The following is a 72,089-nucleotide window of genomic DNA, read 5'->3' on the forward strand; positions in this document are numbered from 1 at the left end:
GATAGGATAGGATAGAGGATAGGACAAGATTGAGGATTGGATAGAGGATTGGATATGATAGAAGATCGAATACGATAGAGGATAGGATATGATAGAGGATAGGATAGGATGGAGGACAGGATAGGATAGAGGATAAGATAGGATAGAGGATAGGATAGGATAGAGGATAGGATAGGATAGAGGATAGGATACGATAGAAGATACGATATTATAGAGGAAAGGATAGGATGGAGGATAGGATACGATAGAGGATACGATAGGATAGAATATAGGATTGGATTGAGGAAAGGATAGGATATAGGATAGGATAGGATTGAGGATAGGATAGCATAGAGGATAGGATAGGATTGAGGATAGGATAGAATAGAGGACAGGATAGGATAGAGGATAGGATACGATAGAAGATACGATATTATAGAGGAAAGGATAGGATGGAGGATAGGATAGGATAGAGGATAGGATAGAGGATTGGATAGGATAGAGGATAGGATACGATAGAGGATAGGATAGGATAGAATATAGGATTGGATTGAGGAAAGGATAGGATATAGGATAGGATAGGATTGAGGATAGGATAGCATAGAGGATAGGATAAGTAAGAGGATAGGATAGGGTAGAGGATAGGATAGAATAGAGGACAGGATAGGATAGAGGATAGGATACGATAGTAGATACGATATTATAGAGGAAAGGATACGATGGAGGATAGGATAGGATAGAGGATAGGATAGGATAGAGGATAGGATAGAGGATTGGATAGGATAGAGGATAGGATATAATAGAGGATAGGATAGGATAGGATATAGGATAGGATAGGATTGAGGATAGGATAGCATAGAGGATAGGATAAGTAAGAGGATAGGATAGGATAGAGGATAGGATAGAGGAATGGATAGGATTGAGGATGGGATATAATAGAGGATAGGATAGGATAGAGGATAGGATAGGATTGAGGATAGGATAGAATAGAGGACAGGATAGGATAGAGGATAGGATACGATAGAAGATACGATATTATAGAGGAAAGGATAGGACGGAGGATAGGATAGGATAGAGGATAGGGTTGGATAGAGGATAGGATAGAGGATTGGATAGGATAGAGGATAGGATATAATAGAGGATAGGATAGGATAGAATATAGGATAGGATTGAGGATAGGATAGAATAGAGGACAGGATAGGATAGAGGATAGGATAGGATAGAGGATAGTATAGGATAAAGGATAATATAGGATAGAGGATAGGATAGGATTGAGGATAGGATTGGATAGAGGATAGGATAGGATAGAGGATAGGATAGGATAGAGGATAGGATAGGATTGAGGATAAGATAGGATTGAGGATAGGATAGGATAGAGGATACTATAGGATAGAGGATAGGATAGGTGTGAGGATAGGATAGGAATGAGGATAGGATAGGATTGAGGGTAGGATAGGGGATTGGATAGGATGGACGATAGGATAGGATGGAGGATAGGATAGGATAGGATTGAGGATAGGATAGGAGAGAGGAAAAGATAGGATAGAGAATAGAATAGGATAGAGGATAGGTTACGATAAGAGGATAGGATAGGATAGAGGATAGTATAGAATAGAGGACAGGATAGGATAGAGGATACTATAGGATAGAGGATAGGATAGGACAGAGGATAGGATAGGAATGAGGATAGGATAGGATTGAGGGTATGATAGGGAATTGGATAGGATGGACTATAGGATAGGATGGAGGATAGGATAGGATAGGATTGAGGATAGGATAGGATAGAATATAGGATAGGATAGAGGATAGGATAGGATAGAGGAGAGGATAGGAAATAGGATAGGATAGGATTGAGGATATGATAGGATAGAGGAGAGGATAGGATAGAGGATGGGATAGGATTGAGGATAGGATAGGATTGCGGATAGGATAGGATAGAGGAAAGGATAGGTTAGAGGATACTATAGGATAGATTATAGGATAGGAATGAGTATAGGATAGGATTGAGGATAGGATTGGATAGAGGATAGGATAGGATAGAGGATAGGATAGGATTGAGGATACTATAGGATAGATTATAGGATAGGATTGAGGATAGGAAAGGAATGAGGATAGGATATGATAGAGGATAGGATAGGATGGAGGATAGGATTGGATTGAGGATAGGATAGAGGATTGGATAGGATAGAAGATAGGATACGATAGAGGATAGGATATGATAGAGGGTAGGAAAGGATAGAGGATAAGTTAGGATAGTGGATAGGATAAGATAGAGGATAGGATAGAATAGAGGACAGGATAGGATAGAGGATAAGATAGGATAGAGGATAGGATAGGATAGAGGACAGGATAGGATAGAGGATAGGATACGATAGAAGATACGATATTATAGAGGAAAGGATAGGATGGAGGATAGGATACGATAGAGGATACGATAGGATAGAATATAGGATTGGATTGAGGAAAGGATAGGATATAGGATAGGATAGGATTGAGGATAGGATAGCATAGAGGATAGGATAGGATTGAGGATAGGATAGAATAGAGGACAGGATAGGATAGAGGATAGGATACGATAGAAGATACGATATTATAGAGGAAAGGATAGGATGGAGGATAGGATAGGATAGAGGATAGGATAGAGGATTGGATAGGATAGAGGATAGGATACGATAGAGGATAGGATAGGATAGAATATAGGATTGGATTGAGGAAAGGATAGGATATAGGATAGGATAGGATTGAGGATAGGATAGCATAGAGGATAGGATAAGTAAGAGGATAGGATAGGGTAGAGGATAGGATAGAATAGAGGACAGGATAGGATAGAGGATAGGATACGATAGTAGATACGATATTATAGAGGAAAGGATACGATGGAGGATAGGATAGGATAGAGGATAGGATAGGATAGAGGATAGGATAGAGGATTGGATAGGATAGAGGATAGGATATAATAGACGATAGGATAGGATAGAATATAGGATAGGATATAGGATAGGATAGGATTGAGGATAGGATAGCATAGAGGATAGGATAAGTAAGAGGATAGGATAGGATAGAGGATAGGATAGAGGAATGGATAGGATTGAGGATGGGATATAATAGAGGATAGGATAGGATAGAGGATAGGATAGGATTGAGGATAGGATAGAATAGAGGACAGGATAGGATAGAGGATAGGATACGATAGAAGATACGATATTATAGAGGAAAGGATAGGATGGAGGATAGGATAGGATAGAGGATAGGGTTGGATAGAGGATAGCATAGAGGATTGGATAGGATAGAGGATAGGATATAATAGAGGATAGGATAGGATAGAATATAGGATAGGATTGAGGATAGGATAGAATAGAGGACAGGATAGGATAGAGGATAGGATAGGATAGAGGATAGTATAGGATAAAGGATAATATAGGATAGAGGATAGGATAGGATTGAGGATACTATAGGATAGAGGATAGGATAGGAGTGAGGATAGGATAGGAATGAGGATAGGATAGGATTGAGGGTAGGATAGGGGATTGGATAGGATGGACGATAGGATAGGATGGAGGATAGGATAGGATAGGATTGAGGATAGGATAGGATAGAGGAAAAGATAGGATAGAGAATAGAATAGGATAGAGGATAGGATAGAGGATAGGTTACGATAAGAGGTTAGGATAGGATAGAGGATAGTATAGGATAGAGGACAGGATAGGATAGAGGATACTATAGGATAGAGGATAGGATAGGACAGAGGATAGGATAGGAATGAGGATAGGATAGGATTGAGGGTATGATAGGGAATTGGATAGGATTGGCGATAGGATAGGATGGAGGATAGGATAGGATAGGATTGAGGATAGGATAGGATAGAATATAGGATAGGATAGAGGATAGGATAGGATAGAGGAGAGGATAGGATAGAGGATAGGATAGTATTGAGGATAAGATAGGATAGAGGATAGGATAGGATAGAGGATAGGATAGGATAGATTATAGGATATGATAGAGGATAGGATAGTATTGAGGATATGATAGGATAAAGGAGAGGATAGGATAGAGGATGGGATAGGAATGAGGATAGGATAGGATTGCGGATAGGATAGGATAGAGGAAAGGATAGGATAGAGGATACTATAGGATATATTATAGAATAGGAATGAGTATAGGATAGGATTGAGGATAGGATTGGATAGAGGATAGGATAGGATAGAGGATAGGATAGGATTGAGGATACTATAGGATAGATTATAGGATAGGATTGAGGATAGGATAGGAATGAGGATAGGATAGGATAGACGATAGGACAAGATTGAGGATAGGATAGAGGATTGGATATGATAGAAGATCGAATACGATAGAGGATAGGATATGATAGAGGATAGGATAGGATGGAGGATAGGATTGGATTGAGGATAGGATAGAGGATTGGATAGGATAGAAGATAGGATACGATAGAGGATAGGATATGATAGAGGATAGGAAAGGATAGAGGATAAGTGAGGATAGTGGATAGGATAAGATAGAGGATAGGATAGAATAGAGGACAGGATAGGATAGTGGATAAGATAGGATAGAGGATAGGATAGGGTAGAGGACAGGATAGGGAAGAGGATAGGATACGATAGAAGATACGATATTATAGAGGAAAGGATAGGATGGAGGATAGGATACGATAGAGGATACGATAGGATAGAATATAGGATTGGATTGAGGAAAGGATAGGATATAGGATATGATAGGTTTGAGGATAGGATAGCATAGAGGATAGGATAAGTAAGAGGATAGGATAGGATAGAGGATAGAATAGAGGAAAGGATAGGATTGAGGATGGGATATAATAGAGGATAGGATAGGATAGAGGATAGGATAGAATAGAGGACAGGATAGGATAGAGGATAGGATACGATAGAAGATACGATATTATAGAGGAAAGGATAGGATAGAATAGAGGATAGGATAGGATAGAGGATAGGATAGAGGATTGGATAGGATAGACGATAGGATACGATAGAGGATAGGATAGGATAGAATATAGGATTGGATTGAGGAAAGGATAGGATATAGGATAGGATAGGATTGAGGATAGGATAGCATAGAGGATAGGATAAGTAAGAGGATAGGATAGGGTAGAGGATAGGATAGAGGAAAGGATAGGATTGAGGATGGGATATAATAGAGGATAGGATAGGATAGAGGATAGGATAGGATTGAGGATAGGATAGAATAGAGGACAGGATAGGATAGAGGATAGGATAGAGGATTGGATAGGATAGAGGATAGGATATAATAGAGGATAGGATAGGATAGAATATAGGATAGGATTGAGGATAGGATAGAATAGAGGACAGGATAGGATAGAGGATAGGATACGATAGAAGATACGATATTATAGAGGAAAGGATAGGATGGAGGATAGGATACGATCGAGGATACGATAGGATAGAATATAGGATTGGATTGACGAAAGGATAGGATATAGGATAGGATAGGATTGAGGATAGGATAGCATAGAGGATAGGATAAGTAAGAGGATCGGATACGATAGAAGATACGATATTATAGAGGAAAGGATAGGATGGAGGATAGGATACGATCGAGGATACGATAGGATAGAATATAGGATTGGATTGACGAAAGGATAGGATATAGGATAGGATAGGATTGAGGATAGGATAGCATAGAGGATAGGATAAGTAAGAGGATAGGATAGGATAGAGGATAGGATAGAGGAAAGAATAGGATTGAGGATGGGATATAATAGAGGATAGGATAGGATAGAGGATAGGATAGGATTGAGGATAGGATAGAATAGAGGACAGGATAGGATAGAGGATAGGATACGATAGAAGATACGATATTATAGAGGAAAGGATAGGATGGAGGATAGGATAGGATAGAGGATAGGATTGGATAGAGGATAGGATAGAGGATAGGATAGGATAGAGGATAGGATAGAGGATTGGATAGGATAGAGGATAGGATACGATAGAGGATAGGATAGGATAGAATATAGGATAGGATTGAGGATAGGATAGAATAGAGGACAGGATAGGATAGAGGATAGGATACGATAGAAGATACGATATTATAGAGGAAAGGATAGGATGGAGGATAGGATACGATCGAGGATACGATAGGATAGAATATAGGATTGGATTGACGAAAGGATAGGATATAGGATAGGATAGGATTGAGGATAGGATAGCATAGAGGATAGGATAAGTAAGAGGATCGGATACGATAGAAGATACGATATTATAGAGGAAAGGATAGGATGGAGGATAGGATACGATCGAGGATACGATAGGATAGAATATAGGATTGGATTGACGAAAGGATAGGATATAGGATAGGATAGGATTGAGGATAGGATAGCATACAGGATAGGATAAGTAAGAGGATAGGATAGGATAGAGGATAGGATAGAGGAAAGAATAGGATTGAGGATGGGATATAATAGAGGATAGGATAGGATAGAGGATAGGATAGGATTGAGGATAGGATAGAATAGAGGACAGGATAGGATAGAGGATAGGATACGATAGAAGATACGATATTATAGAGGAAAGGATAGGATGGAGGATAGGATAGGATAGAGGATAGGATTGGATAGAGGATAGGATAGAGGATAGGATAGGATAGAGGATAGGATAGAGGATTGGATAGGATAGAGGATAGGATACGATAGAGGATAGGATAGGATAGCATATAGGATTGGATTGAGGAAAGGACAGGATATAGGATAGGATAGGATTGAGGATAGGATAGCATAGAGGATAGGATAAGTAAGAGGATAGGATAGGATAGATAATAGGATAGAGGAAAGGATAGGATTGAGGATGGGATATAATAGAGGATAGGATAGGATACAGGATAGGATAGGATACAGGATAGGATAGGATTGAGGATAGGATAGAATAGAGGACAGGATAGGATAGAGGATAGGATACGATAGAAGATACGATATTATAGAGGAAAGGATAGGATGGAGGATAGGATAGGATAGAGGATAGGGTTGGATAGAGGATAGGATAGAGGATTGGATAGGATAGAGGATAGGATATAATAGAGGATAGGATAGGATAGAATATAGGATAGGATTGAGGATAGGATAGAATAGAGGACAGTGAAGGAACAGGATTATGTAAGGCGGGTGCCTTACAATAAACGCTCAAAATCAGGCGTACGTGACTGAGTCGTTTATTTACCAATTGAATGATGTCGCGAGAGCGTCCGAGGTGGTTCAATTAAACTCACGATTCACTTGACTCGCGATTGAACTTGGGCTGCGGTTTTTACAGCGACCGGACTGCGACACGACTCTAAGTAACTCGGCGGAGAATCGGCTGTGACTCTTTCGTGGCGGTAGTCTCTGCCTTATATTCTCGAAAATGCTTGTCGGCTGATTGGTGGAAGTCCTTGCGAGGAACTTCCACCAATCCGTGCATTTTGCATAACACGCCCACGTTCCACGCCTCTCGTGCGTGAGAAGGGTGAGCGTGTCGTGCTGTTAAAAATCTAATTTTGGTGATGCAGCGGGGTGTCTTCCGGGCCCCGTGCTAAGTGCGGTACGTGACTGCTGGCTTACGTCAACGGACCCAGCTTTCCTGGGTGATAGAAACCAGGCACGCGTCGCTGGGACACTCTAGGCTGGAGACCCTTAGACTACCCAAAATTTATGGCGTCCACTTGCGCTATTGAGTTCGTCGCTAGGAACTACAAGGACACATCTGTCCGCTAAGTGGCCAAAAACGTTAAAGACGTTTTCTCACAAATAGCGTCTTATGCTGTGCAAACCATAAATCTTTCTTGGTGCTGGTGCGCTGAAGATTTCTCTTCCGGCGCCCCGCTAGCCGCTACATCACCCCCTTACCAGTGCTAACGCTATCCTAACTTAATCCTAATTACCGGGTAATCTATACCTATTCTTATTGTAGCTGGCTATTTACAAAATGTACAATATATATACAACGTGGCAAGGTTGTCTCACGTTCCGACCTGCAGGTAGTCAGGAAATCTAACGCGTCTACCTGAGCGCGTGTGGACAGGTACCTGCGCGGGGGTCGGCTCGGTCGTCGGTTGCGAGTCTTTGTATCGTACGGTCTCGTCACCGTTTACCGTGTACGCGGGTTTAAGGCGGTCAATGGTTACCGTTGTGTCTTTTCCGCGCACTCGAATCTTGAAATTCTTCCCGTTACGCGAAATAACTGGGAAAGGTCCTTCGTACGCGTTTTGCAATGGGGTCCGCGTTGCGTCGGTACGAAGGTACACGTGGGTGGCGGTCGCTAGGTCTTTGTAGACAAACACTTTGTTGCCACCATGACGCGATCCCGGCACCGGGCGAACGTCGCGGAAGTGTTCGCGTAACTGCCTCACCATGCTCGCGGGGTCTTCGTTGCTCGCCGTGTTGGTAAAAAATTCGGCAGGTAGCCGAACGCTCTCGCCATAGACGAGCTCTGCCGTTGATGCCAGCAGGTCGTCCCGATACGCTGCCCTAATACCTAAAAGTACTACGGGCAACGCATCGGTCCAACGTTGCGTGCCGTGGCACTTTATGGCAGCTTTGAGCTGTCTATGGAAGCGCTCGACCATGCCGTTTGCCGCCGGATGATAGGCTGCAGTTCGAATATGCTTCGCGCCTAACAAATTGCTCAGGTGTTGGAACAACTGCGATTCGAACTGCCTACCCTGGTCCGTTGTGATCCGGATGGGGGTACCGAATCTAGCCACCCATCCGGCGACAAACTCTTTCGCTACCGTTTCTGCCTCGATATTGGCGATCGGAAAGGCTTCGGGCCAACGCGTGAAGCGATCGACGCATGTGAGGCAGTATCTTTTGCCGTCTGATATCGGTAGCGGGCCCACCAAATCGAGATGGATGTGCTCGAATCTGGCGGACGGCGCTTTGAATTCCGATATCGGGCTGAAGACATGTCTACTCGTTTTAGCGCGCTGACATTCGGTACAACTGCGAGCCCAAGCGCGACAGTCGCGTTCTATCGACGGCCAAACAAATATCTGTTTGCAGAGTTTCGCGGTGGCCTTGATACCTGGATGGGCGCACTTATGGACAGCTGAGAACGCGTGTCGGCGAAACGGTGCTGTTACGAATGGGCGCGCGACATTCGTTGACACGTCGCAATAGACTTCGACGTCGCTGTCGATTAATTTGACGCGCTTGAGCGTTAATGAGGTGTCGGACGCGGTTAAGAACTTGTCGACTTCTTCGTCGTTTTCTTGCGAACGAGCTAATTCCGCGTAGTCTATAGTCGACGCGATGGATTCGATTCGCGATAGTGCGTCCGCCACCTCATTATCTTTGCCGCTGATGTGCCGAATGTCAGTGGTGAACTGGCCTACGTAATCCAGATACCGAAACTGTCGAGGGGAACATTTGTCGGATCTCTGGTTGAACGCGAAAGTCAGAGGTTTATGATCGGTGTATATCGTGAACGAACGACCTTCGACCATATGTCGGAATTTCTTAACCGCTGTATATATCGCTAGAAGTTCGCGATCGTATGCGCTGTAGTTACGCTGTGCGGGCGACATGGATTTCGTATGGAAGGCTAGTGGCCTCCACGAATTTCCTTGTCGCTGTTGCAGCGTTGCTCCGATCGCGAAATCCGACGCATCCACAATAATCGCGAGTTGCGAACGACTCGATGGATGCGTTAGTAGCGTAGCGTTGGCAAGTGCATCTTTGGATGCTTGAAACGCTGTTTCCGCTTCACCTGACCATTGGATCGGGGCGTTGCCTTTCGCCGTCCGACCGCTGAGCAGGTGGTGAAGCGGTGTTTGTACCGCCGCGGCGTTAGGTATGAACCGTCTATAAAAGTTTAACATACCGAGGAACCTACGGAGCTGTTTCGCGGTCTCTGGTTTCGGAAATTCGTTTATGGCCTTTACTTTTTCAGGTAGAGGCCTCGTGCCGTTGCCGTTCACAATATACCCGAGAAACTTGACTTCGGTAGCGGCGAATACGCATTTGCTCGGGTTGACGATGACACCGTACTCGTTAAGCCGCTCGAGGAGTTGACGCAGATGTTCCATATGCTCGTCTTCATCGACTGACGCTACTAGAATATCGTCTAGATACGCATAGCAAAAATCGAAACCGCGTAAGACGGTGTCGATGAAGCGTTGAAACGTCTGCGCCGCGTTGCGCAAACCGAACGGCATGACGGTGTACTCGTACAACCCGAACGGCGTCGTTACCGCGGTCTTCGGAATATCGCGAGGGTTTACCGGTATCTGGTGGTACGCGCGGACCAGGTCTAACGTAGTAAACACTGTCTTCCCTGCTAATGTTCGCGCGAAGTCCTCGATATGTGGTATGGGATACCGGTCGGGGATCGTGCGAGCGTTTAAGGTCCTGTAATCGCCGCAGGGCCGCCATCCGTTGTCCTTCTTCTGCACCATGTGTAGGGCAGAAGCCCACTGGCTTTTAGAAGGACGGATGTGACCCCGAGATAACAGTTCCTCGAACTCTGCGCGAGCGACCTTGTACATATCGGTGGACAATCGGCGGGTCTTACAATACGCGGGAGTGCCGGGAGTCGTTACAATATGATGTACAACATCGTGTTTGACTTGCCTAGGAGTCGCTGTGGGTCGGGTCACGTCGGGAAACTGGGCTAGCAGCTGGTGGTAGCGTGAGTTCCCCGCGATGGTCCGGATGGAGTCCGTGAAACCCACGACGGTGCGTCCCGTTGTCGTCCGTGATGTCGTCTGGTCGATCAGGCGTCGTCGCCTGAGGTCCACCAGTAGGCCGTAGCGCGTGAGGAAGTCGGCGCCAATGATGGGTTTTCCCACGTCGGCGATGATGAACCTCCACTGGAAGGCCCTCCGTAGTCCCAGGTTGAGGTCCATCACGCGGATGCCGTAGGTGCCGATCGTCGATCCGTTTGCCGCAACCATCTCGTATGACGTCTTGCTGACTCGGCCTTTGACGAGTGTGCGTGGATACACACAAAGGTCCGAGCCAGTGTCGACGAGGTATTCGGTCTTCGTCACTTTGTCCGTGACGAAGAGGCGGCAGGTGGATGTTCCGTCACTGGCTGCCGCGGTCAGTGTCGGAGGGATTCGTTTCCCGCATACGAACACGGCTGGCGGCATTTGGTGGACTCCTTCCCAAACCTCTGGTGGTACCAGCAGACGTTCTCCGTCTTACGCGATGACCTGGACGAAGACCGACTCCGTCTGGGCGTCCTGCTTCCCTTGTGACTGCAAGGTCGGGATGTTTCGGCGATTCGAAGCTCCAGTTTCTCCAATCGGTCGATCAGGAGCTCTGCCAGGCGGTCGGACTGCGTTGGGGCCGACGTGCTGGCTACCTGGGCTGGCTGCACCTCCGCGTGGATCTGGTCGGCTATCTCGGCTAGCTTGCTTAATGGCAGGTCTGACTGAGCCGAGACGATGGCTCTGGTCACGCTGGGTAGTCTACCTGACCACAGGGTCCGCAGGAACTCGTCGCTGACTGTGGTACCTGCGAGGTTCCGCATATGGCGTAAGAATTGCGACGGGGTTCGGTCGCCTATTTCCTCCTGCTCCAGCAGCTGCCGGATCCTTTTTCCTTGGGTCGCCGACAGCCTCTTCAGAAGTTCGGACCTTAGTGTCCCATACTTGTTGGCCTCCGGTGGGTTTATAAAAATGTCCTGCACTTCCACCGCGTATTTGTCCTCGAGCTGAGACAGTATGTAATCAAATTTTGTCGTGTCAGCTGTAATCCCGTCTAGGGCGAACTGTGCCTCGATTTGGCGGAACCACAGTTCGGGTTGCTCAGGCCAGAAAGGTGGGATCCTGATGGCGACCTTGCTGACTTCTGGCGTCGTTGTCTCCATTTCAATATCACTGCACTACACGCACTTCGAGAGAAAAAAAAAATGCGCGTGATGCGACTCAGTCACCCTGATCACGTCGGGGTCACCAATTAAGGAACAGGATTATGTAAGGCGGGTGCCTTACAATAAATGCTCAAAATCAGGCGTACGTGACTGAGTCGTTTATTTACCAATTGAATGATGTCGCGAGAGCGTCCGAGGTGGTTCAATTAAACTCACGATTCACTTGACTCGCGATTGAACTTGGGCTGCGGTTTTTACAGCGACCGGACTGCGACACGACTCTAAGTAACTCGGCGGAGAATCGGCTGTGACTCTTTCGTGACGGTAGTCTCTGCCTTATATTCTCGAAAATGCTTGTCGGCTGATTGGTGGAAGTCCTTGCGAGGAACTTCCACCAATCCGTGCATTTTGCATAACACGCCCACGTTCCACGCCTCTCGTGCGTGAGAAGGGTGAGCGTGTCGTGCTGTTAAAAATCTAATTTTGGTGATGCAGCGGGGTGTCTTCCGGGCCCCGTGCTAAGTGCGGTACGTGACTGCTGGCTTACGTCAACGGGCCCAGCTTTCCCGGGTGATAGAAACCAGGCACGCGTCGCTGGGACACTCTAGGCTGGAGACCCTTAGACTACCCAAAATTTATGGCGTCCACTTGCGCTATTGAGTTCGTCGCTAGGAACTACAAGGACACATCTGTCCGCTAAGTGGCCAAAAACGTTAAAGACGTTTTCTCACAAATAGCGTCTTATGCTGTGCAAACCATAAATCTTTCTTGGTGCTGGTGCGCTGACGATTTCTCTTCCGGCGCCCCGCTAGCCGCTACAACAGGATAGGATAGAGGATAGGATAGGATAGAGGATAGTATAGGATAAAGGATAATATAGGATAGAGGATAGGATAGGATTGAGGATAGGATTGGATAGAGGATAGGATAGGATAGAGGATAGGATAGGATAGAGGATAGGATAGGATTGAGGATAGGATACGATAGAAGATACGATATTATAGAGGAAAGGATAGGATGGAGGATAGGATAGGATAGAGGATAGGATTGGATAGAGGATAGGATAGAGGATAGGATAGGATAGAGGATAGGATAGAGGATTGGATAGGATAGAGGATAGGATACGATAGAGGATAGGATAGGATAGAATATAGAATTGGATTGAGGAAAGGATAGGATATAGGATAGGATAGGATTGAGGATAGGATAGCATAGAGGATAGGATAAGTAAGAGGATAGGATAGGATAGAGGATAGGATAGAGGAAAGGATAGGATTGAGGATGGGATATAATAGAGGATAGGATAGGATAGAGGATAGGATAGGATTGAGGATAGGATAGAATAGAGGACAGGATAGGATAGAGGATAGGATACGATAGAAGATACGATATTATAGAGGAAAGGATAGGATGGAGGATAGGATACGATAGAGGATACGATAGGATAGAATATAGGATTGGATTGACGAAAGGATAGGATATAGGATAGGATAGGATTGAGGATAGGATAGCATAGAGGATAGGATAAGTAAGAGGATAGGATAGGATAGAGGATAGAATAGAGGAAAGGATAGGATTGAGGATGGGATATAATAGAGGATAGGATAGGATAGAGGATAGGATAGGATTGAGGATAGGATAGAATAGAGGACAGGATAGGATAGAGGATAGGATACGATAGAAGATACGATATTATAGAGGAAAGGATAGGATGGAGGATAGGATAGGATAGAGGATAGGGTTGGATAGAGGATAGGATAGAGGATTGGATAGGATAGAGGATAGGATATAATAGAGGATAGGATAGGATAGAATATAGGATAGGATTGAGGATACGATAGAATAGGGGACAGGATAGGATAGAGGATAGGATAGGATAGAGGATACTATAGGATAAAGGATAATATAGGATAGAGGATAGGATAGGATAGAGGATAGGATAGGATTGAGGATAGGATAGCATAGAGGACAGGATAGGATAGTGGATAGGATACGATAGAAGATACGATATTATAGAGGAAAGGATAGGATGGAGGATAGGATAGGATAGAGGATAGGGTTGGATAGAGGATAGGATAGAGGATTGGATAGGATAAAGGATAGGATACGATAGAGGATAGGATAGGATAGAATATAGGATTGGATTGAGGAAAGGATAGGATATAGGATAGGATAGGATTGAGGATAGGATAGCATAGAGGAAAGGATAGGATTGAGGATGGGATATTATAGAGGAAAGGATAGGATGGAGGTTAGGATAGGGTAGAGGATAGGATTGGATAGAGGATAGGATAGGATAGAGGATAGGATTGCATAGAGAGCGAATCGAAATCTCACCGAGCTAACATCGTAAGAGAGCATAGAAACGCGAAAATTTCAACCGCACTCGCGAGTTTTACTTTAATTTATTCTTACTCGAAATAATAAGTATGAGTATATATAAAAGTAAAAAGTGAGTGGAAAATTCAAAACCAAAAGGACTATAAAGCCAAAACGCGAATAAAGACGCGATTCACGCGGAGTTCGGGTTAAAAACCCCTCAGGGGCGGATAAACTCCTAAGAGGAAAATAACTTGAAAGAAAATAGCGGATCATCAACTATAGAATCTCGAAAAACCAAACGCGAACATCTGAAAAAGAAAAAGAAAAGATTAAACTCTTAAAATTAAATCGGGTACACTTACGTGAAAATAAGATACTTCCAGCAAAATCCGGGAAACGGGAGTGCCGAAAAACTGCATATACCTGAAAAGAAAGAAATAGAAAAAGACTAGAAGTTTTTAAAAATAGTAGAGATGTCAATTAAATTTTAAAAATAAATAAATAATTAAAACCGGTGAAATAACAGTGTTAGAAAACGAACAATTACACTCGATAGATTAATACCAAGTGGACTATAAAGCAGTTTAGAATTTCCAAGTGTCAAGTGACGAGAGAGATAGAGAGAAAATACATAGAACAAGAGAGGATAGAGAACACCCGAAAGGCCAAGCCAAGAAGTTCACACAACGTGAGGGGTCGGTCGGACGGTGTTATCTAAAGTAAGGTAGGAACTAGAAGAGTTAAAACCGCAGAGGGATAACCAGTAGTAATTATACACCGGATATAAAGTCTTAGGAGAAAGAGATAGAACTCGGGTAAAATACAAAAATAGACCGATCTCAATAAAATTTTAGGGCCGCCCATTTCGAAGGGTGGCGAGTCGAAGGGGGTCGGAAAGGAGAAAACTTTTTTGCTCTGCACCCACCCATTTCGGAGATATAGCGATTAGCAGGCTTATTTTACGGAAATTAGGGAAACGGACCAGACGAAAGTAAAGTGCTCGCCCGTACCGTTACAACGAGCCGCTGAACGCCGGAATCGGTGAAAGTTGAAAATTAGCGTGCATACCGGGTGACCAAATAATTTCGGATCCTAAAAAATCTGAGTACGTGGGTCGACTCGGTAGGGGAATCTAAGGGGTGTCTGTGATCTGGGGAACGAAGTTCCCCAAGGCAAAAAATTTGTCGAAACCCCCACCCCCCCTTTTCGAGATAACAACACGGACAAGGGGAAGGAGCTGATTCTCGAAAAAACTTTCAACGAGGCAAGTTACGCATTCAACGAGGGCTTTACAAACATATAAGAATAAGTGGGGGTCAACTATCCAAAAACCCCCACTTCCCTCTTGCGAAATCCAGAAATTAGCAGAATTTTAGCATTTCTTAGCGTTGTTTCGTCACTTTCAGACGATTTTAGATAATTCGAAGCGATTTTAGAATTTTTCCCGTCGATCGCACGAGATTTTTTCAAAAATTCTTACAATTTTGCGAATTTCGTCAAATTTTCGTAGCTAGTAGGTAGAGAGAATATCGTAGCCGCTAAGTAGATTTCTGCGGACCTCGGCGATTCTGTGCGAATTTTAGATAAGATAGGTTAGGTTAATAGAAAAAATTAGAATTACAACTGTTTGTGTTGGTTTTTTGGTTTTTGGTTAATAATACGATACGATAGGATAGAGGGTAGGATAGGATAGAGGGTAGGATAGGATAGAGGATACGATAGAGGATAGGATAGAGGATAGGATAGGATAGGATAGAGAATAGGATAGGATACATGGTATTACAGGGTAGAGGATAGGATAGGGTAGAGGATAGAATACAGGATTGGATAGGATAGAGGATAGGAAACGATAGAGGATAGGATAGGATAGAGTATAGGATTGGATTGAGGATAGGATAGGATAGAGGATAGAATAGGATAGAGGATAGGATAGGATAGAGGATAGGATAGGATAGAGTATAGGATAGGATAGAGGATAGGATAGGATAGAGGATAGGATAGAGGATAGGATAGAGGATAGGATAGGATAGGATAGGATAGAGAATAGGATAGGATACATGGTATTATAGGGTAGAGGATAGGATAGGGTAGAGGATAGGATAGGGGATTGGATAGGATAGAGGATAGGATAGGATAGAGCATACGATAGTGGATAGGATAGGATAGAGGATAGGATAGGATAGAGTATATTATTGGATTGAGTATATTATTGGATTGAGGATAGGATAGGATAGTGGATAGGATAAGATAGAGGATAGGAGAGGATAGAGGATAGGATATGGGATTGGTTAGGATAGAGGATATAATAGGATAGAGGATAGGATACGATAGAGGATAGGATTGGATTGAGGATGGGATAGGATAGAGGATAGGATACGATAGAGGATAGGGTAGAGGATAGGAAAGAGGAAAGGATAGGATTGAGGATGGGATAGGATAGCGGATAGGATAGGATAGAGGATAGGATAGGATTGAAGATAGGATAGCATAGAGGATAGAATAGGATTGAGGATAGGATAGGATAGAGGATAGGATAGGATAGAGGATAGGATAAGTAAGAGGATAGGATAGGATAGAGGATAGAATAGGATAGAGGATAGGATAGCATACAGGATAGGATAGGATAGACGATAGGATAGGATAGATGATAGAATAGGATAGAGGATAGGATAGCATACAGGATAGGATAGGATAGAGGATAGGATACGATCGAGCATACGATACTACAGAGGAAAGGATACGATAGAGGATAGGATAGGATAGAGGATAGGATAGAGGAAAGGATAGGATTGAGGATGGGATATAATAGAGGATAGGATAGGATAGAGGATGGGATAGGATTGAGGATAGGATAGAATAGAGGACAGGATAGGATAGAGGATAGGATACGATAGAAGATACGATATTATAGAGGAAAGGATAGGATGGAGGTTAGGATAGGGTAGAGGATAGGATTGGATAGAGGATAGGATAGGATAGAGGATAGGATTGCATAGAGGATAGGATAAGTAAGAGGATAGGATAGGATAGAGGATAGGATAGGATAGAGGATAGGATAGGATAGAGTATAGGATTGGATTGAGGATAGGATAGGATAGAGGATAGAATAGGATAGAGGATAGGATAGGATAGAGGATAGGATAGGATAGAGTATAGGATAGGATAGAGGATAGGATAGGATAGAGGATAGGATAGAGGATAGGATAGGGTAGAGGATAGGATAGGGGATTGGATAGGATAGAGGATATTACAGGATAGAGGATAGGATTGAATTGAGGATAGGATTGAATAGAGGATAGGATAGGATAGAGAATTTGATAGGATAGAGGATTGGATAGGATAGAGGATAGGATAGGGGATTGATAGGATAGAGATTAGGATGGGATAGAGGATATTATAGGATAGAGGATAGGATAGGATAGAGGATAGGATAGGATAGAGGATAGGAAACGATAGAGGATAGGATAGGATAGAGGATAGGATAGGATAGAGGATAGGATAGGATAGAGGATATGATAGGATAGAGGATAGGATAGGATAAGGATAGGATAGGATAGAGGATAGGATAGGATAGAGGATCGGATAGGATAGAGGATAGGATAGGATAGGATAGAGGATAGGATAGGATAGGATAGAGGATAGAATAGGATAGGATAGAGGATATTACAGGATAGAGGGTAGGATTGAATTGAGGATAGGATTGGATAGAGGATAGGAGAGTATAGAGGATAGGATAGGATAGAGGGTAGGATAGGATAGAGGATAGGATAGGATAGAGGATAGGATAGGATAGAGGATAGGATAGGATAGAGGATCGGATAGGATAGAGGATAGGATAGGATAGAGGATAGGATAGGATAGAGGATAGGATAGGATAGAGGATAGGATAGGATAGAGGATAGGATAGGATAGAGGATAGGATAGGATAGAGGATAGGATAGGATAGAGGATAGGATAGGATAGAGGATAGGATAGGATAGAGAATAGGATAGGATAGAGGATAGGATAGGATAGAGGATAGGATAGGATAGAGGATATTACAGGATAGAGGATAGGATTGAATTGAGGATAGGATTGGATAGAGGATAGGATAGGATAGAGAATTTGATAGGATAGAGGATTGGATAGGATAGAGGATAGGATAGGGGATTGATAGGATAGAGATTAGGATGGGATAGAGCATATTATAGGATAGAGGATAGGATAGGATAGAGGATATGATAAGATAGAGGATAGGATAGAATAGAGGACAGGATAGGATAGAGGATAAATTAGGATAGAGGATAGGATAGGATAGAGAATAGGATAGGATAGAGGATAGGTTAGGATTGAGGATAGGATAGGATTAAGGATAGGATATGGGATAGGATAGGATAGAGTATAGGATTGGATAGTGGATCGGATAGGATAGAGCATACGATAGAGGATAGGATAGGATAGGATAGAGAATAGGATAGGATACATGGTATTACAGGGTAGAGGATAGGATAGGGGATTGGATAGGATAGAGTATAGGATAGGATAGAGCATACGATAGGATAGAGGATAGGATAGGAGAGAGGATAGGATGGTATAGAGTATAGGATAGGATTTCATAAATGATAGGATAGGATAGAGGATAGGATAGAATTGAGGATATGATAGAATTGGGGATAGGATAGCATAGAGGATAGGATAGAATACGGGATACGATAGGATTGAGGCTAGGATAGGATAGAGGATACGATAGGATAGAGGGTAGGATAGGATAGAGGGTAGGATAGGATAGAGGATACGATAGAGGATAGGATAGAGGATAGGATAGGATAGGATAGAGTATAGGATAGGATACATGGTATTACAGGGTAGAGGATAGGATAGGGTAGAGGATAGAATACAGGATTGGATAGGATAGAGGATAGGAAACGATAGAGGATAGGATAGGATAGAGTATAGGATTGGATTGAGGATAGGATAGGATAGAGGATAGAATAGGATAGAGGATAGGATAGGATAGAGGATAGGATAGGATAGAGTATAGGATAGGATAGAGGATAGGATAGGATAGAGGATAGGATAGAGGATAGGATAGAGGATAGGATAGAGGATAGGATAGGATAGGATAGAGAATAGGATAGGATACATGGTATTATAGGGTAGAGGATAGGATAGGGTAGAGGATAGGATAGGGGATTGGATAGGATAGAGGATAGGATAGGATAGAGCATACGATAGTGGATAGGATAGGATAGAGGATAGGATAGGATAGAGTATATTATTGGATTGAGTATATTATTGGATTGAGGATAGGATAGGATAGTGGATAGGATAAGATAGAGGATAGGAGAGGATAGAGGATAGGATATGGGATTGGTTAGGATAGAGGATATAATAGGATAGAGGATAGGATACGATAGAGGATAGGATTGGATTGAGGATGGGATAGGATAGAGGATAGGATACGATAGAGGATAGGGTAGAGGATAGGAAAGAGGAAAGGATAGGATTGAGGATGGGATAGGATAGCGGATAGGATAGGATAGAGGATAGGATAGGATTGAAGATAGGATAGCATAGAGGATAGAATAGGATTGAGGATAGGATAGGATAGAGGATAGGATAGGATAGAGGATAGGATAAGTAAGAGGATAGGATAGGATAGAGGATAGAATAGGATAGAGGATAGGATAGCATACAGGATAGGATAGGATAGACGATAGGATAGGATAGATGATAGAATAGGATAGAGGATAGGATAGCATACAGGATAGGATAGGATAGAGGATAGGATACGATCGAGCATACGATACTACAGAGGAAAGGATACGATAGAGGATAGGATAGGATAGAGGATAGGATAGAGGAAAGGATAGGATTGAGGATGGGATATAATAGAGGATAGGATAGGATAGAGGATGGGATAGGATTGAGGATAGGATAGAATAGAGGACAGGATAGGATAGAGGATAGGATACGATAGAAGATACGATATTATAGAGGAAAGGATAGGATGGAGGTTAGGATAGGGTAGAGGATAGGATTGGATAGAGGATAGGATAGGATAGAGGATAGGATTGCATAGAGGATAGGATAAGTAAGAGGATAGGATAGGTTAGAGGATAGGATAGAGGAAAGGATAGGATTGAGGATGGGATAGGAAAGAGGATAGGATAGAATAGAGGATAGGATAGGATAGGATAGAGGATAGGATACGATAGAGGATAGGATAGGATGGAGGATAGGATAGGATTGAGGCTAGGATAGGATAGAGGATAGGATACGATAGAGGATAGGATAGGATAGAGGATAGGATAGGATAGAGGATAGGATAGGATAGTGGATAGGATAGAGGATTGGATAGGATAGAGGATAGGAAACGATAGAGGATAGGATAGGATAGAGTATAGGATTGGATTGAGGATAGGATAGGATAGAGGATAGAATAGGATAGAGGATAGGATAGGATAGAGGATAGGATAGGATAGAGTATAGGATAGGATAGAGGATAGGATAGGATAGAGGATAGGATAGAGGATAGGATAGGGTAGAGGATAGGATAGGGGATTGGATAGGATAGAGGATATTACAGGATAGAGGATAGGATTGAATTGAGGATAGGATTGAATAGAGGATAGGATAGGATAGAGAATTTGATAGGATAGAGGATTGGATAGGATAGAGGATAGGATAGGGGATTGATAGGATAGAGATTAGGATGGGATAGAGGATATTATAGGATAGAGGATAGGATAGGATAGAGGATAGGATAGGATAGAGGATAGGAAACGATAGAGGATAGGATAGGATAGAGGATAGGATAGGATAGAGGATAGGATAGGATAGAGGATATGATAGGATAGAGGATAGGATAGGATAGAGGATAGGATAGGATAGAGGATAGGATAGGATAGAGGATCGGATAGGATAGAGGATAGGATAGGATAGGATAGAGGATAGGATAGGATAGGATAGAGGATAGAATAGGATAGGATAGAGGATATTACAGGATAGAGGGTAGGATTGAATTGAGGATAGGATTGGATAGAGGATAGGAGAGTATAGAGGATAGGATAGGATAGAGGGTAGGATAGGATAGAGGATAGGATAGGATAGAGGATAGGATAGGATAGAGAATTTGATAGGATAGAGGATTGGATAGGATAGAGGATAGGATAGGGGATTGATAGGATAGAGATTAGGATGGGATAGAGCATATTATAGGATAGAGGATAGGATAGGATAGAGGATATGATAAGATAGAGGATAGGATAGAATAGAGGACAGGATAGGATAGAGGATAAATTAGGATAGAGGATAGGATAGGATAGAGAATAGGATAGGATAGAGGATAGGTTAGGATTGAGGATAGGATAGGATTAAGGATAGGATATGGGATAGGATAGGATAGAGTATAGGATTGGATAGTGGATCGGATAGGATAGAGCATACGATAGAGGATAGGATAGGATAGGATAGAGAATAGGATAGGATACATGGTATTACAGGGTAGAGGATAGGATAGGGGATTGGATAGGATAGAGTATAGGATAGGATAGAGCATACGATAGGATAGAGGATAGGATAGGAGAGAGGATAGGATGGTATAGAGTATAGGATAGGATTTCATAAATGATAGGATAGGATAGAGGATAGGATAGAATTGAGGATATGATAGAATTGGGGATAGGATAGCATAGAGGATAGGATAGAATACGGGATACGATAGGATTGAGGCTAGGATAGGATAGAGGATACGATAGGATAGAGGGTAGGATAGGATAGAGGGTAGGATAGGATAGAGGATACGATAGAGGATAGGATAGAGGATAGGATAGGATAGGATAGAGTATAGGATAGGATACATGGTATTACAGGGTAGAGGATAGGATAGGGTAGAGGATAGAATACAGGATTGGATAGGATAGAGGATAGGAAACGATAGAGGATAGGATAGGATAGAGTATAGGATTGGATTGAGGATAGGATAGGATAGAGGATAGAATAGGATAGAGGATAGGATAGGATAGAGGATAGGATAGGATAGAGGATCGGATAGGATAGAGGATAGGATAGGATAGGATAGAGGATAGGATAGGATAGGATAGAGGATAGAATAGGATAGGATAGAGGATATTACAGGATAGAGGGTAGGATTGAATTGAGGATAGGATTGGATAGAGGATAGGAGAGTATAGAGGATAGGATAGGATAGAGGGTAGGATAGGATAGAGGATAGGATAGGATAGAGGATAGGATAGGATAGAGGATAGGATAGGATAGAGGATAGGATAGGATAGAGGATAGGATAGGATAGAGGATAGGATAGGATAGAGGATAGGATAGGATAGAGGATAGGATAGGATAGAGGATAGGATAGGATAGAGAATAGGATAGGATAGAGGATAGGATAGGATAGAGGATAGGATAGGATAGAGGATATTACAGGATAGAGGATAGGATTGAATTGAGGATAGGATTGGATAGAGGATAGGATAGGATAGAGAATTTGATAGGATAGAGGATTGGATAGGATAGAGGATAGGATAGGGGATTGATAGGATAGAGATTAGGATGGGATAGAGCATATTATAGGATAGAGGATAGGATAGGATAGAGGATATGATAAGATAGAGGATAGGATAGAATAGAGGACAGGATAGGATAGAGGATAAATTAGGATAGAGGATAGGATAGGATAGAGAATAGGATAGGATAGAGGATAGGTTAGGATTGAGGATAGGATAGGATTAAGGATAGGATATGGGATAGGATAGGATAGAGTATAGGATTGGATAGTGGATCGGATAGGATAGAGCATACGATAGAGGATAGGATAGGATAGGATAGAGAATAGGATAGGATACATGGTATTACAGGGTAGAGGATAGGATAGGGGATTGGATAGGATAGAGTATAGGATAGGATAGAGCATACGATAGGATAGAGGATAGGATAGGAGAGAGGATAGGATGGTATAGAGTATAGGATAGGATTTCATAAATGATAGGATAGGATAGAGGATAGGATAGAATTGAGGATATGATAGAATTGGGGATAGGATAGCATAGAGGATAGGATAGAATACGGGATACGATAGGATTGAGGCTAGGATAGGATAGAGGATACGATAGGATAGAGGGTAGGATAGGATAGAGGGTAGGATAGGATAGAGGATACGATAGAGGATAGGATAGAGGATAGGATAGGATAGGATAGAGTATAGGATAGGATACATGGTATTACAGGGTAGAGGATAGGATAGGGTAGAGGATAGAATACAGGATTGGATAGGATAGAGGATAGGAAACGATAGAGGATAGGATAGGATAGAGTATAGGATTGGATTGAGGATAGGATAGGATAGAGGATAGAATAGGATAGAGGATAGGATAGGATAGAGGATAGGATAGGATAGAGTATAGGATAGGATAGAGGATAGGATAGGATAGAGGATAGGATAGAGGATAGGATAGAGGATAGGATAGAGGATAGGATAGGATAGGATAGAGAATAGGATAGGATACATGGTATTATAGGGTAGAGGATAGGATAGGGTAGAGGATAGGATAGGGGATTGGATAGGATAGAGGATAGGATAGGATAGAGCATACGATAGTGGATAGGATAGGATAGAGGATAGGATAGGATAGAGTATATTATTGGATTGAGTATATTATTGGATTGAGGATAGGATAGGATAGTGGATAGGATAAGATAGAGGATAGGAGAGGATAGAGGATAGGATATGGGATTGGTTAGGATAGAGGATATAATAGGATAGAGGATAGGATACGATAGAGGATAGGATTGGATTGAGGATGGGATAGGATAGAGGATAGGATACGATAGAGGATAGGGTAGAGGATAGGAAAGAGGAAAGGATAGGATTGAGGATGGGATAGGATAGCGGATAGGATAGGATAGAGGATAGGATAGGATTGAAGATAGGATAGCATAGAGGATAGAATAGGATTGAGGATAGGATAGGATAGAGGATAGGATAGGATAGAGGATAGGATAAGTAAGAGGATAGGATAGGATAGAGGATAGAATAGGATAGAGGATAGGATAGCATACAGGATAGGATAGGATAGACGATAGGATAGGATAGATGATAGAATAGGATAGAGGATAGGATAGCATACAGGATAGGATAGGATAGAGGATAGGATACGATCGAGCATACGATACTACAGAGGAAAGGATACGATAGAGGATAGGATAGGATAGAGGATAGGATAGAGGAAAGGATAGGATTGAGGATGGGATATAATAGAGGATAGGATAGGATAGAGGATGGGATAGGATTGAGGATAGGATAGAATAGAGGACAGGATAGGATAGAGGATAGGATACGATAGAAGATACGATATTATAGAGGAAAGGATAGGATGGAGGTTAGGATAGGGTAGAGGATAGGATTGGATAGAGGATAGGATAGGATAGAGGATAGGATTGCATAGAGGATAGGATAAGTAAGAGGATAGGATAGGTTAGAGGATAGGATAGAGGAAAGGATAGGATTGAGGATGGGATAGGAAAGAGGATAGGATAGAATAGAGGATAGGATAGGATAGGATAGAGGATAGGATACGATAGAGGATAGGATAGGATGGAGGATAGGATAGGATTGAGGCTAGGATAGGATAGAGGATAGGATACGATAGAGGATAGGATAGGATAGAGGATAGGATAGGATAGAGGATAGGATAGGATAGTGGATAGGATAGAGGATTGGATAGGATAGAGGATAGGAAACGATAGAGGATAGGATAGGATAGAGTATAGGATTGGATTGAGGATAGGATAGGATAGAGGATAGAATAGGATAGAGGATAGGATAGGATAGAGGATAGGATAGGATAGAGTATAGGATAGGATAGAGGATAGGATAGGATAGAGGATAGGATAGAGGATAGGATAGGGTAGAGGATAGGATAGGGGATTGGATAGGATAGAGGATATTACAGGATAGAGGATAGGATTGAATTGAGGATAGGATTGAATAGAGGATAGGATAGGATAGAGAATTTGATAGGATAGAGGATTGGATAGGATAGAGGATAGGATAGGGGATTGATAGGATAGAGATTAGGATGGGATAGAGGATATTATAGGATAGAGGATAGGATAGGATAGAGGATAGGATAGGATAGAGGATAGGAAACGATAGAGGATAGGATAGGATAGAGGATAGGATAGGATAGAGGATAGGATAGGATAGAGGATATGATAGGATAGAGGATAGGATAGGATAGAGGATAGGATAGGATAGAGGATAGGATAGGATAGAGGATCGGATAGGATAGAGGATAGGATAGGATAGGATAGAGGATAGGATAGGATAGGATAGAGGATAGAATAGGATAGGATAGAGGATATTACAGGATAGAGGGTAGGATTGAATTGAGGATAGGATTGGATAGAGGATAGGAGAGTATAGAGGATAGGATAGGATAGAGGGTAGGATAGGATAGAGGATAGGATAGGATAGAGGATAGGATAGGATAGAGGATAGGATAGGATAGAGGATCGGATAGGATAGAGGATAGGATAGGATAGAGGATAGGATAGGATAGAGGATAGGATAGGATAGGATAGAGGATAGGATAGGATAGAGGATAGGATAGGATAGAGGATAGGATAGGATAGAGGATAGGATAGGATAGAGGATAGGATAGGATAGAGGATAGGATAGGATAGAGGATAGGATAGGATAGAGGATAGGATAGGATAGAGGATAGGATAGGATAGAGGATAGGATAGGATAGAGGATAGGATAGGATAGAGGATAGGATAGGATAGAGAATAGGATAGGATAGAGGATAGGATAGGATAGAGGATAGGATAGGATAGAGGATAGGATAGGATAGAGGATCGGATAGGATAGAGGATAGGATAGGATAGAGGATAGGATAGGATAGAGGATAGGATAGGATAGAGGATAGGATAGGATAGAGGATAGGATAGTATAGAGGATAGGATAGGATAGAGGATATTACAGGATAGAGGATAGGATTGAATTGAGGATAGGATTGGATAGAGGATAGGATAGGATAGAGAATTTGATAGGATAGAGGATTGGATAGGATAGAGGATAGGATAGGGGATTGATAGGATAGAGATTAGGATGGGATAGAGGATATTATAGGATAGAGGATAGGATAGGATAGAGGATATGATAAGATAGAGGATAGGATAGAATAGAGGACAGGATAGGATAGAGGATAAATTAGGATAGAGGATAGGATAGGATAGAGAATAGGATAGGATAGAGGATAGGTTAGGATTGAGGATAGGATAGGATTAAGGATAGGATATGGGATAGGATAGGATAGAGTATAGGATTGGATAGTGGATAGGATAGGATAGAGCATACGATAGAGGATAGGATAGGATAGGATAGAGAATAGGATAGGATACATGGTATTACAGGGTAGAGGATAGGATAGGGGATTGGATAGGATAGAGTATAGGATAGGATAGAGCATACGATAGGATAGAGGATAGGATAGGAGAGAGGATAGGATGGTATAGAGTATAGGATAGGATTTCATAAATGATAGGATAGGATAGAGGATAGGATAGAATTGAGGATATGATAGAATTGGGGATAGGATAGCATAGAGGATAGGATAGAATACGGGATACGATAGGATTGAGGCTAGGATAGGATAGAGGATACGATAGGATAGAGGGTAGGATAGGATAGAGGGTAGGATAGGATAGAGGATACGATAGAGGATAGGATAGAGGATAGGATAGGATAGGATAGAGTATAGGATAGGATACATGGTATTACAGGGTAGAGGATAGGATAGGGTAGAGGATAGAATACAGGAGTGGATAGGATAGAGGATAGGAAACGATAGAGGATAGGATAGGATAGAGTATAGGATTGGATTGAGGATAGGATAGGATAGAGGATAGAATAGGATAGAGGATAGGATAGGATAGAGGATAGGATAGGATAGAGTATAGGATAGGATAGAGGATAGGATAGGATAGAGGATAGGATAGAGGATAGGATAGAGGATAGGATAGAGGATAGGATAGGATAGGATAGAGAATAGGATAGGATACATGGTATTATAGGGTAGAGGATAGGATAGGGTAGAGGATAGGATAGGGGATTGGATAGGATAGAGGATAGGATAGGATAGAGCATACGATAGTGGATAGGATAGGATAGAGGATAGGATAGGATAGAGTATATTATTGGATTGAGTATATTATTGGATTGAGGATAGGATAGGATAGTGGATAGGATAAGATAGAGGATAGGAGAGGATAGAGGATAGGATATGGGATTGGTTAGGATAGAGGATATAATAGGATAGAGGATAGGATACGATAGAGGATAGGATTGGATTGAGGATGGGATAGGATAGAGGATAGGATACGATAGAGGATAGGGTAGAGGATAGGAAAGAGGAAAGGATAGGATTGAGGATGGGATAGGATAGCGGATAGGATAGGATAGAGGATAGGATAGGATTGAAGATAGGATAGCATAGAGGATAGAATAGGATTGAGGATAGGATAGGATAGAGGATAGGATAGGATAGAGGATAGGATAAGTAAGAGGATAGGATAGGATAGAGGATAGAATAGGATAGAGGATAGGATAGCATACAGGATAGGATAGGATAGACGATAGGATAGGATAGATGATAGAATAGGATAGAGGATAGGATAGCATACAGGATAGGATAGGATAGAGGATAGGATACGATCGAGCATACGATACTACAGAGGAAAGGATACGATAGAGGATAGGATAGGATAGAGGATAGGATAGAGGAAAGGATAGGATTGAGGATGGGATATAATAGAGGATAGGATAGGATAGAGGATGGGATAGGATTGAGGATAGGATAGAATAGAGGACAGGATAGGATAGAGGATAGGATACGATAGAAGATACGATATTATAGAGGAAAGGATAGGATGGAGGTTAGGATAGGGTAGAGGATAGGATTGGATAGAGGATAGGATAGGATAGAGGATAGGATTGCATAGAGGATAGGATAAGTAAGAGGATAGGATAGGTTAGAGGATAGGATAGAGGAAAGGATAGGATTGAGGATGGGATAGGAAAGAGGATAGGATAGAATAGAGGATAGGATAGGATAGGATAGAGGATAGGATACGATAGAGGATAGGATAGGATGGAGGATAGGATAGGATTGAGGCTAGGATAGGATAGAGGATAGGATACGATAGAGGATAGGATAGGATAGAGGATAGGATAGGATAGAGGATAGGATAGGATAGTGGATAGGATAGAGGATTGGATAGGATAGAGGATAGGAAACGATAGAGGATAGGATAGGATAGAGTATAGGATTGGATTGAGGATAGGATAGGATAGAGGATAGAATAGGATAGAGGATAGGATAGGATAGAGGATAGGATAGGATAGAGTATAGGATAGGATAGAGGATAGGATAGGATAGAGGATAGGATAGAGGATAGGATAGGGTAGAGGATAGGATAGGGGATTGGATAGGATAGAGGATATTACAGGATAGAGGATAGGATTGAATTGAGGATAGGATTGAATAGAGGATAGGATAGGATAGAGAATTTGATAGGATAGAGGATTGGATAGGATAGAGGATAGGATAGGGGATTGATAGGATAGAGATTAGGATGGGATAGAGGATATTATAGGATAGAGGATAGGATAGGATAGAGGATAGGATAGGATAGAGGATAGGAAACGATAGAGGATAGGATAGGATAGAGGATAGGATAGGATAGAGGATAGGATAGGATAGAGGATATGATAGGATAGAGGATAGGATAGGATAGAGGATAGGATAGGATAGAGGATAGGATAGGATAGAGGATCGGATAGGATAGAGGATAGGATAGGATAGGATAGAGGATAGGATAGGATAGGATAGAGGATAGAATAGGATAGGATAGAGAATAGGATAGGATACATGGTATTATGGGGTAGAGGATAGGATAGGGTAGAGGATAGAATACAGGATTGGATAGGATAGAGGATAGGATAGGATAGAGAATTTGATAGGATAGAGGATTGGATAGGATAGAGGATAGGATAGGGGATTGATAGGATAGAGATTAGGATGGGATAGAGGATATTATAGGATAGAGGATAGGATAGGATAGAGGATATGATAAGATAGAGGATAGGATAGAATAGAGGACAGGATAGGATAGAGGATAAATTAGGATAGAGGATAGGATAGGATAGAGGATAGGATAGGATAGGATAGAGAATAGGATAGGATAGAGGATAGGATAGGATAGAGGATAGGACAGGATAGAGGTTAGGATAGGATAGAGGATAGGATAGGATAGAGGATAGGATAGGATAGGATAGAGGATAGGATAGGATAGAGGATAGGATAGGATAGAGGATAGGATAGTATAGAGGATAGGATAGGATAGAGGGTAGGATAGGATAGAGGATAGGATAGGATAGAGGATAGGATAGGATAGAGGATAGGATAGGATAGAGGATCGGATAGGATAGAGGATAGGATAGGATAGAGGATAGGATAGGATAGAGGATAGAATAGGATAGGATAGAGGATACGATAGAGGATAGGATAGAGGATAGGATAGGATAGGATAGAGAATAGGATAGGATACATGGTATTATGGGGTAGAGGATAGGATAGGGTAGAGGATAGAATACAGGATTGGATAGGATAGAGGATAGGAAACGATAGAGGATAGGATAGGATAGAGTATAGGATTGGATTGAGGATAGGATAGGATAGAGGATAGAATAGGATAGAGTATAGGATAGGATAGAGGATAGGATAGGATAGAGTATAGGATAGGATAGAGGATAGGATAGGATAGAGGATAGGATAGAGGATAGGATAGGATAGGATAGAGAATAGGATAGGATACATGGTATTATAGGGTAGAGGATAGGATAGGGTAGAGGATAGGATAGGGGATTGGATAGGATAGAGGATAGGATAGGATAGAGCATACGATAGTGGATAGGATAAGATAGAGGATAGGATAGGATAGAGTATATTATTGGATTGAGTATATTATTGGATTGAGGATAGGATAGGATAGTGGATAGGATAAGATAGAGGATAGGATAGAATAGAGTACAGGATAGGATAGAGGATAGGATACAGGATTGAATAGGACAGAGGATAGGATAGGATAGAGCATACGATAGTGGATAGGATAGGATAGAGGATAGGATAGGATAGAGGATAGGATAGGATAGAGGATAGGACAGGATAGAGGATAGGATAGGATAGAGGATAGGATAGGATAGAGGATAGGATAGGATAGGATAGAGGATAGGATAGGATAGAGGATAGGATAGGATAGAGGATAGGATAGGATAGAGGATAGGATAGGATAGAGGATAGGATAGGATAGAGGATAGGATAGGATAGAGGATAGGATAGGATAGAGGATAGGATAGGATAGAGGATCGGATAGGATAGAGGATAGGATAGGATAGAGGATAGGATAGGATAGGATAGAGGATAGAATAGGATAGGATAGAGGATATTACAGGATAGAGGATAGGATTGAATTGAGGATAGGATTGGATAGAGGATAGGATAGGATAGAGAATTTGATAGGATAGAGGATTGGATAGGATAGAGGATAGGATAGGGGATTGATAGGATAGAGATTAGGATGGGATAGAGGATATTATAGGATAGAGGATAGGATAGGATAGAGGATATGATAAGATAGAGGATAGGATAGAATAGAGGACAGGATAGGATAGAGGATAAATTAGGATAGAGGATAGGATAGGATAGAGAATAGGATAGGATAGAGGATAGGTTAGGATTGAGGATAGGATAGGATAGAGCATACGATAGGATAGAGGATTGGATAGGAGAGAGGATAGGATGGTATAGAGTATAGGATAGGATTTCATAAATGATAGGATAGGATAGAGGATAGGATAGAATTGAGGATATGATAGAATTGGGGATAGGATAGCATAGAGGATAGGATAGAATACGGGATACGATAGGATTGAGGCTAGGATAGTGTTTTTCAATCATTTAAAAGACAGGATTCATAGAAGTTCAGATTAAACAATGTTCGAACTTATACTAGAATGAAATACACAATTTCCCGGTTGAACAAATTCTTGCTTCGGCATAAAAACCTCGACGGATTACGAGGAAAAGCCAAAGCAAGATGCAATAAATTTATTCTATTAAGCAACTACAAGAATTTCGCCGTACGAAAGCCCAGTATCAAATAGTGTTTAAATATAGATAACGAGGTTAGAAAATCGGCGTTTCAAGCAATTTACATGCTAAAGGACATTTTAGTCTAAAACTAAGAGAGCTCTCTTACCGTTAATACTCAAGTCTCTGCGCGTAGTGATCCACAGCAGAGTTCCACTGGAACTCTGCACAATTGCCGGCTGGCCCATAGGGCACTCCTCTGCCGGCAGCACTACGGCTAGCCTTGCAATCCGTCCCAGCTTCGGGATTCACTGGAAAGGAGCTTCAAAGCTGCCAATGCCCTTGGATCTGTGAGCCGGCCTGGGAGGATTCAAGTATTGCCGAACCGAGTGCGAAACCAAATCTCCTATTACCCGGAATCACTCGCGTGAGCATTCAAACCAAAAAAGCAACTCAATTTTCAATTACGAACTATCGCATGAAGGACCCGAGTCGACTCTCTCCTTCTGACAAGTAAATTCAACCTTTTTTCTCAACACACTCTTTCTTTGTTTTCGACCGTTTCCACAACAACGCCTGCTTGTCAATCGCGACCACCGTGAATCGCTCGCTAGACTCGCATATATATCTACATGACGCGATTATCGTCTTCCTTCGCGATGATACGATCGACATTACAAAATCGCCGCGAACACTCCGCCCGCCTTCGTCATCAGACGAACTACACACCATAATTTGAGAACATCGATCAACTCGGTTTGTTTCTACATGGTATATAATTTTAATACAATAATCAAATTAAAATGACGTACGCAATACAAATTATAACTAGCTCAACTGTCTTTGTCCCCACAAGTCGATTCGTTCGACTTTTCGGAACTGTGTTGAATAAAAAGAGGACACAGGCGTGCGATATGTCGTCGCAAATTTGACGTAGCCGTTTTAACGGTGACGACTCTAACTAACCCGTCTGAACCGGGATGAACCTCTATCACACGTCCCAAAGGCCATTTCGAAGGCGGATAACGATCATCGCGTAATAAAACTAATTGTCCAATTGCAAAATTCTTAGTTTGACCTCGCCATTTTGAACGCTCTTGCAAATGTTGTATATATTCTGATGACCACCGCTTCCAAAAATCATTTCGAATGGCTTGAAGCAGATGAAAACGTTCTAAACAGTTTTCCGGTACATTGGAATAATCTTTATCAGGAATTAAACCAGGAATTTCGCCGATCAAAAAATGTGCAGGTGTCAAAACCCGTAAATCGTCAATATCAGAATTTAAAGGACATATTGGACGTGAGTTTAGACACAATTCTATTTCGGCGAGCACTGTAGAAAACTCTTCGAAAGTTAATATTCTATCACCGAGGACACGCTTGAGATGATACTTCACAGATCTTACTCCAGCCTCCCACAAACCTCCGTAATGAGGAGAATTCGCTGGAATAAATGTCCAAGATGTTCCATCATTCGCAAGAGACGCAGCAACGCTTTTATAAAATTCAGAACCTGATTTAAACATACTTCGCAACTCTTTATCAGCAGCTTGAAAAGTAGTTGCATTGTCAGAAAAAAGATTCGTACAAATTCCGCGTCTACTCGCAAAACGTTTATAAGCGGCGAGAAAAATCTTAGTTGTAAGATCGCTAACCGCTTCAAGATGTATCGCTCGCGACGCAAAACAGATAACGAGCACTATATATCCCTTATAAGATTTGTGCCCTCGACCCTTAGAGCTTTTAATTTGAAAGGGACCGGCATAATCTAGACCTGACGTCGAAAATGGTCGAGCCGGAGTCACTCGTGAGACAGGCAAATTACCCATCATCTGATGAGCTAGACGTGGTTTGTTGCGTTGACAAACTATACAGTTCCTGATCGCAGTCTTAACTAAACGATTTCGACCCAAAATCCACGCATATTGCATCACAATATTAGAAGTAAGTGTTGGTCCCCCGTGAAAACATTTCCGATGCGCGTACCGTACTAATAAGCGACTAAGTGTCGAATCTCGCGGCAAAATCAGCGGATGTTTCTTTTCGTGAGGTAAACTTGAATTTCCAAGACGACCTCCTACCCGTAATAAACGATCCGTCTCATCATACATCGGATTTAAACTACATAAACCGTTGCGTTTAGGTAACGGCTTCCCATGTGATAAGAGTTCAATTTCTGATGCAAATGCGTGATTTTGAGCTAATCTAAACACAACATTTCGGGCCTCGTTCAATTCTATGGCTGTGAGATAAACAGGCAATGGAGTTAAACTACTTTTGCGTCTCTTAAGAACATTGAATGGACGTAAACAATATGCTACAACACGAATTAACAGAGAAAAGGAGGAAAATCTACAGAAAAGTTCTGGTTCGCTCACAATTTGATCAACATGTAATACTTGAGGAGACGATGCCATCTTGGGCCAATGCTCGTCAGTCTTCACTAACCAATCAGGCCCGTTCCACCATAAATTACAATTGATCAAATTAGAGGGTTTACAACCTCGTGTCGCCAAATCTGCCGGATTCTCACGAGTCGGTACATGTGCCCAAATAACATTAGGTAATTCAGTCTGGATATAGGATACCCGATTCGCAACAAAGGTCTTCCAGCTACACGGATGTTTTCGAAGCCAAGTCAAAACAATTTGACTATCGGTCCACGCAAACATTGGGAAACCTTGCAAAAATTCCAAACCTTTTACATAACGCAAAAGTTTTACGAGCAACACTGCCCCGCACAACTCAAGATTCGGTATGCTCACAGTTTTGACAGGTGATACCTTGCATTTTGCAGTTAACAAAGAAACATGTACGCGATTGTTATCGTCAATCATTCGAATATAGACAACTGCAGCGAAAGCCCGCGATGAAGCGTCAGAAAATCCGTGAATCTGTGCATGTGAATTTAAAGATGCACCTAACCATCGGTTAATGGTTAACTTCGATAGCTCAGAAAGCGAACTGCAATACTGGAGCCATCGTTCTCGAAGGTCTATAGGTAACGTCTCGTCCCAATCGCATTTTACAATCCAAAGATCTTGCATTAAAATTTTAGCTGTAACCGTTATCGGCGCGAGCCACCCCAAAGGATCAAATAAACGCGCGATGTTTGATAAAACAGTTCGTTTCGTCATTGCTTTAACCAGCTCTTCGAAATTTACAGCGACAAAACTGAATTCATCAGACGTTGGATTCCAACGAATACCTAGAGCTTTCACTAATTCGTCATCTGCGATGCTTTTTTGGTCAATGTTCTCATATTGCGAAGATTTCGTAGGCAACAAATCATTATGATTCGCGGCCCACTTGTCGAGTTCAATTCCTGCTGTACGTAACATATCGACTAGTTCTTGACGCGTTTTCAAGGCATCAGAGAGATCATCTGCTCCGGCAAATATATCGTCTACATACGTATTAGAATTTAGGCAAGCAGCACCGAGTGGAAATCGAGCACCCTCATCGATTGCTACTTGCTGAAGTGTGCGAATCGCATGGTAAGGAGCACATGCTGTGCCATAAGTCACTGTTGTGAGACGATAATCAACAGGGGGATCCGAATGACTAGGAGACCATACGATTCGTTGAAAATCTCTCTGTTCCGACGCAACATAAATCTGACGAAACATCTTAACAACATCGGTCGTGAATACGAAGTGGTATCGACGCCAATTCAATAAAATTAGACATAAATCGCGTTGAAGAGCAGGGCCTTTCATAAGGAAATCGTTTGGACAACGTCCTCCTTTATTCTTCCGAGATGCGTCAAAAACAACCCGGATCTTTGATCGCACCACCGCATGATGCGGAAAATACCACGCCTTCGAGTTGTTAATTTCATTAAACGAGACGCGTTCCATGTGACCAAGATCCTCATAAACGCTCATAAACTTCCGATAAGCGATTGCTAAGTCAGGATCACGATCAAAACGTCGATGAATTGAAGCTAAACATTTCAAAGCCATAAATCGAGTCTCGACTCCGACTTCTGGAGGATCTGAATTGAAAGGCAGACGTACAACATAACGTCCATTGGTATCTCGAAAGTGTGTATCCCTAAACAATCTTTCGCAAGCATCATCTTTAGAATCAAGAGTCGCAATTATTGGTGGTAACTCTTCGAGGATCCAAAAACGTTGTAACGATATATCTAAGTCGTCTTCCCAAACACTGTGATACGCCTGAAGATGCTCAGAAGTTTCCGCCCGCCGTGAAATATCCGCGGACACTGTACCGGAAATTATCCAGCCTAACGCTGTATCTTGGGCAACTAAAGATGAATCAGAAAATCTTTTCAACCCTGACTTCAATAGCTGTCCGTAAACATCTGCGCCTAAAATAATATCTACAGAATCAGGAACATAGAACAATGGATCTGCCAAAGATAAATCAGCAAACATTCCAATATCGATCTCCATTAACCTACGTGTTGGAAGCTGCGACGTTAATTTTGACAAAACAAAGGCATTGACTTCAAACTTAGTTGACGGATCGACAACAGACTGAAATATTAGCTGCGTTGCAGCCTTAGCTGTTCCTGCTGAACTGGCTCCGAGCCCGGCCAACGACATATTGACGCGACGTTTCTCTAATCCTAAAAGATTCGTGATAAAACTGGAAACAAACGAAGCCTCCGAACCTTGATCAAGCAAAGCTCGAACACGTGTCCGTGAACCTTGTGGCCCTATCAGCATTATCTGAGCAGTCGCTAATAAAACTGAACGCTTACGAGATATCACATTCGCAGTATGCACATGTACACTCGAGACCTTTGCTGAAACTCCAGTCTTAGACTCGTCCGAATTGCTTGATTTCGATTCCGGAATTGAATTCTTAGTAAAGCTGGTGAAAACTTTGTCAGAATGGAGCAAAGAATGATGCCTTCCCTTACAGCTCGAACATCTAGTAGAAAAAGAGCAATTAGCAACTCTATGAGCACCGAGACAATTAAAACAAAGCCGCAAGCGAAGTACTTCAGCGCGACGTTCAGAAACATTCTTTGCTTTGAATTTATTGCACTTAAAAATGCGATGGGGACCAGAACATATCACACATTTAAATTTACCGTCTGTTGAAAACGACGTAGACGCATGAAATACCTTTCGAGATCCTGATATTGGTTTAGATAAAATTGCTTTCTTGACATTATCACCCTGTTCAGAAGTGAGCATACAGAGTGTCTGTGCACGATTCTCTAAAAACTCAGTTAAATCGGAAAACCTTGGAAATCTACCGAGAGCATCCTCCTCGGTCGAGTTCCCATCATAATTTAAAATTACCTGACGATCCTTCTTACTTAACTCTGTTTCCCAAGCCTTTCGCGAATCGGGATCCAGACGTGAAGCTACTATATACACTAACCAAACATCCCAATGATCAACTGGCATTTTCAAATTCGATAACGCACGCACAATACGCTGAGATTCGTCCGCAAGCAAACGCATTTCACCCGCAGACTCCCTTTTCATATGAGAAAGATTCATTAACGCTCGCAAATGACTGTAAACTATTAATCTAGGATTATGAAAACGCGCCTTCAAAGCCCGCCAAGTCGTCGCATAATTCGCGTTGGTAGTGGTAACATCCTTCACAAGATCCGCGGCAGAATCTTTCAAACAACTTTTAAGATATTGCAATTTCGTGGCGTCAGATAAACGCGGCGCATTATGAACTAGGGTAGTAAACAGATCGCAAAAATTCTCCCAATCCTCGTAACGACCCGCAAATGTCGGTAAATCTAATTTTGGTAACTTCGCGGGGCGTGTATCATCATTGATTACAGAAGCGGTATTTGAAGTTCCGGTATTACTTGAACTGCTGTCTAATTCTGACCTTGTGGTGAGAAGAAAATCAAGCGCGTCCTCGTATGTTGCTTGTAGACGAGCAAACACATTTTCCGTGATGTAGACATCGTTCAGGGCATCCTCTCGGACGACAATTTCTTCATGTGTGGCACGCGCCTTGCTCCAAATCTCAGTCAGTGAATTGACTCGTGATGAAATAATGTTTGAATTCAAACTATCGCGAGATCTCTCTCGCAATCGACTACTGGTCAATTCAATTTCCGCTGAGCGAGAATTCTGTAGCGCAATGAGCTTTCGTAACGACGTAGGAGCCATTGCAAAAGAAAACTTTGTTGTCAAATGCAACCAAAACTCTTATCTTCTCTTAACACGACTAAGCAAAAAATAAACTCGACCAAAGAAATTCGTATCGTCAATGATATTTGAACAAAACACGAAAACTGAAAACAAATCGCCGATCGAAAAAAAAAAGAAATGTCACTTGAATATGCATCGCAACGTGAACATTGAATCATCGAAATGAAGACAGCCAACTAATATCGTATATAATTAACGACTCTTGCAATGACTCCTCAAACACACTCGACTTCACAATCGATTGAAAGTATCCAGTGAATATAACCATACAATCCCGATAAACTCGAACATTGTTCCTCACCCGGAGCACCAAAATGTTTTTCAATCATTTAAAAGACAGGATTCATAGAAGTTCAGATTAAACAATGTTCGAACTTATACTAGAATGAAATACACAATTTCCCGGTTGAACAAATTCTTGCTTCGGCATAAAAACCTCGACGGATTACGAGGAAAAGCCAAAGCAAGATGCAATAAATTTATTCTATTAAGCAACTACAAGAATTTCGCCGTACGAAAGCCCAGTATCAAATAGTGTTTAAATATAGATAACGAGGTTAGAAAATCGGCGTTTCAAGCAATTTACATGCTAAAGGACATTTTAGTCTAAAACTAAGAGAGCTCTCTTACCGTTAATACTCAAGTCTCTGCGCGTAGTGATCCACAGCAGAGTTCCACTGGAACTCTGCACAATTGCCGGCTGGCCCATAGGGCACTCCTCTGCCGGCAGCACTACGGCTAGCCTTGCAATCCGTCCCAGCTTCGGGATTCACTGGAAAGGAGCTTCAAAGCTGCCAATGCCCTTGGATCTGTGAGCCGGCCTGGGAGGATTCAAGTATTGCCGAACCGAGTGCGAAACCAAATCTCCTATTACCCGGAATCACTCGCGTGAGCATTCAAACCAAAAAAGCAACTCAATTTTCAATTACGAACTATCGCATGAAGGACCCGAGTCGACTCTCTCCTCCTGACAAGTAAATTCAACCTTTTTTCTCAACACACTCTTTCTTTGTTTTCGACCGTTTCCACAACAACGCCTGCTTGTCAATCGCGACCACCGTGAATCGCTCGCTAGACTCGCATATATATCTACATGACGCGATTATCGTCTTCCTTCGCGATGATACGATCGACATTACAAAATCGCCGCGAACAGATAGGATAGAGGATACGATAGGATAGAGGGTAGGATAGGATAGAGGGTAGGATAGGATAGAGGATACGATAGAGGATAGGATAGAGGATAGGATAGGATAGGATAGAGAATAGGATAGGATACATGGTATTATAGGGTAGAGGATAGGATAGGGTAGAGGATAGAATACAGGATTGGATAGGATGGAGGATAGGAAACGATAGAGGATAGGATAGGATAGAGTATAGGATTGGATTGAGGATAGGATAGGATAGAGGATAGAATAGGATAGAGGATAGGATAGGATAGAGGATAGGATAGGATAGAGTATAGGATAGGATAGAGGATAGGATAGGATAGAGGATAGGGTAGAGGATAGGATAGAGGATAGGATAGGATAGAGGATAGGATAGGATAGAGGATAGGATAGGATAGAGGATAGGATAGGATAGGATAGAGGATAGGATAGGATAGAGGATAGGATAGGATAGAGGATAGGATAGGATAGAGGATCGGATAGGATAGAGGATAGGATAGGATAGAGGATAGGATAGGATAGGATAGAGGATAGAATAGGATAGGATAGAGGATATTACAGGATAGAGGATAGGATTGAATTGAGGATAGGATTGGATAGAGGATAGGATAGGATAGAGAATTTGATAGGATAGAGGATTGGATAGGATAGAGGATAGGATAGGGGATTGATAGGATAGAGATTAGGATGGGATAGAGGATATTATAGGATAGAGGATAGGATAGGATAGAGGATATGATAAGATAGAGGATAGGATAGAATAGAGGACAGGATAGGATAGAGGATAAATTAGGATAGAGGATAGGATAGGATAGAGGATAGGATAGGATAGGATAGAGAATAGGATAGGATAGAGGATAGGATAGGATAGAGGATAGGACAGGATAGAGGATAGGATAGGATAGAGGATAGGATAGGATAGAGGATAGAATAGGATAGGATAGGATAGAGGATAGGATAGGATAGGATAGAGGATAGAATAGGATAGGATAGAGGATATTACAGGATAGAGGATAGGATTGAATTGAGGATAGGATTGGATAGAGGATAGGATAGGATAGAGAATTTGATAGGATAGAGGATTGGATAGGATAGAGGATAGGATAGGGGATTGATAGGATAGAGATTAGGATGGGATAGAGGATATTATAGGATAGAGGATAGGATAGGATAGAGGATATGATAAGATAGAGGATAGGATAGAATAGAGGACAGGATAGGATAGAGGATAAATTAGGATAGAGGATAGGATAGGATAGAGGATAGGATAGGATAGGATAGAGAATAGGATAGGATAGAGGATAGGATAGGATAGAGGATAGGACAGGATAGAGGATAGGATAGGATAGAGGATAGGATAGGATAGAGGATAGGATAGGATAGGATAGGATAGAGGATAGGATAGGATAGAGGATAGGATAGGATAGAGGATAGGATAGGATAGAGGATAGGATAGGATAGAGGATAGGATAGGATAGAGGATAGGATAGGATAGAGGATAGGATAGGATAGAGGATAGGATAGGATAGAGGATAGGATAGGATAGAGGATAGGATAGGATAGAGGATAGGATAGGATAGAGGATAGGATAGGATAGAGGATAGGATAGGATAGAGGATAGGATAGGATAGAGGATAGGATAGGATAGAGGATAGGATAGGATAGGATAGAGGATAGGATAGGATAGAGGATCGGATAGGATAGAGGATAGGATAGGATAGAGGATAGGATAGGATAGGATAGAGGATAGAATAGGATAGGATAGAGGATATTACAGGATAGAGGATAGGATTGAATTGAGGATAGGATTGGATAGAGGATAGGATAGGATAGAGAATTTGATAGGATAGAGGATTGGATAGGATAGAGGATAGGATAGGGGATTGATAGGATAGAGATTAGGATGGGATAGAGGATATTATAGGATATAGGATAGGATAGGATAGAGGATATGATAAGATAGAGGATAGGATAGAATAGAGGACAGGATAGGATAGAGGATAAATTAGGATAGAGGATAGGATAGGATAGAGAATAGGATAGGATAGAGGATAGGTTAGGATTGAGGATAGGATAGGATTAAGGATAGGATATGGGATAGGATAGGATAGAGTATAGGATTGGATAGTGGATAGGATAGGATAGAGCATACGATAGAGGATAGGATAGGATAGGATAGAGAATAGGATAGGATACATGGTATTACAGGGTAGAGGATAGGATAGGGGATTGGATAGGATAGAGTATAGGATAGGATAGAGCATACGATAGGATAGAGGATAGGATAGGAGAGAGGATAGGATGGTATAGAGTATAGGATAGGATTTCATAAATGATAGGATAGGATAGAGGATAGGATAGAATTGAGGATATGATAGAATTGGGGATAGGATAGCATAGAGGATAGGATAGAATACGGGATACGATAGGATTGAGGCTAGGATAGGATAGAGGATACGATAGGATAGAGGGTAGGATAGGATATAGGATACGATAGAGGATAGGATAGAGGATAGGATAGGATAGGATAGAGAATAGGATAGGATACATGGTATTATAGGGTAGAGGATAGGATAGGGTAGAGGATAGAATACAGGATTGGATAGGATAGAGGATAGGAAACGATAGAGGATAGGATAGGATAGAGTATAGGATAGGATTGAGGATAGGATAGGATAGAGGATAGAATAGGATAGAGGATAGGATAGGATAGAGGATAGGATAGGATAGAGTATAGGATAGGATAGAGGATAGGATAGGATAGAGGATAGGATAGAGGATAGGATAGGATAGGATAGAGAATAGGATAGGATACATGGTATTATAGGGTAGAGGATAGGATAGGGTAGATTATAGGATAGGGGATTGGATAGGATAGAGTATAGGATAGGATAGAGTATATTATTGGATTGAGTATATTATTGGATTGAGGATAGGATAGGATAGTGGATAGGATAAGATAGAGGATAGGATAGAATAGAGTACAGGATAGGATAGAGGATAGGATACAGGATTGGATAGGACAGAGGATAGGATAGGATAGAGCATACGATAGTGGATAGGATAGGATAGAGGATAGGATAGGATAGAGGATAGGATAGGATAGAGGATAGGACAGGATAGAGGATAGGATAGGATAGAGGATAGGATAGGATAGGATAGAGGATAGGATAGGATAGGGTAGAGGATAGGATAGGATAGAGGATAGGATAGGATAGAGGATAGGATAGGATAGAGGATAGGATAGGATAGATTATAGGATAGGATAGAGGATAGGATAAGATAGAGGATAGGATAGGATAGAGGATAGGATAGGATAGAGGATCGGATAGGATAGAGGATAGGATAGGATAGAGGATAGGATAGGATAGAGGATAGGATAGGGGATTGATAGGATAGAGATTAGGATGGGATAGAGGATATTATAGGATACAGGATAGGATTGAATTGAGGATAGGATTGGATAGAGGATAGGATAGGATAGAGAATTTGATAGGATAGAGGATTGGATAGGATAGAGGATAGGATAGGGGATTGATAGGATAGAGATTAGGATGGGATAGAGGATATTATAGGATATAGGATAGGATAGGATAGAGGATATGATAAGATAGAGGATAGGATAGAATAGAGGACAGGATAGGATAGAGGATAAATTAGGATAGAGGATAGGATAGGATAGAGAATAGGATAGGATAGAGGATAGGTTAGGATTGAGGATAGGATAGGATTAAGGATAGGATATGGGATAGGATAGGATAGAGTATAGGATTGGATAGTGGATAGGATAGGATAGAGCATACGATAGAGGATAGGATAGGATAGGATAGAGAATAGGATAGGATACATGGTATTACAGGGTAGAGGATAGGATAGGGGATTGGATAGGATAGAGTATAGGATAGGATAGAGCATACGATAGGATAGAGGATAGGATAGGAGAGAGGATAGGATGGTATAGAGTATAGGATAGGATTTCATAAATGATAGGATAGGATAGAGGATAGGATAGAATTGAGGATATGATAGAATTGGGGATAGGATAGCATAGAGGATAGGATAGAATACGGGATACGATAGGATTCAGGCTAGGATAGGATAGAGGATACGATAGGATAGAGGGTAGGATAGGATAGAGGATACGATAGAGGATAGGATAGAGGATAGGATAGGATAGGATAGAGAATAGGATAGGATACATGGTATTATAGGGTAGAGGATAGGATAGGGTAGAGGATAGAATACAGGATTGGATAGGATAGAGGATAGGAAACGATAGAGGATAGGATAGGATAGAGGATAGGATAGGATAGAGGATAGGATAGGATAGAGGATAGGATAGGATAGGATAGAGGATAGAATAGGATAGGATAGAGGATATTACAGGATAGAGGATAGGATTGGATAGAGGATAGGATAGGATAGAGAATTTGATAGGATAGAGGATTGGATAGGATAGAGGATAGGATAGGGGATTGATAGGATAGAGATTAGGATGGGATAGACGATATTATAGGATAGAGGATAGGATAGGATAGAGGATATGATAAGATAGAGGATAGGATAGAATAGAGGACAGGATAGGATAGAGGATAAATTAGGATAGAGGATAGGATAGGATAGAGAATAGGATAGGATAGAGGATAGGTTAGGATTGAGGATAGGATAGGATAGAGCATACGATAGGATAGAGGATAGGATAGGAGAGAGGATAGGATGGTATAGAGTATAGGATAGGATTTCATAAATGATAGGATAGGATAGAGGATAGGATAGAATTGAGGATATGATAGAATTGGGGATAGGATAGCATAGAGGATAGGATAGAATACGGGATACGATAGGATTGAGGCTAGGATAGGATAGAGGATACGATAGGATAGAGGGTAGGATAGGATAGAGGGTAGGATAGGATAGAGGATACGATAGAGGATAGGATAGAGGATAGGATAGGATAGGATAGAGAATAGGATAGGATACATGGTATTATAGGGTAGAGGATAGGATAGGGTAGAGGATAGAATACAGGATTGGATAGGATAGAGGATAGGAAACGATAGAGGATAGGATAGGATAGAGTATAGGATTGGATTGAGGATAGGATAGGATAGAGGATAGAATAGGATAGAGGATAGGATAGGATAGAGGATAGGATAGGATAGAGTATAGGATAGGATAGAGGATAGGATAGGATAGAGGATAGGATAGAGGATTGGATAGAGGATAGGATAGGATAGGATAGAGAATAGGATAGGATACATGGTATTATAGGGTAGAGGATAGGATAGGGTAGAGGATAGGATAGGGGATTGGATAGGATAGAGGATAGGATAGGATAGAGCATACGATAGTGGATAGGATAGGATAGAGGATAGGATAGGATAGAGTATATTATTGGATTGAGTATATTATTGGATTGAGGATAGGATAGGATAGTGGATAGGATAAGATAGAGGATAGGATAGAATAGAGGACAGGATAGGATAGAGGATAGGATACAGGATTGGATAGGACAGAGGATAGGATAGGATAGAGCATACGATAGTGGATAGGATAGGATAGAGGATAGGATAGAGCATTGGATAGGATAGAGGATAGGATACGATAGAGGATAGGATAGGATAGAGTATAGGATTGGATTGAGGATAGGATAGGATAGTGGATAGGATAAGATAGAGGGTAGGATAGAATAGAGGACAGGATAGGATAGTGGATAGGACACGATAGAAGATACGATATTATAGAGGAAAGGATAGGATAGAGGATAGGATAGAATAGACAATTAGATAGTATAGAGGATAGGATAGGATAGAGGATAGGATAGGGGATTGATAGGATAGAGATTAGGATGGGATAGAGGATATTATAGGATACAGGATAGGATAGGATAGAGGATAGGATAGGATGGAGGATAGGATAGGATAGGATAGAGAATAGGATAGGATACATGATATTCTAGGGTAGAGGATAGGATAGGGGATTGGATAGGATAGAGGATAGGATAGGATAGAGCATACGATAGTGGATAGGATAGGATAGGATAGAGAATAGGATAGGATACATGGTATTATAGGGTAGAGGATAGGATAGGGTAGAGGATAGGATAGGGGATTGGATAGGATAGAGGATAGGATAGGATAGGATAGAGAATAGGATAGGATACATGGTATTATAGGGTAGAGGATAGGATAGGGTAGAGGATAGGATAGGGGATTGGATAGGATAGAGGATAGGATAGGATAGAGCATACGATAGTGGATAGGATAGGATAGAGCATACGATAGTGGATAGGATAGGATAGAGGATAGGATAGGATAGAGTATATTATTGGATTGAGGATAGGATAGGATAGTGGATAGGATAAGATAGAGGATAGGATAGAATAGAGTACAGGATAGGATAGAGGATAGGATACAGGATTGGATAGGACAGAGGATAGGATAGGATAGAGCATACGATAGTGGATAGGATAGGATAGAGGATAGGATAGGATAGAGGATAGGATAGGATAGAGGATAGGACAGGATAGAGGATAGGATAGGATAGAGGATAGGATAGGATAGGATAGAGGATAGGATAGGATAGGATAGAGGATAGGATAGGATAGAGGATAGGATAGGATAGAGGATAGGATAGGATAGAGGATAGGATAGGATAGATTATAGGATAGGATAGAGGATAGGATAGGATAGAGGATAGGATAGGATAGAGGATAGGATAGGATAGAGGATCGGATAGGATAGAGGATAGGATAGGATAGAGGATAGGATAGGATAGAGGATAGGATAGGATAGGATAGAGGATAGAATAGGATAGGATAGAGGATATTACAGGATAGAGGATAGGATTGGATAGAGGATAGGATAGGATAGAGAATTTGATAGGATAGAGGATTGGATAGGATAGAGGATAGGATAGGGGATTGATAGGATAGAGATTAGGATGGGATAGACGATATTATAGGATAGAGGATAGGATAGGATAGAGGATATGATAAGATAGAGGATAGGATAGAATAGAGGACAGGATAGGATAGAGGATAAATTAGGATAGAGGATAGGATAGGATAGAGAATAGGATAGGATAGAGGATAGGTTAGGATTGAGGATAGGATAGGATAGAGCATACGATAGGATAGAGGATAGGATAGGAGAGAGGATAGGATGGTATAGAGTATAGGATAGGATTTCATAAATGATAGGATAGGATAGAGGATAGGATAGAATTGAGGATATGATAGAATTGGGGATAGGATAGCATAGAGGATAGGATAGAATACGGGATACGATAGGATTGAGGCTAGGATAGGATAGAGGATACGATAGGATAGAGGGTAGGATAGGATAGAGGGTAGGATAGGATAGAGGATACGATAGAGGATAGGATAGAGGATAGGATAGGATAGGATAGAGAATAGGATAGGATACATGGTATTATAGGGTAGAGGATAGGATAGGGTAGAGGATAGAATACAGGATTGGATAGGATAGAGGATAGGAAACGATAGAGGATAGGATAGGATAGAGTATAGGATTGGATTGAGGATAGGATAGGATAGAGGATAGAATAGGATAGAGGATAGGATAGGATAGAGGATAGGATAGGATAGAGTATAGGATAGGATAGAGGATAGGATAGGATAGAGGATAGGATAGAGGATTGGATAGAGGATAGGATAGGATAGGATAGAGAATAGGATAGGATACATGGTATTATAGGGTAGAGGATAGGATAGGGTAGAGGATAGGATAGGGGATTGGATAGGATAGAGGATAGGATAGGATAGAGCATACGATAGTGGATAGGATAGGATAGAGGATAGGATAGGATAGAGTATATTATTGGATTGAGTATATTATTGGATTGAGGATAGGATAGGATAGTGGATAGGATAAGATAGAGGATAGGATAGAGCATTGGATAGGATAGAGGATAGGATACGATAGAGGATAGGATAGGATAGAGTATAGGATTGGATTGAGGATAGGATAGGATAGTGGATAGGATAAGATAGAGGGTAGGATAGAATAGAGGACAGGATAGGATAGTGGATAGGACACGATAGAAGATACGATATTATAGAGGAAAGGATAGGATAGAGGATAGGATAGAATAGACAATTAGATAGTATAGAGGATAGGATAGGATAGAGGATAGGATAGGGGATTGATAGGATAGAGATTAGGATGGGATAGAGGATATTATAGGATACAGGATAGGATAGGATAGAGGATAGGATAGGATGGAGGATAGGATAGGATAGGATAGAGAATAGGATAGGATACATGATATTCTAGGGTAGAGGATAGGATAGGGGATTGGATAGGATAGAGGATAGGATAGGATAGAGCATACGATAGTGGATAGGATAGGATAGGATAGAGAATAGGATAGGATACATGGTATTATAGGGTAGAGGATAGGATAGGGTAGAGGATAGGATAGGGGATTGGATAGGATAGAGGATAGGATAGGATAGGATAGAGAATAGGATAGGATACATGGTATTATAGGGTAGAGGATAGGATAGGGTAGAGGATAGGATAGGGGATTGGATAGGATAGAGGATAGGATAGGATAGAGCATACGATAGTGGATAGGATAGGATAGAGGATAGGATAGGATAGAGTATATTATTGGATTGAGGATAGGATAGGATAGTGGATAGGATAAGATAGAGGATAGGATAGAATAGAGTACAGGATAGGATAGAGGATAGGATACAGGATTGGATAGGACAGAGGATAGGATAGGATAGAGCATACGATAGTGGATAGGATAGGATAGAGGATAGGATAGGATAGAGAATATTATAATATAGAAGATAGGATAGGATAGAGTATAGGATAGAGGATTGGATAGGATAGAGGATAGGATACGATAGAGGATAGGATACGATAGAGGATAGGATAGGATAGAGTATAGGATTGGATTGAGGATGGGATAGGATAGTGGATAGGATAAGATAGAGGGTAGGATAGATTAGAGGACAGGATAGGATAGTGTATAGGACACGATAGAAGATACGATATTATAGAGGAAAGGATAGGATAGAGGATAGGATAGAATAGACAATTAGATAGGATAGAGGATAGGATAGGATAGAGGATAGGATAGGGGATTGATAGGATAGAGATTAGGATGGGATAGAGGATATTATAGGATACAGGATAGGATAGGATAGAGGATAGGATAGGATGGAGGATAGGATAGGATAGGATAGAGAATAGGATAGGATACATGATATTCTAGGGTATCGGATAGGATAGGGGATTGGATAGGATAGAGGATAGGATAGGATAGAGCATACGATAGTGGATAGGATAGGATAGGATAGAGAATAGGATAGGATAGAAGATAGGATAGGATAGAGTATAGGATAGGATAGAGGATAGGATAGGATTGAGGAGAGGATAGGATAGAGGATAGGATAGGATAGAGGATAGGATAGGATAGAGGATAGGATAGGATAGAGAATAGGATAGGATACATGGTATTATAGGGTAGAGAATAGGATAGGGGATTGGATAGGATAGAGGATAGGATAGTATAGAGCATACGATAGTGGATAGGATAGGATAGAGGATAGGATAGGATTGAGGATAGGATAGGATTCAGGAGAGGATAGCATAGAGGATAGGATAGGATACAGGATAGGATCGGATAGAGGATAGGATAGGATAGAGAATAGGATATGATAGATGATAGGATAGGATAGAGGATACGATAGGATAGGATTGAGGGTAGGAGAGGATTGAGGATAGGATAGGAGAGAGGATAGGATAGGATAGAGGATAGGATAGGTTAGAGGATAGGATAGAGGATTGGATAGGATAGAGGATAGGATACGATAGAAGATAGGATACGATACAGGATAGGTTATGATAGAGGATAGGATAGGATATGAGATTGAATAGGATAGAGGATAGGATAGGATAGAGGATAGGATAGGATAGGATTCAGGATGGGATAGGATTGAGGATAGGATAGGAGAGAGGATAGGATAGGATAGAGGATACTATAGGATAGAGGATACGATAGGATTGAGGATAGGATAGGAATGAGGATAGGATAGGACTGAGGATAGGATAGGAATGAGGATAGGATAGGATTGAGGATAGGATAGGGGATTGGATAGGATGGAGGATAGGATACGATAGAAGATAGGATACGATAGACGATAGGATATGATAGAGGATAGGATAGGATATGAGATTGAATAGGATAGACGATAGGATAGGATAGAGGATAGGATAGGATAGAGGATAGGATACAATAGAGTATAGGATTGGATTGAGGATAGGATAGGATAGAGGATAGAATAGGATAGAGAATAGGATAGGATTGAGGAGAGGATAGGATAGAGGATAGGATAGGATAGAGGATAGGATAGGATAGAGGATAGGATAGAGAATAGGATAGAGGATAGGAAAGGATAGGATAGAGGATAGAAGAGACGATATTATAGAGGAAAGGATAGGATAGAGAATAGGATAGGATGGAGGATAGGACAGAGGATAGGATACGATAAGAGGATAGGATAGGATTGAGGATAGGATAGGATTGAGGATAGGATAGGATAGAGGATAGGATAGGATAGAGGATAGGATAGGATAGAGGATAGGATAGGATTGAGGATAGGATAGGATTCAGGAGAGGAAAGGATAGAGGATAGGATAGGATAGAGGATAGGATAGGATAGAGGATAGGATAGAGGATTTGATAGTATAGAGGATAGGATACGATAGAGGATAGGATACAATAGAGTATAGGATTGGATTGAGGATAGGATAGGATAGAGGATAGAATAGGATAGAGAATAGGATAGGATTGAGGAGAGGATAGGATAGAGGATAGGATAGGATAGAGGATAGGATAGGATAGAGGATAGGATAGAGGATAGGATAGAGGATAGGATAGGATAGGATAGAGGATAGAAGAGACGATATTACAGAGGAAAGGATAGGATAGAGAATAGGATAGGATGGAGGATAGGATAGAGGATAGGATACGATAAGAGGATAGGATAGGATAGACGATAGGATAGGATTGAGGATAGGATAGGATAGAGGATAGGATATGATAGATGATAGGATAGGATAGAGGATAGGATAGGATAGAGGATAGGATATGATAGATGATAGGATAGGATAGAGGATAGGATAGGATAGGATTCAGGATAGGATAGGATTGAGGATAGGATAGGAGAGAGGATAGGATAGGATAGAGGATAGGATGGGATAGAGGATAGGATAGAGGATAGGATAGGATAGAGGATAGGATTGGATAGAGGATCGGATAGGATAGAGGATAGGATAGGATAGAGGATAGGATAAGAAAGAGGATAGGATAGGATAGAGGATAGGATAGACGAAAGGATAGGATTGATGATGGGATAGGATAGAGGATAGGATAGGATAGAGGATAGGATATTATAGATGAGAGGCTAGGATAGAGGATAGGATAGGATAGAGGAAAGGATAGGATAGAGGATAGGATAGGATAGGATAGAGGATAGGATAGGATAGAGGATAGGATATGATAGAGGATAGGATAGGATAGAGGAAAGGATAGGATAGAGGATAGGATAGGATAGAGGACAGGATAGGATAGAGGATAGGATTGGATAGAGGATCGGATAGGATAGAGGATAGGATAGGATAGAGGATAGGATAAGAAAGAGGATAGGATAGGATAGAGGATAGGATAGACGAAAGGATAGGATTGATGATGGGATAGGATAGAGGATAGGATAGGATAGAGGATAGGATTGGATAGAGGATAGGATAGGATAGAGGATAGGATAGGATAGAGGATAGGATAGGATAGAGGATAGGATAGGATAGAGGATAGGATAGGATAGAGGATAGGATAGGATAGAGGATAGGATAGGATAGAGGATAGGATAGGATAGAGGATAGGATAGGATAGGATAGAGGATAGGATATAATAGAGGATAGGATTAGTAAGAGCATAGGATAGGATAGAGGATAGGATATTATAGATGAGAGGCTAGGATAGAGGATAGGATAGGATAGAGGAAAGGATAGGATAGAGGATAGGATAGGATAGGATAGAGGATAGGATAGGATAGAGGATAGGATATGATAGAGGATAGGATAGGATAGAGGAAAGGATAGGATAGAGGATAGGATAGGATAGAGGACAGGATAGGATAGAGGATAGGATTGGATAGAGGATCGGATAGGATAGAGGTTAGGATAGGATAGAGGATCGGATAGGATAGAGGATAGGATAGGATATAGGATAGGATAAGAAAGAGGATAGGATAGGATAGAGGATAGGATAGACGAAAGGATAGGATTGATGATGGGATAGGATAGAGGATAGGATAGGATAGAGGATAGGATTGGATAGAGGATAGGATAGGATAGAGGATAGGATAGGATAGAGGATAGGATAGGATAGAGGATAGGATAGGATAGAGGAAAGGATAGGATGGAGGATAGGATAGGATAGAGGATAGGATAAGAAAGAGGATAGGATAGGATAGAGGATAGGATATGATAGAGGATAGGATATAATAGAGGATAGGATTAGTAAGAGCATAGGATTAGTAAGAGCATAGGATAGGATAGAGGATAGGATAGCATAGAGGATAGGATATGATAGAGGATAGGATTACTAAGAGCATAGGATAGGATAGAGGATTTGATAGCATAGATGATAGGATAGGATGGAGGATAGGATTGGATAGAGGATAGGATAGGATAGAGGATAGGATAGGATAGAGGATAGGATAGGATAGAGGATAGGATAGGATAGAGGATAGGATAGGATAGAGGATAGGATAGGATAGAGGATAGGATATAATAGAGGATAGGATTAGTAAGAGCATAGGATAGGATAGAGGATAGGATATAATAGGATAGAGGATAGGATAGGATAGAGGATAGGATATGATAGAGGATAGGATAGGATAGAGGAAAGGATAGGATAGAGGATAGGATAGGATAGAGGACAGGATAGGATAGAGGATAGGATTGGATAGAGGATCGGATAGGATAGAGGATAGGATAGGATAGAGGATAGGATAAGTAAGAGGATAGGATAGGATAGAGGATAGGATAGACGAAAGGATAGGATTGATGATGGGATAGGATAGAGGATAGGATAGGATAGAGGATAGGATAGGGTAGAGGATAGGATAGGATAGAGGATAGGATAGGATAGAGGAAAGGATAGGATAGAGGATAGGATAGGATAGAGGATAGGATAAGAAAGAGGATAGGATAGGATAGAGGATAGGATAGACGAAAGGATAGGATTGATGATGGGATAGGATAGAGGATAGGATAGGATAGAGGATAGGATTGGATAGAGGATAGGATAGGATAGAGGATAGGATAGGATAGAGGATAGGATAGGATAGAGGATAGGATAGGATAGAGGATAGGATAGGATAGAGGATAGGATAGGATAGAGGATAGGATATAATAGAGGATAGGATTAGTAAGAGCATAGGATAGGATAGAGGATAGGATAGGATAGATGAGAGGCTAGGATAGAGGATAGGATAGGATAGAGGAAAGGATAGGATAGAGGATAGGATAGGATAGAGGATAGGATATGATAGAGGATAGGATATAATAGAGGATAGGATTAGTAAGAGCATAGGATTAGTAAGAGCATAGGATAGGATAGAGGATAGGATAGCATAGAGGATAGGATACGATAGAGGATAGGATAGGACAGAGGATAAGATTGGATAGAGGATAGGATAGGATAGAGGATAGGATAGGATAGAGGATAGGATATGATAGAGGATAGGATTACTAAGAGCATAGGATAGGATAGAGGATAGGATAGCATAGATGATAGGATAGGATGGAGGATAGGATTGGATAGAGGATAGGATAGGATAGAGGATAGGATAGGATAGAGGATAGGATAGAGGATAGGATAGAGGATAGGATAGGATAGAGTATAGGATATAATAGAGGATAGGATTAGTAAGAGCATAGGATAGGATAGAGGATATGATATAATAGGATAGAGGATAGGATAGGATAGAGGATAGGATAGGATAGAGGATAGGATAGGATAGAGGATAGGATAGGATACAGGATAGGATAGGATAGAGGATAGGATATAATAGAGGATAGGATTAGTAAGAGCATAGGATAGGATAGAGGATAGGATAGCATAGAGGATAGGATAGGATAGAGGATAGGATAGGATAGAGGATCGGATAGGATAGAGGATAGGATAGGATAGAGGAAAGGATAGGATAGAGGATAGGATAGGATAGGATAGGATAGAGGATAGGATAGGATAGAGGATAGGATATGATAGAGGATAGGATAGGATTGAGGATAGGATAGGATTGAGGATAGGATAGGATAGTTGATAGGATATGATAGAGCATACGATAGAGGATAGGATAGGATAGGATAGAGAATAGGATAGGATAGAGGATAGGATAGAGGATAGGATAGAGGATAGGATAGGATAGAGGATAGGATAGGATAGAGGATCGGATAGGATAGAGGATAGGATAGGATAGAGGAAAGGATAGGATAGAGGATAGGATAGGATAGGATAGAGGATAGGATAGGGTAGAGGATAGGATATGATAGAGGAGAGGATAGGATTGAGGATAGGATAGGATAGTTGATAGGATATGATAGAGCATACGATAGAGGATAGGATAGGGTAGGACAGAGAATAGGATAGGATACATGGTATTATAGGGTAGAGGATAGGATAGGATAGAGGATAGGATAGGATAGAGAATAGGATAGGATAGAGGATAGGATAGAGGATAGGATAGGATAGAGGATAGGATTGGATAGAGGATCGGATAGGATAGAGGATAGGATAGGATAGAGGATAGGATAGCATAGAGGATAGGATAGGATAGAGGATAGGATAGGATAGAGGATCGGATAGGATAGAGGATAGGATAGGATAGAGGAAAGGATAGGATAGAGGATAGGATAGGATAGGATAGGATAGAGGATAGGATAGGATAGAGGATAGGATATGATAGAGGATAGGATAGGATTGAGGATAGGATAGGATTGAGGATAGGATAGGATAGTTGATAGGATATGATAGAGCATACGATAGAGGATAGGATAGGATAGGATAGAGAATAGGATAGGATAGAGGATAGGATAGAGGATAGGATAGAGGATAGGATAGGATAGAGGATAGGATAGGATAGAGGATCGGATAGGATAGAGGATAGGATAGGATAGAGGAAAGGATAGGATAGAGGATAGGATAGGATAGGATAGAGGATAGGATAGGGTAGTGGATAGGATATGATAGAGGAGAGGATAGGATTGAGGATAGGATAGGATAGTTGATAGGATATGATAGAGCATACGATAGAGGATAGGATAGGGTAGGACAGAGAATAGGATAGGATACATGGTATTATAGGGTAGAGGATAGGATAGGATAGAGGATAGGATAGGATAGAGAATAGGATAGGATAGAGGATAGGATAGAGGATAGGATAGGATAGAGGATAGGATTGGATAGAGGATCGGATAGGATAGAGGATAGGATAGGATAGAGGATAGGATAAGAAAGAGGATAGGATAGGATAGAGGATAGGATAGACGAAAGGATAGGATTGATGATGGGATAGGATAGAGGATAGGATAGGATAGAGGATAGGATATTATAGATGAGAGGCTAGGATAGAGGATAGGATAGGATAGAGGAAAGGATAGGATAGAGGATAGGATAGGATAGGATAGAGGATAGGATAGGATAGAGGAAAGGATAGGATAGAGGATAGGATAGGATAGAGGACAGGATAGGATAGAGGATAGGATTGGATAGAGGATCGGATAGGATAGAGGATAGGATAGGATATAGGATAGGATAAGAAAGAGGATAGGATAGGATAGAGGATAGGATAGACGAAAGGATAGGATTGATGATGGGATAGGATAGAGGATAGGATAGGATAGAGGATAGGATTGGATAGAGGATAGGATAGGATAGAGGATAGGATAGGATAGAGGATAGGATAGGATAGAGGATAGGATAGGATAGAGGATAGGATAGGATAGAGGATAGGATAGGATAGAGGATAGGATAGGATAGAGGATAGGATAGGATAGAGGATAGGATATAATAGAGGATAGGATTAGTAAGAGCATAGGATAGGATAGAGGATAGGATATTATAGATGAGAGGCTAGGATAGAGGATAGGATAGGATAGAGGAAAGGATAGGATAGAGGACAGGATAGGATAGGATAGAGGATAGGATAGGATAGAGGATAGGATATGATTGAGGATAGGATAGGATAGAGGAAAGGATAGGATAGATAATAGGATAGGATAGAGGACAGGATAGGATAGAGGATAGGATTGGATAGAGGGATCGGATAGGATGGAGGATAGGATAGGATAGAGGATAGGATAAGAAAGAGGATAGGATAGGATAGAGGATAGGATAGACGAAAGGATAGGATTGATGATGGGATAGGATAGAGGATAGGATAGGATAGAGGATAGGATTGGATAGAGGATAGGATAGGATAGAGGATAGGATAGGATAGAGGATATGATAGGATAGAGGATAGGATAGGATAGAGGATAGGATAGGATAGAGGATAGGATAGGATAGAGGATAGGATTAGTAAGAGCATAGGATAGGATAGAGGATAGGATAGGATAGATGAGAGGCTAGGATAGAGGATAGGATAGGATAGAGGAAAGGATAGGATAGAGGATAGGATAGGATAGGATAGAGGATAGGATAGGATAGAGGATAGGATATGATAGAGGATAGGATAGGATAGAGGAAAGGATAGGATAGAGGATAGGATAGGATAGAGGACAGGATAGGATAGAGGATAGGATTGGATAGAGGATCGGATAGGATAGAGGATAGGATAGGATAGAGGATAGGATAAGTAAGAGGATAGGATAGGATAGAGGATAGGATAGACGAAAGGATAGGATTGATGATGGGATAGGATAGAGGATAGGATAGGATAGAGGATAGGATAGGATAGAGGATAGGATAGGATAGAGGATAGGATAGGATAGAGGAAAGGATAGGATGGAGGATAGGATAGGATAGAGGATAGGATAAGAAAGAGGATAGGATAGGATAGAGGATAGGATATGATAGAGGATAGGATATAATAGAGGATAGGATTAGTAAGAGCAAAGGATTAGTAAGAGCATAGGATAGGATAGAGGATAGGATAGCATAGAGGATAGGATAGGATAGAGGACAGGATAGGACAGAGGATAAGATTGGATAGAGGATAGGATAGGATAGAGGATAGGATAGGATAGAGGATAGGATATGATAGAGGATAGGATTACTAAGAGCATAGGATAGGATAGAGGATTTGATAGCATAGATGATAGGATAGGATGGAGGATAGGATTGGATAGAGGATAGGATAGGATAGAGGATAGGATAGGATAGAGGATAGGATAGGATAGAGGATAGGATAGGATAGAGGATAGGATAGGATAGAGGATAGGATAGGATAGAGGATAGGATAGGATAGAGGATAGGATAGGATAGAGGATAGGATAGAGGATAGGATAGGATAGAGGATATGATATAATAGAGGATAGGATTAGTAAGAGCATAGGATAGGATAGAGGATAGGATATAATAGGATAGAGGATAGGATAGGATAGAGGATAGGATATGATAGAGGATAGGATAGGATAGAGGAAAGGATAGGATAGAGGATAGGATAGGATAGAGGACAGGATAGGATAGAGGATAGGATTAGTAAGAGCATAGGATAGGATAGAGGATAGGATAGGATAGATGAGAGGCTAGGATAGAGGATAGGATAGGATAGAGGAAAGGATAGGATAGTGGATAGGATAGGATAGGATAGAGGATAGGATAGGATAGAGGATAGGATATGATAGAGGATAGGATAGGATAGAGGAAAGGATAGGATAGAGGATAGGATAGGATAGAGGACAGGATAGGATAGAGGATAGGATTGGATAGAGGATCGGATAGGATAGAGGATAGGATAGGATAGAGGATAGGATAAGTAAGAGGATAGGATAGGATAGAGGATAGGATAGACGAAAGGATAGGATTGATGATGGGATAGGATAGAGGATAGGATAGGATAGAGGATAGGATAGGATAGAGGATAGGATAGGATAGAGGATAGGATAGGATAGAGGAAAGGATAGGATGGAGGATAGGATAGGATAGAGGATAGGATAAGAAAGAGGATAGGATAGGATAGAGGATAGGATATGATAGAGGATAGGATATAATAGACGATAGGATTAGTAAGAGCATAGGATTAGTAAGAGCATAGGATAGGATAGAGGATAGGATAGCATAGAGGATAGGATAGGATAGAGGACAGGATAGGACAGAGGATAAGATTGGATAGAGGATAGGATAGGATAGAGGATAGGATAGGATAGAGGATAGGATATGATAGAGGATAGGATTACTAAGAGCATAGGATAGGATAGAGGATTTGATAGACGAAAGGATAGGATTGATGATGGGATAGGATAGAGGATAGGATAGGATAGAGGATAGGATTGGATAGAGGATAGGATAGGATAGAGGATAGGATAGGATAGAGGATAGGATAGGATAGAGGATAGGATAGGATAGAGGATAGGATAGGATAGAGGATAGGATAGGATAGAGGATAGGATAGGATAGAGGATAGGATATAATAGAGGATAGGATTAGTAAGAGCATAGGATAGGATAGAGGATAGGATAGGATAGATGAGAGGCTAGGATAGAGGATAGGATAGGATAGAGGAAAGGATAGGATAGAGGATAGGATAGGATAGAGGATAGGATATGATAGAGGATAGGATATAATAGAGGATAGGATTAGTAAGAGCATAGGATTAGTAAGAGCATAGGATAGGATAGAGGATAGGATAGCATAGAGGATAGGATACGATAGAGGATAGGATAGGACAGAGGATAAGATTGGATAGAGGATAGGATAGGATAGAGGATAGGATAGGATAGAGGATAGGATATGATAGAGGATAGGATTACTAAGAGCATAGGATAGGATAGAGGATAGGATAGCATAGATGATAGGATAGGATGGAGGATAGGATTGGATAGAGGATAGGATAGGATAGAGGATAGGATAGGATAGAGGATAGGATAGGATAGAGGATAGGATAGGATAGAGGATAGGATAGGATAGAGGATAGGATAGGATAGAGGACAGGATAGGATAGAGGATAGGATAGAGGATAGGATAGAGGATAGGATAGGATAGAGTATAGGATATAATAGAGGATAGGATTAGTAAGAGCATAGGATAGGATAGAGGATAGGATATAATAGGATAGAGGATAGGATAGGATAGAGGATAGGATATGATAGAGGATAGGATAGGATAGAGGAAAGGATAGGATAGAGGATAGGACAGGATAGAGGACAGGATAGGATAGAGGATAGGATTGGATAGAGGATCGGATAGGATAGAGGATAGGATAGGATAGAGGATAGGATAAGTAAGAGGATAGGATAGGATAGAGGATAGGATAGACGAAAGGATAGGATTGATGATGGGATAGGATAGAGGATAGGATAGGATAGGATAGAGGATAGGATAAGTAAGAGGATAGGATAGGATAGAGGATAGGATAGACGAAAGGATAGGATTGATGATGGGATAGGATAGAGGATAGGATAGGATAGAGGATAGGATAGGATAGAGGATAGGATAGGATAGAGGATAGGATAGGATAGAGGATAGGATATAATAGAGGATAGGATTAGTAAGACCATAGGATAGGAAGAGGATAGGATAGCATAGAGGATAGGATAGGATAGAGGATAGGATAGGATAGAGGATAGGATAAGTAAGAGGATAGGATAGGATAGAGGATAGGATAGACGAAAGGATAGGATTGATGATGGGATAGGATAGAGGATATGATATGATAGAGGATAGGATAGGATTGAGGATAGGATAGGATAGTTGATAGGATATGATAGAGCATACGATAGAGGATAGGATAGGATAGGATAGAGAATAGGATAGGATAGAGGGTAGGATAGAGGATAGGATAGAGGATAGGATAGGATAGAGGATAGGATAGGATAGAGGATCGGATAGGATAGAGGATAGGATAGGATAGAGGAAAGGATAGGATAGAGGATAGGATAGGATAGGATAGGATAGAGGATAGGATAGGATAGAGGATAGGATATGATAGAGGATAGGATAGGATTGAGGATAGGATACGATAGAGGATAGGATAGGATAGAGGATAGGATAGGATAGAGGATAGAGGATAGGATAGGATAGAGGATAGGATAGGATAGAGGATAGGATAGGATAGAGGATAGGATAGGATAGAGGATAGGATAGGATAGAGGATAGGATAGGATAGAGGATAGGATGGGATAGAGAATAGGTTAGGATTGAGGATAGGATAGGATAGGATAGAGGATAGGATAGAATTGAGGATAGGATTGGATAGACGATAGGATAGAATTGAGGATAGGATTGGATTGAGGATAGGATAGGATAGGATAGAGGATAGGATAGAATTGAGGATAGGATTGGATAGACGATTGGATAGGATAGAGGATATGATAGGATAGAGGGTAGGATAGAGGATAGGATAGCATAGAGGATATGATAGGATAGAGGATAGGATAAAGGATAGGATAGGATAGAGGATAGGATAGGATAGAGGATAGGATAGGATAGAGAATAGGTTAGGATTGACGATAGGATAGGATAGGATAGAGGATAGGATGGAATTGAGGATAGGATTGGATAGACGATAGGATAGAATTGAGGATAGGATTGGATAGAGGATAGAGAATTAGATAGGATAGAGGATAGGGTAGGATAGAGGATAGGATAGGGGATTGATAGGATAGGATAGAGGATAGGATAGGATAGGGGATAGGATAGGCTAGAGGATAGGATAGGATAGAGGATAGGATACGATAGAGGATAGGGTAGAGGAGAGGATAGAGGATAGGATAGGATAGAGAATAGGTTAGGATTGAGGATAGGATAGGATAGGATAGAGGATAGAATAGAATTGAGGATGGGATTGGTTAGACGATAGGATAGAATTGGGGATAGGATAGGATAGAGGATAGGATAGGATAGGATATAGGATAGACTAGGATAGAGGATAGGATAGGATAGAGGATATGATAGGATAGAGGATAGGATAGAGGATAGGATAGCATAGAGGATATGATAGGATAGAGGATAGGATAAAGGATAGGATAGGATAGAGGATAGGGTAGGATAGAGGATAGGATAGGATAGAGAATAGGTTAGGATTGACGATAGGATAGGATAGGATAGAGGATAGGATGGAATTGAGGATAGGATTGGATAGACGATTGGATAGAATTGAGGATAGGATTGGATAGAGGATAGAGAATTGGATAGGATAGAGTATAGGGTAGGATAGAGGATAGGATAGGGGATTGATAGGATAGGATAGACGATAGGATAGGATAGAGGATAGGATAGGATAGAGGATAGGATAGGATAGAGGATAGGATAGGATAGAGGATAGGATAGGATAGAGGATAGGATAGGATAGAGGATAGGATAGGATAGAGGATAGGATAGGATAGAGGATAGGATAGGATAGAGGATAGGATAGGATAGAGGATAGGATAGGATAGAGGATAGGATAGGATAGAGGATAGGATAGGATAGAGGATAGGATAGGATAGAGGATAGGATAGGATAGGATAGAGGATAGGATAGGATAGAGGATATGATAGGATAGAGGATAGGATAGAGGATAGGATAGGATAGAGGATATGATAGGATAGAGGATAGGATAAAGGATAGGATAGGATAGAGGATAGGATAGGATAGAGGATAGGATAGGATAGAGGATAGGATAGGATAGAGGATAGGATAGGATAGGATAGACGATATGATAGGATAGAGGATAGGATAAAGGATAGGATACGATAGAGGATAGGATAGGATAGAGGATAGGATAGAGGATAGGATAGAAGATAGGATAGAGGATAGGATAGGATAGAGGATAGGATAGGATAGAGAATAGGTTAGGATTGAGGATAGGACAGGGTAGGATAGAGGATAGGATAGAATTGAGGATAGGATTGGATAGACGATAGGATAGAATTGAGGATAGGATTGGATAGAGGATAGAGAATTGGATAGGACAGAGGATAGGGTAGGATAGAGGATAGGATAGGGGATTGATAGGATAGGATAGAGGATAGGATAGGATAGAGGATATGATAGGATAGAGGATAGGGTAGAGGATATTATAGGATAGAGTGTATGATAAGATAGAGCATAGGATAAAGGATAGGATAAGATAGAGGATAGGATGGGGTAGAGAATAGGTTAGGATTGAGGATAGGATAGGATAGGATAGAGGATAGGATAGAATTGAGGATATAATTGGATAGACGATAGGATAGAATTGAGGATAGGATTGGATAGACGATAGGATAGAATTGAGGATAGGATTGGATAGAGGATAGAGAATTGGATAGGATAGAGTATAGGGTAGGATAGAGGATAGGATAGGGGATTGATAGGATAGGATAGACGATAGGATAGGATAGAGGATAGGATAGGATAGAGGATAGGATAGGATAGAGGATAGGATAGGATAGAGGATAGGATAGGATAGAGGATAGGATAGGATAGAGGATAGGATAGGATAGAGGATAGGATAGGATAGAGGATAGGATAGGATAGAGGATAGGATAGGATAGAGGATAGGATAGGATAGAGGATAGGATAGGATAGGATAGAGGATAGGATAGGATAGAGGATATGATAGGATAGAGGATAGGATAGAGGATAGGATAGGATAGAGGATATGATAGGATAGAGGATAGGATAAAGGATAGGATACGATAGAGGATAGGATAGGATAGAGGATAGGATAGGATAGAGGATAGGATAGGATAGAGGATAGGATAGGATAGAGGATAGGATAGGATAGAGGATAGGATAGGATAGGATAGACGATATGATAGGATAGAGGATAGGATAAAGGATAGGATACGATAGAGGATAGGATAGGATAGAGGATAGGATAGAGGATAGGATAGAAGATAGGATAGAGGATAGGATAGGATAGAGGATAGGATAGGATAGAGAATAGGTTAGGATTGAGGATAGGACAGGGTAGGATAGAGGATAGGATAGAATTGAGGATAGGATTGGATAGACGATAGGATAGAATTGAGGATAGGATTGGATAGAGGATAGAGAATTGGATAGGACAGAGGATAGGGTAGGATAGAGGATAGGATAGGGGATTGATAGGATAGGATAGAGGATAGGATAGGATAGAGGATATGATAGGATAGAGGATAGGGTAGAGGATATTATAGGATAGAGTGTATGATAAGATAGAGCATAGGATAAAGGATAGGATAAGATAGAGGATAGGATGGGGTAGAGAATAGGTTAGGATTGAGGATAGGATAGGATAGGATAGAGGATAGGATAGAATTGAGGATATAATTGGATAGACGATAGGATAGAATTGAGGATAGGATTGGATTGAGGATAGGATAGGATAGGATAGAGGATAGGATAGAATTGAGGATAGGATTGGTTAGACGATAGGATAGAATTGGGGATAGGATAGGATAGAGGATAGAGGATAGGATAGGATAGAGGATAGGATAGGATAGAGGATATGATAGGATAGAGGATAGGATAAAGGATAGGATACGATAGAGGATAGGATAGGATAGAGGATAGGATAGAATTGAGGATAGGATTGGATAGAGGATAGAGAATTAGATAGGATAGAGGATAGGGTAGGATAGAGGATAGGATTGGTTAGACGATAGGATAGAATTGGGGATAGGATAGGATAGAGGATAGAGGATAGGATAGGATAGAGGATAGGATAGGATAGAGGATAGGATAGGATTGAGGATAGGATAGGGTAGGATAGAGGATAGGATAGAATTGAGGATAGGATTGGATAGACGAGAGGATAGAATTGAGGATAGGATTGGATAGAGGATAGAGAATTGGATAGGACAGAGGATAGGGTAGGATAGAGGATAGGATAGGGGATTGATAGGATAGGATAGAGGATAGGATAGGATAGACGATATGATAGGATAGAGGATAGGGTAGAGGATATTATAGGATAGAGTGTATGATAAGATAGAGCATAGGATAAAGGATAGGATAAGATAGAGGATAGGATGGGATAGAGAATAGGTTAGGATTGAGGATAGGATAGGATCGGATAGAGGATAGGATAGAATTGAGGATAGGATTGGATAGACGATAGGATAGAATTGAGGATAGGATTGGATAGAGGATAGAGAATTAGATAGGATAGAGGATAGGGTAGGATAGAGGATAGGATAGGGGATTGATAGGATAGGATAGAGGATAGGATAGGATAGGGGATTGATAGGATAGGATAGAGGATAGGATAGGATAGGGGATAGGATAGGCTAGAGGATAGGATAGGATAGAGGATAGGATAGAGGATAGGATAGGATAGAGGATAGGATAGGATAGAGGATAGGATAGGACAGAGGATAAGATTGGATAGAGGATAGGATAGGATAGAGGATAGGATAGGATAGAGGATAGGTTAGGATAGATGATAGGATAGAATAGAGGATAGGATAGGATAGAGGATAGAGGATAGGATAGGATAGAGGATAGGTTAGGATAGAGGATAGGATAGGATAGAAGATAGGATAGGATAGAGGATAGGATAGGATAGAGGATAGGATATAATAGAGGATAGGGTTAGTAAGAGCATAGGATAGGATAGAGGATAGGATAGCATAGACGATAGTATAGGATAGAGGATAGGATAGGATAGATGATAGGATATGATAGAGGATAAGATTGGATAGATTATAGGATACGATAGAGGATAGGATAGAATAGAGGATAGGATAGGATAGAGGATAGGATAGGATAGAGGATAGGTTAGAGGATAGGATTGGATAGAGGATAAGTTAGGATAGAGGATAGGATAAGATAGAGGACAGGATAGGATAAAGGATAGGATACGATAGAGGATAGGATAGGATAGAGTATAGGATAGGATAGAGGATAGGATAGGATAGGATAGGATAGAGGATAGGTTAGGATAGTTGATAGGATATGATAGAGGATAGGATAGGATAGTTGATAGGATAGGATAGAGCATACGATAGAGGATAGGCTAGGATAGAGGATATGATAGGATAGAGGATAAGATTGGATAGAGGATAGGATAGGATAGAGGATAGGATAGGATAGAGGATAGGATAGGATAGATGATAGGATAGGATAGGTGATAAGATAGGATAGAGGACAGGATAGGATAAAGGATAGGATTGGATAGAGGATAGGATAGAGGAAAGGATAGGATAGAGGATAGGATAGAGGAAAGGATAGGATAGAGGATAGGATACGATAGAACATACGATATTATAGAAAAAAGGATACGATAGAGGATAGGATAGGATAGAGGATCGGATAGGATAGAGGATAGGATAGGATAGAGGATAGGATAAGTAAGAGGATAGGATAGGATAGAGGATAGTATAGACGAAAGGATAGGATTGATGATGGGATAGGATAGAGGATAGGATAGGATAGAGGATAGGTTTGGATAGAGGATAGGATAGGATAGAGGATAGGATAGGATAGAGGATAGGATAAGTAAGAGGATATGATAGGATAGAGGATAGGATAGGATAGAGGAAAGGATAGGATAGAGGATAGGATTGGATAGAGGATAAGATAGGATAGAGGATAGGATAAGATAGAGGACAGGATAGGATAAAGGATAGGATACGATAGAGGATAGGATAGGATAGAGTATAGGATAGGATAGAGGATAGGATAGGATAGGATAGGATAGAGGATAGGTTAGGATAGTTGATAGGATAGGATAGAGGATAGGATAGGATAGTTGATAGGATAGGATAGAGCATACGATAGAGGATAGGATTGGATAGAGGATAGGATATGATAGAGGATAGGATAGGGTAGTTGATAGGATAGGATAGAGCATACGATAGAAGATAGGATAGGATAGAGGATATGATAGGATAGAGGATAGGATAGGATAGAGGATAGGATAGGATAGAGGAGAGGATAGGATAGAGGATAGGATATAATGGAGGATAGGATTAGTAAGAGCATGGGATAGGATAGAGGATAGGATAGCATAGAGGATAGGATAGGATAGGACAGAGGATAAGATTGGATAGAGGATAGGATAGGATAGAGGATAGGATAGGATAGAGGATAGGATAGGATAGATGATAGGATAGGATAGAGGATAAGATTGGATAGATTATAGGATACGATAGAGGATAGGATAGAATAGAGGATAGGATAGGATAGAGGATAGGATAGGATATAGGATAGGTTAGGATAGAGGATAGGATAGGATAGAAGATAGGATAGGATAGATGATAGGATAGGATAGAGGATAAGATTGGATAGATTATAGGATACGATAGAGGATAGGATAGAATAGAGGATAGGATTGGATAGAGGATAGGATAGGATAGAGGATAGGATAGGATAGAGGATAGGATAAGTAAGAGGATAGGATAGGATAGAGGATAGGATAGGATAGAGGAAAGGATAGGATAGAGGGTAGGATTGGATAGAGGATAAGGTAGGATAGAGGATAGGATAAGATAGAGGACAGGATAGGATAGAGGATAGGATACGATAGAGGATAGGATAGGATAGAGTATAGGATACGATAGAGGATAGGATACGATAGAGTATAGGATAGGATAGAGGATAGGATGGGATAGGATAGGATAGAGGATAGGATAGGATAGTTGATAGGATAGGATAGAGGATAGGATAGGATTGTTGATAGGATAGGATAGAGCATACGATAGAGGATAGGATAGGATAGAGAATAGGATAGGATACATGGTATTATAGGGTAGAGGATAGAATAGGATAGAGGATAGGATAGGGGATTGGATAGGATAGAGAATAGGATAAGTAAGAGGATAGGATAGGATAGAGGATAGGATAGACGAAAGGATAGGATTGAGGATGGGATAGGATAGAGGATAGGATATGATAGAGGATAGGATTGGATAGAGGATAGGATAGGATAGAGGATAGGATAGGATAGAGGATAGGATAAGTAAGAGGATAGGATAGGATAGAGGATAGGATAGGATAGAGGATAGGATAGGATAGAGGATAGGATATAATGGAGGATAGGATTAGTAAGAGCATAGGATAGGATAGAGGATAGGATAGCATAGAGGATAGGATAGGATAGAGGATAGGATAGGACAGAGGATAAGATTGGATAGAGGATAGGATAGGATAGAGGATAGGATAGGATAGAGGATAGGATAGGATAGATGATAGGATATGATAGAGGATAAGATTGGATAGATTATAGGATACGATAGAGGATAGGATAGAATAGAGGATAGGATAGGATAGAGGATAGGATAGGATAGAGGATAGGTTAGGATAGAGGATAGGATAGGATAGAAGATAGGATAGGATAGAGGATAGGATAGGATAGAGGATAGGATATAATAGAGGATAGGGTTAGTAAGAGCATAGGATAGGATAGAGGATAGGATAGCATAGACGATAGTAGAGGATAGAGGATAGGATAGGATAGAGGATAGGATATAATAGAGGATAGGGTTAGTAAGAGCATAGGATAGGATAGAGGATAGGATAGCATAGACGATAGTATAGGATAGAGGATAGGATAGGATAGAGGATAAGATTGGATAGAGGATAGGATAGGAAAGAGGATAGGATAGGATAGAGGATAGGATAGGATAGGGGATCGGATAGGAGAGAGGATGGGATAGGATAGAGGATAGGATAGGATAGAGGATAGGATAGGATAGAGGATAGGATAGGATAGAGGATCGGATAGGATAGAGGATAGGATAGGATAGAGGATAGGATAAGTAAGAGGATAGGATAGGATAGAGGATAGGATAGGATAGAGGATAGGATAGGATAGAGGATAGGATAGGATAGAGGATAGGATAGGATAGAGGATAGGATATAATGGAGGATAGGATATAATGGAGGATAGGATTAGTAAGAGCATAGGATAGGATAGAGGATAGGATAGCATAGAGGATAGGATAGGATAGAGGATAGGATAGGACAGAGGATAAGATTGGATAGAGGATAGGATAGGATAGAGGATAGGATAGGATAGAGGATAGGATAGGATAGATGATAGGATAGGATAGAGGATAAGATTGGATAGATTATAGGATACGATAGAGGATAGGATAGAATAGAGGATAGGATAGGATAGAGGATAGGATAGGATAGAGGATAGGATAGGATAGAAGATAGGATATGATAGAGGATAGGATAGGATAGGATAGGATAGAGGATAGGATAGAGGATAGGATTGGATAGAGGATAAGTTAGGATAGAGGATAGGATAAGATAGAGGACAGGATAGGATAAAGGATAGGATACGATAGAGGATAGGATAGGATAGAGTATAGGATAGGATAGAGGATAGGATAGGATAGGATAGGATAGAGGATAGGTTAGGATAGTTGATAGGATATGATAGAGGATAGGATAGGATAGTTGATAGGATAGGATAGAGCATACGATAGAGGATAGGATTGGATAGAGGATAGGATATGATAGAGGATAGGATAGGATAGTTGATAGGATAGGATAGAGCATACGATAGAGGATAGGATAGGATAGAGGATATGATAGGATAGAGGATAGGATAGGATAGAGGATATGATAGGATAGAGGGTAGGATAGGATAGAGGATAGGATAGGATAGAGGAGAGGATAGGATAGAGGATAGGATATAATGGAGGATAGGATAGGATACAGGATAGGATAGGACAGAGGATAAGATTGGATAGAGGATAGGACAGGATAGAGGATAGGATAGGATAGAGGATAGGATAGGATAGATGATAGGATAGGATAGGTGATAAGATAGGATAGAGGACAGGATAGGATAAAGGATAGGATTGGATAGAGGATGGGATAGAGGAAAGGATAGGATAGAGGATAGGATAGAGGAAAGGATAGGATAGAGGATAGGATACGATAGAACATACGATATTATAGAAAAAAGGATACGATAGAGGATAGGATAGGATAGAGGATCGGATAGGATAGAGGATAGGATAGGATAGAGGATAGGATAAGTAAGAGGATAGGATAGGATAGAGGATAGTATAGACGAAAGGATAGGATTGATGATGGGATAGGATAGAGGATAGGATAGGATAGAGGATAGGATTGGATAGAGGATAGGATAGGATAGAGGATAGGATAGGATAGAGGATAGGATAGGATAGATGATAGGATAGGATAGAGGATAAGATTGGATAGATTATAGGATACGATAGAGGATAGGATAGAATAGAGGATAGGATAGGATAGAGGATAGGATAGGATATAGGATAGGTTAGGATAGAGGATAGGATAGGATAGAAGATAGGATAGGATAGATGATAGGATAGGATAGAGGATAAGATTGGATAGATTATAGGATACGATAGAGGATAGGATAGAATAGAGGATAGGATTGGACAGAGGATGGGATAGAGGAAAGGATACGATAGAGGATAGGATAGGATAGAGGATCGGATAGGATAGAGGGTAGGATAGGATAGAGGATAGGATAAGTAAGAGGATAGGATAGGATAGAGGATAGTATAGACGAAAGGATAGGATTGATGATGGGATAGGATAGAGGATAGGATAGGATAGAGGATAGGATTGGATAGAGGATAGGATAGGATAGAGGATAGGATAGGATAGAGGATAGGATAAGTAAGAGGATAGGATAGGATAGAGGATAGGATAGGATAGAGGAAAGGATAGGATAGAGGGTAGGATTGGATAGAGGATAAGGTAGGATAGAGGATAGGATAAGATAGAGGACAGGATAGGATAGAGGATAGGATACGATAGAGGATAGGATAGGATAGAGTATAGGATACGATAGAGGATAGGATACGATAGAGTATAGGATAGGATAGAGGATAGGATGGGATAGGATAGGATAGAGGATAGGATAGGATAGTTGATAGGATAGGATAGAGGATAGGATAGGATTGTTGATAGGATAGGATAGAGCATACGATAGAGGATAGGATAGGATAGAGAATAGGATAGGATACATGGTATTATAGGGTAGAGGATAGAATAGGATAGAGGATAGGATAGGGGATTGGATAGGATAGAGAATAGGATAAGTAAGAGGATAGGATAGGATAGAGGATAGGATAGACGAAAGGATAGGATTGAGGATGGGATAGGATAGAGGATAGGATATGATAGAGGATAGGATTGGATAGAGGATAGGATAGGATAGAGGATAGGATAGGATAGAGGATAGGATAAGTAAGAGGATAGGATAGGATAGAGGATAGGATAGGATAGAGGATAGGATAGGATAGAGGATAGGATATAATGGAGGATAGGATTAGTAAGAGCATAGGATAGGATAGAGGATAGGATAGCATAGAGGATAGGATAGGATAGAGGATAGGATAGGACAGAGGATAAGATTGGATAGAGGATAGGATACGATAGAGGATAGGATAGGATAGAGTATAGGATACGATAGAGGATAGGATACGATAGAGTATAGGATAGGATAGAGGATAGGATGGGATAGGATAGGATAGAGGATAGGATAGGATAGTTGATAGGATAGGATAGAGGATAGGATAGGATTGTTGATAGGATAGGATAGAGCATACGATAGAGGATAGGATAGGATAGAGAATAGGATAGGATACATGGTATTATAGGGTAGAGGATAGAATAGGATAGAGGATAGGATAGGGGATTGGATAGGATAGAGAATAGGATAAGTAAGAGGATAGGATAGGATAGAGGATAGGATAGACGAAAGGATAGGATTGAGGATGGGATAGGATAGAGGATAGGATATGATAGAGGATAGGATTGGATAGAGGATAGGATAGGATAGAGGATAGGATAGGATAGAGGATAGGATAAGTAAGAGGATAGGATAGGATAGAGGATAGGATAGGATAGAGGATAGGATAGGATAGAGGATAGGATATAATGGAGGATAGGATTAGTAAGAGCATAGGATAGGATAGAGGATAGGATAGCATAGAGGATAGGATAGGATAGAGGATAGGATAGGACAGAGGATAAGATTGGATAGAGGATAGGATAGGATAGAGGATAGGATAGGATAGAGGATAGGATAGGATAGATGATAGGATATGATAGAGGATAAGATTGGATAGATTATAGGATACGATAGAGGATAGGATAGAATAGAGGATAGGATAGGATAGAGGATAGGATAGGATAGAGGATAGGTTAGGATAGAGGATAGGATAGGATAGAAGATAGGATAGGATAGAGGATAGGATAGGATAGAGGATAGGATATAATAGAGGATAGGGTTAGTAAGAGCATAGGATAGGATAGAGGATAGGATAGCATAGACGATAGTATAGGATAGAGGATAGGATAGGATAGAGGATAGGATATAATAGAGGATAGGGTTAGTAAGAGCATAGGATAGGATAGAGGATAGGATAGCATAGACGATAGTATAGGATAGAGGATAGGATAGGATAGAGGATAAGATTGGATAGAGGATAGGATAGGAAAGAGGATAGGATAGGATAGAGGATAGGATAGGATAGGGGATCGGATAGGAGAGAGGATGGGATAGGATAGAGGATAGGATAGGATAGAGGATAGGATAGGATAGAGGATAGGATAGGATAGAGGATCGGATAGGATAGAGGATAGGATAGGATAGAGGATAGGATAAGTAAGAGGATAGGATAGGATAGAGGATAGGATAGGATAGAGGATAGGATAGGATAGAGGATAGGATAGGATAGAGGATAGGATAGGATAGAGGATAGGATATAATGGAGGATAGGATATAATGGAGGATAGGATTAGTAAGAGCATAGGATAGGATAGAGGATAGGATAGCATAGAGGATAGGATAGGATAGAGGATAGGATAGAACAGAGGATAAGATTGGATAGAGGATAGGATAGGATAGAGGATAGGATAGGATAGAGGATAGGATAGGATAGATGATAGGATAGGATAGAGGATAAGATTGGATAGATTATAGGATACGATAGAGGATAGGATAGAATAGAGGATAGGATAGGATAGAGGATAGGATAGGATAGAGGATAGGTTAGGATAGAGGATAGGATAGGATAGAAGATAGGATAGGATAGAGGATAGGATAGGATAGGGGATCGGATAGGAGAGAGGATGGGATAGGATAGAGGATAGGATAGGATAGAGGATAGGATAGGATAGAGGATAGGATAGGATAGAGGATCGGATAGGATAGAGGATAGGATAGGATAGAGGATAGGATAAGTAAGAGGATAGGATAGGATAGAGGATAGTATAGACGAAAGGATAGGATTGATGATGGGATAGGATAGAGGATAGGATAGGATAGAGGAGAGGATTGGATAGAGGATAGTATAGGATAGAGGATAGGATAGGATAGAGGATAGGATTGGATAGAGGATAGGATATGATAGAGGATAGGATAGGATAGTTGATAGGATAGGATAGAGCATACGATAGAGGATAGGATAGGATAGAGGATATGATAGGATAGAGGATAGGATAGGATAGAGGATAGGATAGGATAGAGGAGAGGATAGGATAGAGGATAGGATATAATGGAGGATAGGATTAGTAAGAGCATAGGATAGGATAGAGGATAGGATAGGATACATGATAGGATAGGACAGAGGATAAGATTGGATAGAGGATAGGATAGGATAGAGGAAAGGATAGGATAGAGGATAGGATAGGATAGATGATAGGATAGGATAGGTGATAAGATAGGATAGAGGACAGGATAGGATAAAGGATAGGATTGGATAGAGGATCGGATAGAGGAAAGGATAGGATAGAGGATAGGATAGAGGAAAGGATAGGATAGAGGATAGGATACGATAGAACATACGATATTATAGAAAAAAGGATACGATAGAGGATAGGATAGGATAGAGGATCGGATAGGATAGAGGATAGGATAGGATAGAGGATAGGATAAGTAAGAGGATAGGATAGGATAGAGGATAGTATAGACGAAAGGATAGGATTGATGATGGGATAGGATAGAGGATAGGATAGGATAGAGGATAGGATTGGATAGAGGATAGGATAGGATAGAGGATAGGATAGGATAGAGGATAGGATAAGTAAGAGGAAATGATAGGATAGAGGATAGGATAGGATAGTGGAAAGGATAGGATAGAGGATAGGATTGGATAGAGGATAAGATAGGATAGAGGATAGGATAAGATAGAGGACAGGATAGGATAAAGGATAGGATACGATAGAGGATAGGATAGGATAGAGTATAGGATAGGATAGAGGATAGGATAGGATAGGATAGGATAGAGGATAGGTTAGGATAGTTGATAGGATAGGATAGAGGATAGGATAGGATAGTTGATAGGATAGGAT

The 72,089-nt window shown here is 41.1% G+C and overlaps 2 protein-coding genes across 2 annotated transcripts; both read right to left on the minus strand.

Annotated features, from left to right (window-relative positions):
• Positions 1-11,416: 11,416 nt before the first annotated feature.
• LOC143363882 (uncharacterized) lies at positions 11,417-11,813 on the minus strand (the record flags this gene model as incomplete). The annotated part of the gene is made up of 1 exon (XM_076804410.1): positions 11,417-11,813. A coding segment is annotated over exon 1 (397 nt), but the record flags the coding sequence as incomplete, so codon positions are not given.
• A 20,308-nt stretch (positions 11,814-32,121) lies between these two features.
• On the minus strand, positions 32,122-37,410 carry LOC143363881 (uncharacterized). The gene has a single exon (XM_076804409.1). It carries the CDS (start codon positions 37,408-37,410, stop codon positions 32,122-32,124), a length of 5,289 nt encoding a protein of 1,762 aa, XP_076660524.1.
• Between the last annotated feature and the right edge of the window lie 34,679 nt (positions 37,411-72,089).

Source organism: Halictus rubicundus, unplaced genomic scaffold (assembly GCF_050948215.1).
Source record: "Halictus rubicundus isolate RS-2024b unplaced genomic scaffold, iyHalRubi1_principal scaffold0162, whole genome shotgun sequence".
NCBI lineage: Eukaryota > Metazoa > Arthropoda > Insecta > Hymenoptera > Halictidae > Halictus > Halictus rubicundus.

Coding starts and splice junctions, on each gene's coding strand:
- LOC143363881 (XM_076804409.1), bottom strand. CDS start 37,410: ATGGCTCCTACGTCGTTACGAAAGCTCATTGCGCTACAGAATTCTCGC.